At 33.4% G+C, this 72089-nt stretch overlaps 4 protein-coding genes across 8 annotated transcripts in view; 1 reads left to right on the top strand and 3 right to left on the bottom strand.

Moving 5' to 3' along the window:
* Positions 1-4104: 4104 nt before the first annotated feature.
* LOC115443974 (monocarboxylate transporter 7) lies at positions 4105-38794 on the top strand. The gene is made up of 9 exons (XM_030169589.2): positions 4105-4439; positions 17854-17977; positions 25305-25448; positions 26545-26814; positions 28420-28573; positions 29161-29308; positions 30552-30696; positions 31528-31716; positions 35176-38794. The coding sequence occupies exons 1-9, from the start codon at positions 4314-4316 to the stop codon at positions 35304-35306; spliced, it is 1431 nt and encodes a 476-aa protein (XP_030025449.1). The 5' UTR covers positions 4105-4313; the 3' UTR covers positions 35307-38794.
* Positions 38795-41440: 2646 nt separating this feature from the next.
* On the bottom strand, positions 41441-47628 carry LOC115443958 (cytochrome P450 4g15). Its single transcript, XM_037441494.1, has 10 exons — positions 47604-47628; positions 46957-47154; positions 46555-46737; positions 46418-46487; positions 46174-46300; positions 45890-46076; positions 45156-45268; positions 44422-44659; positions 43374-43559; positions 41441-42877 (listed from the first exon to the last, which is right to left on the bottom strand). Exons 1-10 carry the CDS (start codon positions 47626-47628, stop codon positions 42690-42692), a joined length of 1515 nt encoding a protein of 504 aa, XP_037297391.1. The 3' UTR covers positions 41441-42689.
* A 1752-nt stretch (positions 47629-49380) lies between these two features.
* LOC115443975 (cytochrome P450 4g15) lies at positions 49381-55416 on the bottom strand. The gene is made up of 12 exons (XM_030169590.2): positions 55308-55416; positions 54603-54658; positions 54249-54460; positions 53180-53377; positions 52638-52820; positions 52493-52562; positions 52073-52199; positions 51811-52000; positions 51391-51503; positions 50861-51098; positions 50366-50551; positions 49381-49819 (listed from the first exon to the last, which is right to left on the bottom strand). Exons 3-12 carry the CDS (start codon positions 54454-54456, stop codon positions 49638-49640), a joined length of 1695 nt encoding a protein of 564 aa, XP_030025450.1. The 5' UTR covers positions 54457-54460; positions 54603-54658; positions 55308-55416; the 3' UTR covers positions 49381-49637.
* Positions 55417-64725: 9309 nt separating this feature from the next.
* LOC115443976 (cytochrome P450 4g15) overlaps positions 64726-72089 on the bottom strand; it is a 201279-nt gene continuing 193915 nt past the window's right edge. For 3 of the 5 annotated variants that reach the window (XM_037441360.1, XM_030169592.2, XM_030169593.2), the window contains exons 2-11: positions 70147-70356; positions 69625-69822; positions 69071-69253; positions 68708-68777; positions 67916-68042; positions 67596-67782; positions 67171-67283; positions 66634-66871; positions 65831-66016; positions 64726-64931 (exon numbers count right to left, since the gene is read on the bottom strand). In XM_037441360.1, the coding sequence (XP_037297257.1) occupies positions 64756-64931; positions 65831-66016; positions 66634-66871; positions 67171-67283; positions 67596-67782; positions 67916-68042; positions 68708-68777; positions 69071-69253; positions 69625-69822; positions 70147-70345 (1677 nt within the window). In that variant the 5' untranslated portion in view covers positions 70346-70356 and the 3' untranslated portion in view covers positions 64726-64755. Of the gene's footprint in view, positions 64932-65830; positions 66017-66633; positions 66872-67170; positions 67284-67595; positions 67783-67915; positions 68043-68707; positions 68778-69070; positions 69254-69624; positions 69823-70146; positions 70357-71133; positions 71155-71831 lie in introns of those variants that run through there. The other 2 variants (XM_030169591.2, XM_030169594.2) reach the window with 2 other exon arrangements.

Below are 72089 nucleotides of genomic sequence, written 5' to 3' on the forward strand. Positions count from 1 at the left end.
GCGGGTCGCCCCTCCTTCTTCAGCAGGACAAGCTTCCCGGTTTTCCAGCGCGCCGGGAAGACGCCCTGCACCATACAGGCGGAGAAAAGGTTACGGAGCCGCGGCCCCAGGTGCTCGAGGGCTAGCACCCAGGCTTTCCCGGGGATGCCGTCGAGCCCCGGGGCGGTGTTCTTGCCCCGCAACCGAAACACTGCCGCCCGCATTTCCGCGGGCGAAACCTCCGAAATATCCCTTGCCGAAGATTCTAACGACGAAGACGCCACTTCCGGTGGCGCCATCGGTGGAGGAGTGGTATCCACCGTGGCCGGGAACAAGGTCGCGACTACGTTGGCCAAAAGATCCGGCCTGAGACTCTCCGACAGTGGGGGCGCCGCCGAACGAAGTTTCTTCATCACTAGTTTGTATGGGCGCCCCCACGGGTCGTCGTTGAGAGTTTCCAGAAACTCTCTACGTGCCGCGAGCTTGGCCTTATGAATGGCCACCCGCAGCGCTCTCTTCGCCTCCTTGTAGAGGCCGAAGAGCTGCCGCTCCTGGTCTTCATGGTCACTACTACGAATGCGGCGGCGGCGATGCCTGGCGAATCGGCGGCGCGCAGACACGCAAGACGCGCGCAAGCGCGCTAGCTCCGTCGACCACCAGTACACCTCCCGCCGCGGAGGACGACGGAGCGCCCGGGGCATGGCGGCGTCGCAAACATCCGACATTGCCACCCCGAACCACTCCGCCTCCTGCTCGACCCGAACCGGACCCTCCGGCTCGGGGAGCCATGACACTGCCAGAGCGGCCAGCTCTACGGCCTCCTTGTTGAGGCGCCTTAACGCCCACCGCGGGCCGTCCTGTCGAGGGGCACTCGGTCCACCAACACTATTGGGCCGGATACTCGGGGGCGCGGAGACGTCGAACCTAATATAACGATGGTCCGACAGCGTCTCCACGCCCACGAGGACTCTCCAGCCCTGGAGACGACGTGCGACGGCGGGACTCCCAAACGACAGATCCACTATGGACCCGCCGTTGTGCCGCACGCACGTGTCCACCGACCCCCTGTTCAGGACGGCCAGGCCGACGGAAATCGCCCATTCCTCCAGGACCTTACCGCGAGCGTTGGTCGCCGGCGAACCCCAGACCGCGGACTTCGCGTTGAAGTCGCCAGCGACGATCGCCGGGTGAGGTTGGCCCTGCTCAACTAGGGCCCCCAGCCGAACGAGGAAAGATTCAAACTCGGCCAGGGATCTGTTAGGGGAGAAATAAACTCCTACTATCCACAAGTTCCCCAACAGAGCCGCGACGCATCCCAAGCCCTTCTCGACTTTTGCGAAGGGCGGGGAGCCAGCGGCACCCTGGGTGATGATGGCCACCGACCCGTCGATGTCCCCTGCCCAGTTATCGCGGGGCGGGACAAAATACGGTTCGGAATAAAGGAACCCTGAGATTATTTTAGTCACGTGTAAGTATTTTTGGGTATATGCATATGTATGAAATATTTAAATTCATGTTCAATCATAAAACGTAGTCGTAAAATACACGTGGATTATATATCACTGATTTGAACGGATTTTGGTGTTTGGTTTATTGATTAAAATGCAAAGCAAATCTTAGGAAAGTTATTATCAATGTCGTTTTTATAATTATAGCAAGCTCTAAGAACGGCGATAGCCTAGTTGAGAATGGAACAGATTGCCGAGATGAATGTCCGCAGGTTCAAAACCCAAAGAGTACATACTTCTGACTTTTCTAAAATGATGTTTGCATTTTTTATTTATCGCATGCGTTAACGGTGAAGGAAAGATCACGAGGAAATCTGCAACCTGAAAAGTTCTCTACAAGAATTTTGAGGGTGTGTGAAGTCTACCAATCGGCACTAGGCCAGCGTGGTGTCCAAAGTCTTAGTAGTAGACGAGACCCATGCCCAACGGTGGAACAGTATACAATACTATGCTGATATTATTATACGGTAAGCTTATTAAGCACTGAGCGTGCAGTGCTCTACCATGCAGTGTTTTATAAGTCTCAGTGCTAGGCCAGTTGTTACTGTTTGTCGATTACTATCAGGTGAGAGGATAGTTCTCCAAGATTAATTTGTTATCCATAATACAAGTTATATCTTATTTTGGGTACCAGTGCTCAATATACCTTCTACATATTTTTTTTGTTATATATGCATTTTATAACTGAGGCTAATAATTGTAATTGGTATCTATAACATACTATATTTCTTTATTGGAAATAAATAAATAAGAACTTTAAGTCGTCCTTAAGAATCTGTAGAAATCGTAGCTGTCTGACGGTAAAGTTGAAATACTCTTAAACGTGTCAGCGTTGATCAAGTTTCGGAAGTGTACACGCAGCACGTTCTTTCAGTAGTCATTATCTACATTTATATAAGATTTTTTGTTATATCAATAATTGATTAGCTTATTACAAACAACAAGATATTGCAGTTGACAGATTTTAAACATTGCGGTTTGGTAAATGAAGTGTCCCATCAATATTATTATGATTGTATTTTTAATTCTATGAAAGCAAATATATATTAAATTGAACATTTTAAGACTATCGTACAAAAAGTAGCTATTAAACAAATTTTAACTAAATTTTAGGAGACATGATGCTTGTAACTATGTACATTTTATGCGATACCGATTGCGGATACAATAACTTTACACAACCATTACATTTTTTTTTTATTGCTTTGAAAGACAAGACGAGCTTGCCGTCCGCCTGATGGTAAGCGATTCGACTGTCCATGAACAGTAGAAACACCATCCAACACCTTGAATTACAAAGTATTGTTTGATATTCCACTGCGCTCGCCATCCCGAGACATGAGATGTTAAGTCTTATTACGTCCAGTAGTTGCACTGACAACAATATCCTTCAAACTGAAACACAACAGTGACACACACTTCTGCTTAGCAGAAGGAATAGACATTGCGGGGGTACCTACCCAGGCGGATACTCACATATGAATGACCTGCCACCAGAATATTTATTTTGACATTGTACTGACACTTACAAGTAAGATGTTGAGTGTATATGGCTCCCATCATCATTATCATCGTCATGAGATACATGAACGTTATTGCTGAACATGGTCCTCAATAAAAGATTGATATTAATATTATTAATGAGGTTTTGTTCGCGGCTTTTCCGGGATAATAGTCTCGCTATATATTTTCCCGAGGTAAAAAGTAGCTTATATCCTTTCCAGGCTCTCAAACTATCTCCAGAGTCTAGACCAATTTTTTTTAAATCCATTCGGTAGTTTTTGTGTTTATAGCGTTCAAACAGTAGACGCGGCGATAAGATTTTTACTCGTACTCGTCCTTTTAAAATGATATAAGTATTTTGTCTTCTTTAGGCCGTGTATAGTCAACGTTACGTTCAGAGATTTTTTTAAATGTAGACCTCTACATTAATAATATATGTTAAGCCTAGTGATAGTATATTTTACTAAACTGAGTTGCATAGGCCTAAAGTTTATAGCGTCAAAATGTTATAAATTATAAGGAAATGCGACAAAATTGCTGCCCTAATCTTTAGGTAAAGTATTCGCTTATATAAAGCCTACACATAGCCAACCAGCCATAGAGATTAGCCTATACTTATATCCAGTCATAGCCAGGATATTTGCAAAAACTGATTTTCAGGTCCTTTTGTGTTATGTGAATGAAGTCAGATAATAAAGAAAGTTCATCTACTTCATTCGTAGCATCTCAAATATCAATTTAATTTTGAAATATAAACCCAATATTCCTTAACAAAATTGTAAACTATTAACGTGAATCATCAAAAAATAATGCATTATCAATTTAGTAGAACATAAAAAATAGTCAATTAAACTATAGTTAATGTAAATTACTTTAGACATTTAATTGCACGTCAAATTATTATACTTATCAAGGATTCCATTAGCAAAGAGGAAGTGTATAAAATTACGTAAGAGTAAAAGTCATAAGTGCAATGTGTGTAAGGTTACACTGCCGCTTTTTTACAGATGTGTGAATCTATTTCAATTTAATGTTCAATCACCTTTAATACAATATAAACAACGGAATGTGATACGAACAAAGTGTCTTAATGATCGGTACTTTATTCACAATCTTTTTAATACATAGACAGTTATTGTGATGACGGTAACTGTGGGGTGAGGACGTGTGTCGCTTGCCTTCACAGTTTCGCGATATCATGCAAGTCCGATAGATAATTCGGAAAAATTAAACTTAATATAATAGAGACCTAAATCCTTAAAATTGATAAATAAACAATGAAAATATTTTAGTTTATTTTTTGAGTGTAAGAATATTGTGAAAATGGATGAAGCTTTTGCGCATTTGGATGGAAGTGAAAGTAGGAAAAATAGAATTTCCAGAAAGGACTATGTGCCGCCAGACGGAGGCTGGGGTTACGTCGTCTGTCTTGGTGTTGGATTTACATTTGTAAGTAATTTTTATGTCAATACCATAACTCACAGCTTGATTCCCTCTGAGAGTCGCGTATATCTAAACACTAAACACATTTTAATTTTGATAATTTAATCAAACATTTAATTTTATTACAACGATTTTGGTAAAGACTTTATTGCGTAATTTTTCGGAATAGCTGTTTCTCATTAAGGTAATTTATTCTTTACTTATCATAAATTGAAAATTATAACTTTTCAAATTACAAAATGTTAGGATAATATAATATTAAATTACATTGCGGTTCGTTATTTGTATCAGTGATAGGAAACTTATACGATAATGGACATACTTAATATGCATTGTAAACACGAATAACGTATAAACATAGATCATTATATTGCAGCAGTTTCTAACGTGTCGCGTCGGTAGCATGCACACAGGGTCACAAAAAAATTAAATACCAGTTTATTAGTTATATTTAGCATTATTAAAAAAATATATATTTATACGAATAGATTTACGTTTTTATTTATATTTTGTTAGCCTGAAGTCCTACAGCGAAGCAAACGCTTATAATTCCGCATGTTTAGGAGGGCTTCGAAGTTGATCTTGAAAAGGTCGATTGCGAGGACCACTTGATGCTTGCTATTTTAAAACAGTTTATTGAGGAGGCCTGTTCTATTTGAGAAAATCTAAGCCCTAAAATATGATATTTAAATATTGTTTGCATATATTGTTATATTGTTTTCGTGGTATAAAAAGTTGTGACCGTGTTCGGAAAGGTTAATGGAATATTTTGCTATATTATCTAAACAAATCTAATTGATATTTCTCTTAAATTGATAAGCATCGATTTGTAACACAAATTGGTGTTAAGATTCATTTTTTTTATTTTAATGTTTTGATTAAAGTACATAAATAGCATTTACTATTTAGAAACTAGTTTTTTCTTGCCTACATATTAAAATTGTGCAATCTTGCTATCTGGTTTATATGCTTTATGATTGCGCAATAATGTGTAGACAAAACCGCGGAAGAATAGCGCTCACTTCACTGGTATTGGGAATTGTGTCCTTGTCATTTAGGATTTGAGAACTTACTTCCCATAATTTTAGGAACTAATGTTAAATATATAATTAGCCATGTTCGAAATAAAGTTGGCAATTTGATTTAATGTTGCTCAACGGATTTTTTTTAGAAATATTAGCTGGCTCTCCTTGGTGGTCTTGTTTATCAGTGTGCCTATGTGATATGGAATGGGAGGTCTGGGTTTCAAATGCCAGGACGTGCCAAACGTTGCGTGCGGTTTTCTAAACCTTTTTCTAAACCACTCAATTCTTCTTGCAGCATATTTGATTATGTGGCATAGGCCCCATAAATAATGCGATAAAAGGAATACTTTCGGTATTCGTAACAAGGGGGTGCAGCTTAGATTTCAAAATAAGAAATGGGAGTAACTACATATTTTTATATTGTTAATTATATCGACGCATTAAAACGCGATGTTTATTTATTTATTTTTTATTTTACATACATAGTTAATTTTTCAAACTGATGCAATTTCAATGAAACATAAAAATTCATTGCCTAGTCGTCTTTTTCACCTCATGGCGTTTCAGCTGTGATCTGAGAGATTTGGTTTAATTTTGATACAAGCTCTATGAAACTTTTTTCTAGTGTGGCCAACTTTGGGTTTGGACCTGAAATAAGGCGTTGGCCGTTCTACACCAGAGTAAGAATCATGTAATAAAATATGAATAATGACTATGTATTAACCAGTTTTATTTATTATATTGATGATTAGGTATTTGTCAAAATATATCAAGGTTTTTAATTTATTGTGACATTATAAGTTAAATATACAGTTTTTATTTATATTGTTTTTATTTAGATTAGGTAATTATAATCATGCAAGCATAAAACTTGTCAACGCTTTTTTATATTCAATGCACATAAAACCTAAGTATAATGTAGGTTTTTTTTCATCAAAATCCTTACCACCAAATTGCTCTATATCTAACGATTCAAAAATTCTTCGTAAGAAAGTTAAGCAATTCGATAACTATTTAATTGTTGTGTATTCTCTACTCATTTTCCGCCACATGATACACTAACACTTACACTCAAACTACACTCTCATTAATAAGTATTTCTGCCGACCATAGTTCACCTCTTCCACCCTTCTTCCAAACATGCAGTCTGACGCACACACATCACCAAGATTGATACCGAAGCTATGGCGTTTAATTTTATAACCCACCTGACTGCCGCGGAGCCGACCATGTCCACTGCAAAATCATGCCGTAAAAAGACGCATATTTTGTAAAATGGAATCAAACCCAAGACAATGCAAGGACAAGATAAAACTTACAACAAATGATAATATAATTTGTCCTTCATAAAATCAAAGGCAAATAAATTACCCATATAGTTTAATATGAGCAATTCTTACTTCGGATAAAGGTTTGCCGTTATCATTATTACTATTTAGATGCTTTATTACTGCCTAAGTAGTGATGAGTATTATAAAAACCGGTGGCGCAAACACGTATCATGGATGATAATACTTAGTATTTATATGTTCAACGAGATAATCGTTAATTTTATGAGCATTTTCGACCATGTGACAATAAAACTATTTTGCAGATTTTCGCCAAATAGTTTTATTTTCGGTCACAAGGCGGACCGGGACCACAAAGGCTGCAAGTCTTCGAAACGTCGGCAAAAAATTATAATATAACAGCGATAAAATCCGCAAAATAGTTTTATTTTAATATCTAGCATTTGTGTACGATAATAAGCACATAAGAAATCATTATCTGTAAATAAATTTTGTAAAAATTCCATACTCAAACATGGGTTATAAAACAATGGTGGTCGCATGCTATAGTAAAAGTTACATATTATATAAGCTAGAATATACGTTGTACCTTGGATCGTATATACGTAAGTGCTGCATAAATGCAAACCGTTAATTTCAGACAACCACATTTTCTCGTTTTTGCTTTTATTGCACGAAAAATAATGACGTAAGACAGCGAAATGTTAAAACGAATAGGTACATTTAAAATTAATGAACTAATTAAATCAATGCCAATAAATTTACGTAAAAACAAAAGTTTAAGAAATAAAACCGGACTACGATCGACGTCAATAAGCATAAAATAGACACAAGAAGTTTGAAAATAACGTACCTATCTATTATCAGTAAAAAATATTACTTATTAATTTTTTTATATATTTGAGGAGCTGGTTGTACTCATTGAAAATGTTTAGATATTTTTTTGTTTGGATTTAGAAACAATTTAAATCGTTAATAAAATAAACAATTTTGTTCCTAATTAAAAAATAAATTGGGTTTTAGGTTTTCTTAAATTTTTTTTCAGTTGTAAAGAAAATGAAATTGTAGATCTTTGAATAAAATGGAGATACGTTGCATATATTTTATTTTCACAATACATATTGTATTAGTTATTAGTGTTGCTCGTGGCTCCGCTCGAGTGTATATGGTTTTCCGGGATAAAACTCTTGCTATATATTTGTCTTGGATTAAAAGTATATCCTTCTCAGGGTCTCAATCTATCTCCATACCAAATTTTATCGAAATCAGTTCAGTAGTTCAGCCGTGACACCGTAATAGAAACAGACAAACAGAGTTTCACATTTATGTTTTAGTATGGTATAAGCAAATAAACGTTTTACTGGTCAATAGCAACTGGAAACGTAGGTACTTGTACTGAGAATGGTAGCGTTCTGGGTTCAATACGTAGGTCAGGTAAATAAATGCCAAAATTTATAAATTTAGAATTCCTGCTGTTATTTTCTTGGTTATGGTTACATGTTTATGCACAGGAATTTTATCAGGACACTGGGTTTAATCGTCGCTTTGTTGCATATAAACAATAATTCATCAAAATTGCTCCTCAATATAGATATTTGAATATATAAATCCTCATTTTACTATGCTGTAATAGATACTGAGGTAATTTAATACAAAGTTCGTGCTTATCTAAATTTGCTTTCGGCTTAAACACCGCATATTATAAAAGAAGGCGTCATAATATGACGCGTGCTGCTTATTATTGTTTATAATATTATTGGATTACTTTTATTTTTTAATAAATCCCCTTAATAGGATTTGGATGCATGAAATATTTTTATGATTGACAAAAAAAAATCTGACTAATTTTATGTGTCAAAAATTAAAACAGTGTTCTTAAATAATTTCATGTACTTAATAATATAATAATAATATCAGCCCTGTATTATACTGTCCCATTGCTGCACGGGCCTCCTCTACTTCTGAGAGGTATTAGATCTTAGTCCTGTCCACGCTGTCCTAGTGCGGATTGGTAGACTTCACACACTCTCAAAAGTCTTATAAAGAACTTCTCAAGTATGCAAGTTTCTTCATGATGCTTTCCTTCATCATTAAAACAAGCGGTAATTTACAAAGAATACACATATAATTAAAGAAAACTCACGAGGTGTTTGCTTATGGTTTTTGAACCTGCGGACTTTCGTCTCGGCAGTCCGTTCCACATCTAGGCTATCGCCGCTCTCCTTGACTTGTTTAATGTAAATTGTAATGATTATAAGACGATATAATTATCCAATCCAATTTATTTTGTTTGGCAATATAATTATTACATTGCGATCGTGTATCTTATATTTGCATTAGCGTTTTATGTTTCCGATAGATTTGAATAAAGGTTGTATGGATGTTTTCCGGCATTCCATAAAAAATACTGTAAGGTTGTTCAACTACAGGATAATTGGTTAGCAAAATATATAATATTATTGTTGTTAGGAGTGTTTGTAAACAAAATACGACTAAGTTTAAGAGTATGTTGAGCTATGCTACGTGTAGGATTTCATACAAAAACATTTCACATTAAATGTTGAATGTTTTATATGTCTCAATTTAACTGGTTGATATTTTATCGTCGTAGTGGTTTTCATAACGATGGAAAATAAAAAAGAATAAAAATGGTGTTACTGTTAGGTATACATTCGATGTAGTGTGCCCTCCGCTAATAGTAAATGATATAACGAGCTTTCTACGTAATCCAGATTATAAATTCTGAAGGCGTCATTTACTCTGCCACATATGCTATTTCTGTTATAATATGTATGCAATTATTTAAATGATTTTTTTCAAGTAGTGACCAGAGCAACTATCTAATTAGACTTACAATAGTTTGGCTAAAGTAGAATAATTTATTTGATTTTAAATTACTTTGAATATTTTGAATCCTTTATTCCAATGGCGTACCTTTTGGTTAGTAAAATTTTTTATACCCACTATTAGAAAATATATTATTACACAGTATTTTTCAAATACATAACTACAATATGTGTTTACCAATATAAAAGTTGAGCCAAATGATAAGTCTAAAACTATTATTTTTATGTTTCTAAAATTTTATCAAATGGCTCGCACTATTTACTTCGCAGTCATAACTCATACATAATCATGTTTTTTTAAAAGATCATACAAAGTCGTAGGGCATAGATTCTATTTAAATTAAGTTGTCACACAAGTTTAATGTGTTTTGTAAGATGTTTGATTAGTAAATAACTTATTAAGTTGATAATTAAGCATACGTTATTAATTTTGTTTATGTAGTGATTGAAAGCACGTAATAAATAACACCATCTTGAAAACACATAAATTAAAATTTTGGACTTATGTATCTTTTTCGTTTATAACGGCTTATGAGAAGTAAAATGTCTCTTCAAAACATTATTGGAAGAAAACATGTTAAGTACTGTTTCAATAAATACCCGTAATATTTCATTAAGTATTAGAAAATATCTTTCTTTCCTAATCTAGTGAGATTAGGATGGAGGATCTTAAATAACATTTATTAAGGATTTTGTTTCTATCTTCTACGAAGAGGATATACTTTTACTACTTTGAGAACGTTAAATATTATTATCTTCTATTATATTTCTTGCTTTACAAATTATTCTAACGTGTGTGACGTACTATACTAACAAGCTTTAAAACCAAGCTTGAGTGACGGTGTATGACGAATGCGGAATCCACAGCGTATGAAAATTTATTATATGCGCTGAATGCGTATCGTGATATTATCCATACTTATAAAAATATTTTAAGAAAAAAATTAAACCGCCTTCAAAAACCACTCGAAACCAAAAAATAATTTCACATAACAGGTATATACTGGATACCAATTTTGGAGTCGGTGCCTTATTAAAATTGCTAGGTAAGCTAGATAAATACAACATTTCAAAACCTTTATTCTTTCTACGAGAAAGAAGGTTACGTAAACAATTCATTTAATCGGTTATATACTTACGTGTGATTGTGGTGGATCTAGTACTGTTTTGAGTAACAATATTATTATATCGCGTTTTTTAATTATAAAATTTACTAGCGACCCATTCAGGCTCGATATCAGGACGTATGCAATTTTTTTTTCTGTCGTATCTGTTTCAGCGCGTTTCATCGCTCGGCTTAGATAGCAACAATAGACGACCGCGGGTGGCGCGCCGAAGAAAGACCGTTTTAATTTATTTCGTCGCGCCATTTTAATTTTGCGATAACTTCTAAGGAATTGATTTAAATTAAATAAATCAATGAGGCATGGAGATAGTTTAGGCCCAAGCATATAGGCCCCATTTTATCCTGGGAAAATATAAAGTGGGATTATCACAGATAATTTTCATGCGGGCGAAGCTGAGAGAAAAAACTAGTTCATAATAAGTGGAAGATATAAATAACATAATAATATACCTTATGTCTGTGGTTAACTATAGTTGTGTTTCTGAATGGCTGTTTCGCATTCGCAACTGCCCGTTTGAAGTACTTGCAAATTACGCATAGTGATTCTAACTTGCTCACTGATCTAATTGCTATTATTTTGTTTGTCATAAAAATAATGTTTTTACAATAATATTATGATGTCTAGACCATTTTTTGTATGAAAAGAATCATAAAAAGTAATAGAATACGTGACCATATGAATATATGAGGCTTTGCTAAAGTATATATTTAAGTACCTACTTATTATAACTAAGTATAAACCATATTATTGATAATTAAGTTTGAACAAGATAGTTACTTATTTCAAAAATATCGACATATCTAGGAATTATAAATTAAATCTCTCATGATCTCAATACTAATGCATTTTTGCATACTTACATTTTTTTTAAACTGTAGCAATTTAATCTGTGTTTGGATATGTATACTATTATATAAAGCTTAGGAGTTTGTTTGTTTGTTTGAACGCGCTAATCTCAGGAGCTATCGATTCATATTGAAAACATCTTTTCGTGTTAGATAGCCCATTCAGGAAGGCTATAGCTATGTCACATCACGCTATAACCAATAGGAGCGGAGCATTCATGAAAAATGGGAAAATATATTCCTTTTGAAGGTTTTCAAAATTTGCGCTGCGTAAACGGTTAAAGTTACGCAACAATCTTGTATGACTACATTTTTCACTTAAAATTATTTAAATATACAATGAGGGCAAATAATAACTTACTAGATCTACCTGCTAACTGTCTATGTAATGTTAATATCTGAAATTAAGAACATTTTATTTTACTTTTTTTTCCTAGGTATTTTTTACTTTTATCTTTGCTTGGCAGTTGCCGGTCTTCCCACATGACAATAAAATCCAATATAAAAAGATATATTTATCTATTCGATGAAGCAATTATTGCCACCAATAATAGTTTTTTAAATGTCTATTAAGACTGTTATACGTCAACGAGATCGAGAATTATCTGCTATTGCGCAAGTACAGACAACGTAACTTTATAACGATAATTGCGTTACATTATTGCTAATAATAATTGATCCGCCTAAATCAGACTAAGACTATTATAGGGCTGTATAATATTATTCTTTAGTCTGTAATTTTTTTTTATCACAATATACACAAAGTTAGAATTTAAAACACAATTTAGCCACGCATTTCGCCGTTTTTAATATAATATCACGAAATAAGTAAGGTATACTAAATTGAATAAAATAAAAAATAGTTTTTTTTAGGTAAACGCGGACTGGTAAAACAGGTACTATCGCATAAATCGTAAATTTATCAAATTATAATTTTATAATTTATTCAATTTTGTGGTCAGTTAACGATAAAATAGACTTATAATCGTTTTGTATTTTATAATTTATTTTAATTTTAATAATATTTTGTGTTGTCCATATTACTTAGATACTTACATTATAAATGCAAAAGTACCTAATTCCGACCGTTTATTTCGGTTTCACGGCTGAATACTAAAATGATATCGATGAAATTTGTTTCGAAAATTCGTTCCCAAATATAAAAAAAAATACGCGATGATGGCCTAAGTAGGAAAATTGTAAGATAATATTTTTATATATTTATTTTCAATATTTTTCTCCAAGCTCGTCACACTTTTTTCGACTATCTGGCAGGGTTTCTATGCTAATGTAAAATATCTTTAAAAGTGTTTTCTAGTAGTGGAGACTTAATGAAATCACATAGTACAGGAACGACTTTATTGTGTGCGTGACATTGGTCATGGCAGGAACGGAACAGGAAGAAGCAACGACAGTGTTGCCATCTGTTAAGAGGCATGTCCATAAACCTACTTTAATTATTGTTGTCCATTTGACAAACAGCACTCGTCAAAATTTTAACCGACAGTGGCTTTTACTTCATTATTCGTGAAAAGAATTTAGAATTTAATTTAGTTGACGTCGGAAATCGCCCAGTAGTTTGATCATCTTCCACGCTCTTTGGACAACGTTTAATCTCTATCAACTTTTTTTTAGTAGCATACGAAGGTGCTAATTCAGCTAGTTTTTAACAAGAATTTATTAATTATCCTAAGTATTAAGACTTTTTAGGCAGATCAGTATCTGCTTAAAAAGGCTTAATAAGGTGCCGTTAAGTTTGTAATATTCTCAACAATCGCCTTTATATGTTCCACAATATTGTGTGAGAAATCGTTACTAATAAAAATAAGAAAATGCAATTTTACATTTTACTCATTATTAAAGGGTCTAGCTTTTGAAAAATATTACTTTCTGATCTATGTTAGGTCATGAATTTATCTAACGGTTCTGGTAATGAAAACCTCTGCATTTCATGCATTTATCGGGTTGTCTTAGGAAAATCATTAGAGGAAGTAGCATCACCTCCACGTATACTATTCGATATTAGTCAATTGGAGAGTTAGAACAAAAATATATGAGAAAGTAAATGTGAAAGTTTTTAAAGAAATTTAGAGGTTCAGATGCTCGGTTAAAGAAATATTTTTAGATGGCGGCGACTGCATATTACTGATTACCTGCTTACGGTAGAGTCAAGTCTCTTGTTAAGATTGATTGTTTGTTAACTATTAGTGCTTGCATCAGTTAACACGCGACTTATCGTGTTCACTTCAATGCAATCGTGTTTATTAAGTACATATTTGTCAAATTCCCACCTCTATATATTGTATTTCTAAAACAATATTAAAGGTGCCATTGTGGAAACAGATTATGTAACATAATACATTAGTTATATTTATTGTAAGATAAAATTATAATCTATTCTATTTGAAGCGTGTAAATCATATATAGTTAGCATAAAATAGAAGATATATAGATGTAGGCACATTTTTTATTTTTAAATGAATATTATATTTAAACAAGATTTAAATGGTAGACATTTAAAAGGAAATGAATGCGGATTGTTACAAAGTGTTGTGAAATAATAATTTATTATGCGCGTAGTTTTTTAAATCAAATATTGTTTTGTTATTTTCTTCCTATCAAGTAATTTCATAGACAAAAGCACACAATAACAGTAAATGGAATATGATTGATAAAACCCATAATACAATTTAATTTATTTGTATATTACTTGTCATAACATTTATTACGTATACAGATAGATAATTAATGATTGCATTGAAGATAACTTTTATTTGCAACTGGATTTGTAAAGTTTATACGTGGTGCATACATTAGCTAGATTAGTTTGTTGTTAAAAACAACTCTTCTTGTTGTTCACATACTTATGACAAAAGCTGTTGTTGTAGCGTAGATTAAATGGATGTTAATCTCTATTTATCTTTAAAACTTATTTTATAACTATACTAGCGGATAACAATGGAATTTCCTTATAAACACTATAAAGTAATTATAGTATTAACGTTATTTATCTGTGTCCTACGAAAATAATACGTTTCATTAACATGGTGCCCTCTGCTTATAGTATTTTTAGAAACAATGTATTTAATGTTAAATACATATAGTTGAACTGAAAAATTGAACATCATATTTGTTCAATATTTTATCTTGTGGTGATATTGTGACTTGTGTCATTCATTTCATTATGAAAATGTCATTAAAATTGTGATTTCGTGCATCTCCTAAATGGAACATTATTTTAATTTACAACCAACACTTCAATAAAGAACATTTTGGTGGCATATATTTTTTTACTTATTCGTAAACCTTTGCATATTCCCGCCCGTAACACGTGCACTGTAAATGTATGGCATTAATATTCAAGCTACCCCTATTTGGGGAAAAGCCTTAAAAGTCGAGGTAACTGACTTACTGTCGGAAATAAAGCTTTAAGGGCGTCCTTTTATCTTACTTTTAATTGCAATTAATTGTATGATATATTTAACTGACTCCATTATTTATCTGCAGCAATAAAGTCTCCTTTCTGAGAACAGATTATTCTGATAATATATTTCAATATATTGTCGTTGTATTATTATCTCCTTGTAAGTCATATGTGGCTGTCATCCTTTTGCCATCCATTTTGTGGTGATCATGACCCACAGTCCGTCCGACATGGCACGTAGTTCTTATCTATTTATATTTGAGCTTAGCGGTCTTTTATCAATAACATTTACTTTGGGCGTCATATACGTCTTGTCATTAATTATAATATATACTGAAGCTTAGGTATCTACTACTAGCTTAGGTATATACTGTAGCTTAAGGTATCTTTATCTTTCCTTTGATTTTTACTATATCCAAGTTTTATAGTAATTAAAAGTTGTGTTACATATTGGACATAATATTTTGATATAAATTTTTTTGCTGTTTGCAGTAATTTTTGTCTTGTTTGATGCATTGCATGCATACAGCATATTATTTTTATAGGTTTTCGGATTAAAATATCACGATTGTCGAATTTCCAATCCAAAGCTATTACTAAATATTTATTTAATAATATCATGTCTGTATATACTTATTATAAAAATTGCAATATTAAAAAAATAAACATGATCATTGTTAAAATTCAAATCTTTAAGTAGGTATAGAAATGAACAAATAGTGGATAAAAAATATTAAGTATAAGTTTTTTTACTTTTTATGTTTTTTTGACCTTTAACCTCCGGTAGATGATGTATTAATCTATTGGCTATCGGATACCCACAATTGTCAATCGCCGACCGTGCCTGATCCTTATGGGAAGCCTTATAAACGGCTTATAAGTCTTGCCTTTAGATTAGTTTCAGGTTAATTAATCCGATATTAGACGATAACGCTATTCAAATTCAACACTTCGAAAAAATCTATTACACCGCGTCAATATAACTAAATTGATCTCTTTCGTAAATTGGGTATGAAATGCAATAGTAAATGCTACGATATTCCATGAAAACCAACAGCTATTTATGTAACATTAGGTTTCAAAAACATTCAGGCTACGTAGAGAAATGCAAATACATTCGAAAACAACACAACACCCCTTTTTTAATGCGGTCGGTGAAAAATGTTGGTCTAAACTCAATCTACAGAGGAGGCCAATTCTACTAACCTTACCGGTAACTCCAAAAATTTTGTGCGCTCAGTCTCCACAAGACCAAATGCACGCCCATGCACGGTGGCATATTTGTTGCGGCCCTAGGAACAAAGTTAAGTGTGTGTACCACACGGTTGCCAATTCACATTGAAGCCAATAAGGGCTCGCGAACATTTCCTGGCCTTTTCCCCTCCTTCCTTTCTAAGAGGCTTCCTTCTCCTTGCCCTAATTCCCTTTCCCAGATATCCCCTCCAAACTTTCCTCCAGGACCATGCAGTCGGTAAACCGGGGGATTTCAGTATCCCATTCGCACGTTTCCCCCGGTGTTGACTGCGTGGACCGATACACAAAAAACCGCTAACTACCATTTAATAGTTAGTATAAACCAATCAAAATTAGACAACGCCGAGCATGTTAAATATACTTTATTGTGATTGGTCCATATTCGCTATGGATCCGTCGGTAGCGGTTAATATTCTTCCTAAGAATCGGCCATTATGTTTAATTTTGGAAATATCCTGAAGGATATTAAATAGATACAGTCTGACGACTGGTCGCGTTTTAGCTGATAACCATTCAGAAATAGAGGCTGATATAATTCGGATGATCACTTATCGACGCATAATCACCTAATCAACTTTATACATAGATCGAGTGTTTTTCCGTGCTAGATAAAATTTGTTTTCGCCAATAAAAAAATTCTTCGTGATTAATAGGCTTTCGTTTCCCTTGTAATGTGAAACCGGTGCGATGACATAGCCAACACGTGCTTACTACAAACCCACGTGAGGTTACCAACTTAATTTTGTTGCTAACTTACCTTCCTTTGACTTCGGTAATTAAACCATGATTCTTGTGGTTTTGTGTTTATGGGCAGTAGAGATCATTAAATATATTTAAATAACTCATTGCAAGACAGGCCTAGTTTTTAGCTGCCTGAAATATTACCACGAAACCACTTATTAATTTAATTATAAGAACCTACGCTTTAGAGGGTAAAAATGGATTGTCATGCGATCACATTTAAAGTCAAGGTATTTTTTTTTATAATTTTTATGCCTGTCAACCCAAGTTAGATATAACACGACTTTCCTTAGTATCTACGCTACGCAAATGTCCCAAATGCTATGTTACCAAGTTGTTACTAGGAGTTGGTTTATTGAGACTCGTATTGCCTTGGTCGCGTTGGTCATGTGGTTCTAAAGTTGAATAGGGAACCGGCCTATGTTTGATTTTGTTCACTATTCTATATGTAGTGGTTAATAACACAAAAAAGAAGCACTCCTGCAAAAATTGCATAAAAATTGGTTAAAAAATGAGCTAGTAATTCATATTTCAAATATTGTAACGTGCAAAAGTGGGCGCGTTGTGGGGATATCGCTTCATCTCTTTCTTTCGCACGCGTCGCAATTCCCACTGACGTCAAATGTGGGTATTTTGTCTCTTTTCTGTTTCGTGTTATTTACCCCTTTCACCGACATTCAAAGACTTATAACTTGTTGATTTTTTACCGGATTTTAATTATTCCTTTTGTGTTATAATTTATATTATAACGTAAATATTTGATAATAGTGAAGAACTAAAATGAGTCCGGTACCCTATTGCATGGGTATTTGAGGTGTATACTTATAACGCATGAGAAGTCAATTAATATTAATTTAACATATTTTCAGATGCTGGGTTTCGGATCATCGAACGCGTTTGGTATTTTGTTCCACAATTTCTTCTTAGAACAAGACAGTGGCAGCGGTCTACCGCTCGTTATCGGCGTATATAATGGAGCTCTCTCCATAGCAGGTAAAATTATATTTATTATATTCTTTGTAGAAATATTTATCCATTTAAATTTTATAAAAAATGCAATAAATGCAACTGGCAAGGATTTAAAATATCAAATTATAATCCTTTAAGACGAAATGACTTTCTCGTTCTTGAATAATGAATTTATTTTTATGTCTATCAATTAACAACCTGTTTTTCAATGTTTTAAGACATTTAAACAATCTTAGATGTAACATTTTCTTGCCAGCTGTGCAGATCAATATCTATACATAATATATGTGAGCAATTCATGGATGATTCATTTTGAATATTATTTAAAAAACGGAGTTTTATAATATAAACATATAGCTAAGTATCATATATTTTTAAGAAATTTGCATTTCTGTGCTGCAAAAAATAATTACATTTTGAAACATAAGTAGGTAGTTAATATAAAGTTTTAGATATATAATTTTATTGGGCCAGTTTCAATGATCTATGCTAAAACCTTTTAAAGCGATAACAAGGTGCGAGATTATTCTTTTTAATTTAATTTTTCCTTTGAATACGGACCTTTAAATTTGTCTTTATTTGGTACTGTCGCGTGTCGAGGCACGTGGGCGTCGCGTCGTAGAGTAGATAGCACGCATGTGCCACGTGGACAGCGCGGGTTTGACGTAGGCTAAATCCTGGCTCTTGAGCGCTTTAGATAGCACCTTTGCTGCGTCCAGATATAGTTACTACCGACCTGAGACGGACCTCAACATCGTGCATCTGATACAATCAGTGTGGATATGGTTTACGGGTGTAACATATCGAAACACCAATTCGATTTCAGATTTCGGGGCAAAGATATTAAATCACATTTCGTTGATATTTGTTTTGTTCGAGACTTATACTTTCTTATTTTACATCTACGGATCGATCAATTATTGTTAAGTGTTACATTAAAACAAATAAAAATAACACACATCACAATTTTTATCCCCGAAGGGGTAGCAAGAGTTGCAGCAACCAGGGTACTCACTTTTTGCCATGTCGATTCCGTTCCACCATATTCAAGTCTATTAGTATATCGGGTACAAATTACTGACTCCGGGCTCAGCAGAAAAATCCAATAACATTTTACCTTACCCGGGATTCGCACCCGGAATATGTCGACGCCACCGAAGCGGCTTCAGTCGGTTCATAATATTTTATTTCTTTAGACCATTAAAGAAGACTCTAAACCTATATCAAAACAGCGAACTGTTCATAAAAACACACATAATATTCTTAGCTGCAAGTATGGAGTCTCCAACTAAGACCGTCGATCGCCTGGGAGGATTGTCGTTACATGCATAACCCGCGAACTTCCATATAAGTGAGACAGTAGAATGGCGGAGTTTAAGTTGGTAAGTCAAATCGTTGAGTTCGGTTAATCTTTAAATGGATTATCCCGTGTCGAATAAAAGTGTAGACGTCTCCCGAACACAGAAGCGAAATTACTTAAAAAAAATTAATGGCTCGGCTCATGTACCGTACCTTTCTGGCGAACCGAACAGATATCACTGTCTATACTAAGCGTAACGTAGCTTGTAACATACCTTGTAACATCGCGAGTTCGCGATGGATGACGTCATAACGTAGCACCACATATACAGAAAAATACACACAGAAGGGTTCTTGTTGCTCGGCTCGTTTTCAGCGAACGGTTACGAAGTTCGGACGCAGCGTTGCTTTCTCCACGCGGGCGGGGCGGGAACCGCACCAATCCACGTTGCAAAAACTCTAAGCGCTTTGAAATCAACGTGCCATTGCGCGTGTCCATAGATTATTTTAGTAGTCAATACACACCGTCAAAACGGGATTTTAAAACCTGTCAGGTTTGGTATATCAACCTGAAGATAAATGATCATAAAGGATCGAAGAATTTTTTTGGGCCTCCGCCAATCTCATTGCCGTTACAAGGTTTATAAATTTTGCTTTTCCAATAGAACTTTAATAGTTTTGTGTGTTTTAATGTATACTTTTATAATAAGTAAGTATAAGTATTACGTGATATAAACTAAGTAATAAAGCCATATGCGTGGCATGTCTCTTATGTTACTATTAATTATGCTATTGAACTTATTGCTTTTTGAAAGTTAATCGCATCTCTAGAATTACACAAAGTAAATACAATAAAATGCAAAATTTTCTTAAGTACTTATAGTAAAAATCAAAATAGCAAGTACATTTTATAAAAAACACCCATTCATGTCACTGTAATTCTAGAAGTGGTGTATTTAAAAAAAAATCAATATAATGTAATTTTTGGACATATTGTCTGTTCTTATCTTGGCGGTTTTTAATGAGAAGTATCGGAAATGTAAGGCATGCAAAATTCAAAGTTACCTAAAGTAGTTTGTTATTTACGCTTACTGCTCAATTGCAACTGATAAGGTAAATGCAATAGGTATATCACGTCGTATATAAACAGAAAATAAATGAAAAAAAAAAATTAAAATAAATAAGAACAAAGCAATATGTTTAGTTTCCATTTTTAAACAAGTTTTTAAGACTGGTAATAAAATGATACTATTTTGTTTTCAAATTAAATTTTTAATGCGCTGTGCCACTTGCGTCAATATATTTTGGCATATTTTTCACTAAATAAGCATCAAATTAAGATTTTCAATTCTATCTTCCAAATAAAAATTTGGCTTGCAAATTAAGCTCTAAATATTATCAATTTTAAATTATTTATTTTGAAAATAACGCAGTAACTCGTGTATTTCGAATAGTGTTATGTATCGCCATATTTATTTTCTTAATGGATGTTTTTAGGAAAAATAATATAAATAAGAGTTACCTAAAGTTTTAAATTGTATTTTCGTCTTTTAAAATATTATACTTGTATAGGGTTTTATGATAGGTAGTTGTCGTGCAGTGTTCGAAGTTCAATAGTTAATTTTAATATTTTTGTAACATATGCTATTGTATGTTACAAAATTGTCTCCTTCTCAATAAAAAATTTAACTGTGTCAAATTTCAAATTCCCTCCGCCTAATTTTCTTAAAAAGAGAACAAAGTTTTTGCTGAACCTATTAATATAAAAATATTCTTAGATATTAAAACAGCATGGAGCAAATGCAATGCAAAAGAGGTGGTGCAATAAGAACATTGATTATATCACGAAACACGTGATTTCTTTTACGCAATTTTGGTTTTACGTGATGATTGCTGTCGTATCTATTTTTTATTTCCTTTTATGATCCCCATTCATTTTTATATGTTAAATTATGTTGTTAAAGTGTCATAAAGTTATAGCGGCTTAAATTATTTTCCCAAGACTTCTTATGTGTTAACTTATGATAAACATCCATGCTCCTGAGCATTAACGTACTATAATATTTTTACAAACTTTCACAATGTTCAGTCAGGCACAATAGTAGTCGAACACATTATTCAAAACGCTGGAATTTATTTATTTAATTCTATGGTACACCAACAGCATATATAATAAATTATAAATTCTAAAGACATAGTAATCATTGGTAGCTGATATATATATATGTTCATAACAGGTATACACAATACACAACTATATCTAAATTACAGGTTAACTTAAGATATAAATAAAAAAAAATAAAAGAAATTAATTTGTGTAATCGATATAAGAGGATTACAAAAGTTTAATAATTTGTTTTTAAAATTTTGAAATTTATCACTCTTAATATCAAGCTCCTTTATTTTGCTAACAAAGTCATTGTACTCGTTACACGTGTGTATAACAGCGTTTTTACTCGACTTTTATGCATCTTCCGCCAAACTCACCAAGCATTTCGATATAAAAGCGTTGGTACCAGCACCTCATTTTGAGTAGATAATAGTACATTATAGTGAGATAATTCACCTGTTTTATATGCATGTAAGATTGTATTATCATATTTATAATTTTATTATAGGGATGATATATTAAAGTGCAACGGCATCATTATTGTTTATAAAAAGATTAATGGTGTCGTCGCATACATGCGTGCATAAACCTCATAAAATAATATTATGCACTTATTTTTTTATTCACTGTTATTTAAGCCGATAACAACCCAGTGGAGTTGTTTAAAGCAAAATAAAATAATTACATATTTTACAATATTACGACAGGTTAACAAAACAATGTCTCTAAAAGCATTCAAAGAATTTAAGGAATTCTTATAATCGACTAGCTTTTAAATTTGATCGATATAGGTTCAGTGGTTCAACCGTGAAAATGTATCAAAAAGACGGACAGTGTTAATTTCAAATTTATTATTTAAAAACTTTCGCCCGCGGCTCCACGCGCGACGGAAAGTTTTTCCGGGATAAATATTTCAATGGGTTAAAAAGTAGCCTATAGCACTCAGTAAATTGCAGCTTCTTATTGATGAAAGAGTTTTTATTCATGTCTCGTCAGTTCATTCTATTGGACCCCACTCCACTCGCCATCGGATTCAGTGGGGTCACTTTGTCGTGCCCATACAAAAAATTGGTTCAGTAAGTAGTTTCAGAGATTTGCCCCTAAAACCTAAAAACTTCTCGTCTTTACAATATAATTATAGATGTAGGTATGGATTGTAGTAGTAGTATTTTAAAAGCAGTTCGGTAGTTAATATGTACAACACTCAATTTTGTTTATTGACGCACAGTCTCTAATTTCACCTACTATTGATCGTAACGGCTCAAATTACTGTCCCTAATTAAGGACAGTACCGTGTATTCTAACTTCGAATCGGTTCATCAAAACAGCTGATTGGGCAAAGGCGCCGGCTCTACGCAGCCGCTACAATGTCGGTTTAGTTCATTTGATTCGTCATTCGATCTCTATCGGCTGGAATTATATTGTTTCCGTAATATAAACACTGACGGAAGCTGAATGTTGTGTCATATTGGTTTGTAAATATTATTAGATTTCTTATGTAATAATGTTCTGGTTCCATTAACGATAAATGTTTGTGACTTAACAAAGTTTTTTCCATGACATTATGACATTGAGGTTATTGGTTTGAATTTAAATGTGTTAATGCATTATCTATGTTGTAAAATGCGGTATTTTTATTTCTTATTCATTATGCGCCTTAGTGACGTGCGATTTGCCGAATGCTAAAATATTAATCTACACAAATTACATCAAATTATAGCAAAACAATATTTTTCTAGCGCCTTGCATGGAACCATTGATAGTCCACTTTGTTTTAAAACCTTCACAAACTCTGTTCTTGTAAAGAAAAACCTTTGATTAAATAGTAAGATATTAAAAATAAAAGAAGTAAAAAAAACAATAACAGTTTTGGCATAAAATAAATTTTAAACATGAATGGTGAGCTAGTAACATGGGTACTCAACATGGCCATATAGCTATAATACACTGGCTATATACTGACAATTTATATAATATATTACCAGACAGTTTTATTTTTCAAAATTAATAAACTAAACATAATAATGAAACTCTAGTTTTCAATGTATCTAAATTTTACTTCCTCAAAATAATAATTTGGCCACTGTAAACGACGTCCTACAGAAAAATATAAGATCATTTTCAAAATAGCATTGCATTTTAATCGCGTATGTTAATTGTACGTAGTTTAAAATAAAGTTTTATTAGGACTTTTGACTGGGCTAGACATCGGGCTATGTTAGATCACAGTAATAATATTTGAATACTAAAATAGCGCTTCATTGATAAATAACGCCGATACGTTAAGGTCATATTTGCTTGCTCATAGTAAATGGAAAGACCAAAACTAGATGTTATGAATAATTTTAACAACTTAGTTATTTTCGATCGTAAACATAATAGTGGTTTAACATTTTAATATTGAGGTAGTATCGTCGGTATCGGCATTAACAACCACAAAGTAGTTATATTTATGTGCTAAGCGATATATGTTTTGCTGCGTTTAGTCGTAGCGAATTAGCATATTATGCCTAAACGCTTAGTTAATGGCATGCCTTTCAGTAGCTAAGTGTGAAGTTTTCTGAAAGGTAATCGGGCACAATATATAGGTACATACTATAAAAAGCGGCGATAGCCTAGTTGGTTGTGGAACGGACTGCCGAGACGAATATTTGCAGGTTCAAATCCCAATGGCACACACCTTTGACTTTTCTAAAAAAAATATGCGTGTATTCTTTGTGAATTATCGCTTGCTTTAACGGTGATGGAAAACATCGTGAGGAAACCTGCATACCTGAGAAATTCTCTATAGGAATTTTCAAGGGTGTGTGAAGTCTACTAATCCGCACTGGGTTAGCGTGGTGAACTAAGGCCTAATCCCTCTAAGTAGTAGAGGAGGCCCGTGACCAACAGTGGGACAGTATATAATATAGGGCTGATATTATATAAGTACTAATATACATAAATACAGTCTGTAAATCATTCTTATGATAAGTAGATTTTAAATGAAAGGGAAGCCTGCAGGAATCGGGTTATATGGGCCTTCCCCACTGATGCCTTTAATCTATACTAATATAAATGTAAGAGTTTGGATGTTTGTTACTAAATCATGCCAGAACGGCTGAAAGGATCTGGATGAAATTTGGCATAGAAATAGTTTAGAGTCTGGAATAGCCATAGGCTACTTTTATACCGTGAAAATATATGGCGGGAATTAACCGGGAATAACTTTTTACTGTCTTTTATTATATGGTTGAAATATGTATTTTTAAAAGAGAAATAGAACTGATAAATTACAAAATCTAATAAATGATAAACTTTAAATATGACAGTGTTGCATTCAGGAAGCCATTCGCTAAGTTTGAATGGAAATTTACCCTAACTTGGACCCAAACACAGGCTGCGAGCTAAATTAATATTCATTATTAAATTATTTACTTTCTTGTAGAAATATAGAAACTAACTAATTATGTATTTAAGCTCTCAATGTATGCTCAACGCGTCCTATTTCAAATTTCTTTGCAACAAAAAATAAATGAGTACAATTTTTTGTCATGTACATATTTAATTATTAGTGTAAACCATAACTAAGCTTATTGTAGAGTATTCAAAATATTTTATGATGTCAATGACCTTCTAAACATATACCTCGTGTATTTATTTATTACTTATAAATTAATTATCATTTCTTAAAGCGAAAGTCTACAAAAAACAGAAGACTCTCTTCAATAAAAAAAGTTGCGGTTGAGCTAAAACAAAGCTGGTTTATGAAAGCAAGTCTTGCTTTCTATGCAGTAATCTAAAACAAAGCATAAAAGTTGCTTCTGTTGGACTGGAAAAATCTCATTTAGAATTTACTAACTGAACTTGCGTTGGATCTTGATTGACTAGATCTATGAATAACATCTGGGCCTCACTACAAATACTGCGATAATTGAAGGAAAATTTTTGGTATTGTTCCAGGTTTTTTGGGAGGAATAGCATTGAAGAAGTATTCGTTTCGTCAAGTTGGCTTGGTTGGAGCTGGACTGTTCGTTCTTGGAGATATCCTTACTATATTTGTACAAAGAACGTATCAATTAGTATTTACATTTGGAGTTGTACGAGGTAAGAACAATATGATATGTTCTTGGTAGATGTTACTCTACCCATTTTGATTCTTGGTTCAAATATTATTATTATATGGGGCCACCAACAATGTCATTTTAATTTATTTAGTGTATTTTATAACCTACAAAACGTTACGTAATGATGGTGTCGTAAATTATTATTATTAAATGAGCGACAAACAAGGACTTTGTCTACCTTTGAATTACTCTTTTGATCTGTGCAACCTAAACTAAAACGTTACAATGTATGATTAAGGTTTTGGAACTTTTCTTAATACATTTATGAATGTGAATACTAACTAGTGTTTTCTTGGATTAAACTGTTTCTAAATTGAGATAAACGTTGATAGAGTAGAGGTATTAGTTACTTTCAACCATATTTTAATTGACATATATTATGGACTACGTAGGTATGTATCTATGACGAAACAGGAGGTCTTTGCTTGCGTAAGTAGTCGAACAGTATTACAATACCTAGAAGAGTGATTTTACTATGATAAAAAGGTTTTGTTGTAAAAGAATAGCTGAGTATTTGGTTTATAGCAGTGTTGACAGCATAACTAGCACTTTGCCGGATTCCATGATTGAATAATTAATTCGAAGAGTTAGTGTTTAGATCATAAATGAGCCGATTTGTCAGCACAATTACTTCAATGCCAACCACATCAATCAAGTTTTCCTAGATTTAAACCTTGACATAGATTGTAAAATGTATTATTTTCACTTTACTATTTACAAGCAGTATCGTCTTATTACGTCTAATTGAGTTGATATACATTTTTTATCAGTTTCTCAAAAGCAGACAATAAGGAATCTATGGGCGAGTAAAACGTTTTAATAGAGTTCTCATTATCACGTTTTTCTATTACTTCAATATTGATGATAGTGATTACAATGTTAATAAAAACAGCAATGCGAACACGATATCGCTTGATTTATCTAGTTGCGTCATCGTAAAAAATATTTAGTCCTTTAGTTTGGGTTCACTAAACAAAATTATTTCGACACAAGGAAAACAAATTAGTTGTATATTATCATTCTTATAAAGTATTAACAGGAATTATATAAATCTTATTAAACTACTTATTATACAGGTGCGGGGTTCGGAGTAATGATACCAGTCAGCTTCACAGCGTTTAATTGTTATTTCACCACCAAAAGAACGGCCATGATGAGTGCAAACCAAACAATGAGCAGTATTGCGTCGATAACATTTCCTATGCTGGTGACATTCTTACTCTCAGAATACGGGTTTAGATGGACCTTGGCATTGATAATGGCAGTGGATTTGCATTTAGTCTTCGCCATGCTTGTTATGCATCCTGTGGAGTGGCATTATATTAAGGCGGATAAAGTTGACATAGGTAAGGAATTGATGAAATATTTTAGTAACTATACGGTTTCTTTTTTATATGCGCACGGCAATTGATATCACTGCAACTGATGCGAAGTAGGATCCACAACTCTCCCGCCAATCGATATAATTATGTCGGCTTGTGGGAATCCGGATATACCTGGATTGATCCTCGAAACACTTACGTAGGCCATTTTGGTGGGTTTTAGGCCTTGTGTACGGTGATCGCAAAAATACCAGCAAAAATTCGGGGAATTTATCTTAAAGTTAAGTGATAATATTTATGTTTTAGAAATTAAAAATGTTTTGGTTAAAACTAGTCAATTTGGTATTGTACAGTGTATAAAAATATATTTGGATATTATAAGAGTTAGTAGGCATACTTTTTTGTATTTGTAATCTATGAAACAAAAATAACTGTATTTCAGATTACTGTTTAAAGATAAATACTTAGAAAAAAAGGTTTCATGTAGTACGAAAGGATAGAGGACTTTTAAGAAGCTTTTTGACTTCATTTACATGTGAACTGTTCTGTAAAGCAGTAATAATAATACCACATATTATAAAATGGCAAATTATAAAAAAGGATTTTAAATAACGAATTATTATTTTTAAAATGACCTCCATTTTTATTGTCTACTAGCTTTTGCTCGCGGCTTCGCCCGCGTGAAGGTGTTTTCCAGGATAAAATTCCACTGTTTGATAAAAGTCTTGCTACATATTTTCCCGGTACTTATAGGTTCAAACTAATTTTATCCCCAATCTATAATTTCAGTTCAATCAGTCGAAAATCTAAGAACATTTATACAAACTTTCATCCCCTATTTTATCCCCTTAAGGGTAGAATTTATCAAAATCCTTTCTTAGGGGATGCCTACGTCATAGTAGCTTTATGCATGTAAAGTCTTAGTCCGATCCGTCCAATGGTTTGGGCTGTTCCTTGATATATCACTGTCAGTCACCTTTGAGTTATATATTATATTAACAACTGAAGTTAGCTAAAATTGAGTTTCTCGATGCCGACCACTATTTATGTACTATGTATTTTGAGACTATGCAATTTTGTCGCGTTCGCGATTCACTTTCACTTTTGTTGAGTTTCAGAACGCGAAATTAGATCCTCCAACGCGCACGCGAATTTGAACTTTATGCAGCGGTAATAAATTACAAATTGACTCTCCATTTTATTTAGAAAACGTTTGTATGGGAAATAGAAAAATGCTGTTTTGAGGATTTTCCCGGCAATTATTCGAATTTTTCTCACCTTTTAAAGCTTCCCTAGACCTCCACGAATAATTCAAGACCAAGATAAGATAAATCCGTTCAGCCGTTCTCGAGTTTTAGCGAGACTAACGAACAGCAATTGATTTTTATATATATAGATATCATTATGTGTCGCTTTGCAATTTAGAATGTGTGTCTAGTATTCAAAGGAAATATTATTTTCGTTTGTAACAAGTGTGTGAGGGTATGCAGTACTAGAAAAAAATTCTAACAAGACGTTGGTGAATTTGAAGCTTTACCATAGTTTTCTTGTTTGTGACAGTAGAATGCCTTATATGTTCTAATAAATGCGTGTATATTGTCTTTCCTAACAATACTAACATATTCACAGATTCGCCATCAAAGTGTGACGTCAGGAAATCTAAAAAATTAAGTATAGATTCGTACAATGAAGCAATGGTAAAAATGTTACCAGGTGATGACATTGAAATTCAAGTAGGGGACACGCAACCAAAGAAACGTGAATCAATACAAAAGAATATCATGTAAGTAGTTATAACGGTTTTGTTTAAGTAATTACGTTTTTTTTTCCATAAACATACAATATCCCTACGAAATGTAGATCATTATGTCGTAGCTATCTGTTGTATTGGATGACTTGCATGATTTTTGGTCTTCTGATACGAAAATATATTAAAATAATCTAATAAAAAATCCTTACATTAAGAGCTTAATCTCTATCTGTGAGTATAGAAAACTACGAAGAACGATCAATAAAAGTTTTAGCAATATTTGAAGAGAACACTATGACTGAAGCAAATATTTGGGATTTCGCAAATCTTTATCTCTGGGTGGTACAGGTCTAGCTCCACTCATAAAATGCGTTCTAATAGTACCTTATTTAGTTTTAGTGACATTGATTAAAACGGAATAATTAATTCAATTTTTTTTCCTTGACTGCCACAATTGGCCAATTTGATATATATTTCACTATCTCTTTAATATTCAGATTCGTTTTAATGGCGTCTAAGGCATTGAATATATAAACAGGGAATATTAATTAATCATAGAAATTGATTAAAATTTTCGCTATCACAGCTATTGACTTAAGTTATGGTCTTCTTTTTTTCAGAAAGATAATTTATGACAATGTCGACATGGACTTGTTGAAGGACCCTAAGTTTGTAAGCACACTCGTCGGATTGGGTTTTGCTTTTGTTTCAGACGTTACTTACTTAGCTATGGAACCAACACTCCTGTTTTTCTATGGATTTAGTAAGGTATTTTTGTTAGATAATTTGTTTTCCTTGTATATTTTATTGAAGGGTTCAATGGTTCTAACAGGATATTAAAATTTTATTTGTGTTATTGTATAGGTTATATTTTTTGAAGGATGGAATTGTTATAAAAAATTGTGGATGTTTAAATGTTTGTTAGAAATAAACGCAGAAATCGCTAAACGCATTTAGATGAAATTTGGTGGACGTGATATATTAACATATTAAATACTTTTCTCCCGGTAATTCGCTCCAGAGTGAAAAAAAAAAAATCTGATTGTTCAATAGATTTGTCGTCGTACAGTTGGGCTATGAATCGATATATTGATTTAGAGAATTTTGTAGCAAGAAAGGCTTTCTGGCTACAAAAGCTACTCATAAGGCTTTATGCGGACGAAGCCGCGAACATAACTTACTTTGATGTAATGCAAGTACGTAAGCCACAATTATCGAATCCATCGCAAGCAGTTCTTAAAATACTGACTGAGGTCACAGAATATTAAAAAAAACAAAACCTTTAATGTTATTCTTAATATTTGATTAAACTTGTTTTTTTGAATATAGTTATCATATTATTATCGTTTAATAAAACTGTAACTAAAGTATACAGTAATTTTGTTTGAAACTTGATTGTACGTTGTTTATGTAATTATGTATTAAATAGTATTTAAATTAACCATGAGAACAGGTTAAGGGTCTAAGTAGTTAGCACCGTAGAACTGGGAATTGTGGTCCTAAAATGTAAATTATAATTAATAATATTATATTTACTTAATAGTACATAATAAAAATAAAAGTTAACAACTCGTAAGATGACAGATTTAAAAACAATATTTTGCTTATCATAATAACACTTATCAAGTTTTACTTATTTCCATGACCTTAGCAGCAGAACTTAATATTTGCACCCTGGTGCTTGGTCTCAGAAATAAACAAAGCAGTTGTATCTACTGGGACGGAATTGTCCTTTACATAGAATATACTATTTAATAGACTTTTTATTATTAATCGCTATAATTAACTACGAGGCTCAGTGGCGAGGGGTGAATTTTTCCGAAACGAATCCCATCACAACATATAGATCCTAATATGCATACATGCGGTCTTCAAATAATTTTGATGATAATTTTACATAAATTATTAGGGTGATATAGACCCTTGGCCACTGGCGTGGATCATAAGTTACCTTTATTGCAATAAGCAACGTTGAAAATAGCTAAGCACGTAACATCTAAATTTGTTATAGATCCAAGTGGCAACCTGTGTGATGGTCGGAGCGATTTCCGATTTACTAGCTCGATTTGGATTGGCCGTTTTCACATATTTCTTCGTCGTTGACAGTAGACTGCTTTTCTTTGTTGGTACTTGCATAACAGTATTTCTTCGCATTGGTACGTATTTTGCACTCACAATTTTGCAGCTATATGTTTGTATCTGTTCATGGTTACTAAATTGTATATTTAAAAAAGAAGGTTTTATTTAGTAGCCAACGCCTATTTTTATATTCCAGAAAAACAACTTTAAAGATTATGTTTCTTAATCCTAATCAGGTCCTTATCTTGATAGAAATTATAAATTTGCATAAAATTTGGATCGCATTAATAAAATTATTTATAACCCGTTTTATTGTGGATAACTCATGCCTACTATGTAGTCGTAATATGTATAAATATTTCGCATTAACGTCTATTCGTACCATTCCGCCTAGTTTGATTTGTTCTGATCATTATGATTGAATATTAATATTATTTTGTGATAATAATCTACATATAGACTAAATGAAAAAGTTTCAATAAAAAAAAAACAAAAGCATGTATTTTTATTGGTTAAGAGTAAGCTAGTAAAATTAAAACTTAGTATAAAAACTTACAATTTACTAAATAAAATTAAACTAAAATATAAAAGAAACCATGTGTTTGTTAAAGCACTTATGTTCGCGTTAAATTATAAATATGTTGCTTGGACAGAAATGTATATGGATTTGTGTTTTTCCAAGAGAAAAATAATGTTGAAGGATTTAAGTCTTTTCGGAATTTGAATAAAAATACACCTGGTTGTAATTTTTAACCAAATTATAAACAACCGACAAGCCATTAATCTTTAAAATTCAATATTTTTTCCTTATAGTGCGATATTTAAGCCTTTATCAATTAAAATGAAACCTGATTATTAAGTCGACTTCTTTAAGATACTGAAACTATTTTATTTAATCTCTTTTCCAGGTTTAGTAGCATCCAGCGAACTGTGGTTCGTGTTCGCTGTCACGGCCATATCAGGTCTCGTCAGATGTTCAGTTCAAGTCTTGTTCCCTTTGGTCCTGTATGCAGCAGCTCCGGACAAATTTCCCGCAGCGTTGTCACTGCATATAATATTTTCAGGATTCTTAATGCTTATAGCAGATCCACTTATAGGTACGTATGTTTTGAATAAAAAAATAGTTTATTACGGATTTTTGTTTTTTATATAGTTAAAGTTATTCGTTATTTGGTTATTATGAAATTATATTGTAAACTAGTTTTTATTGGATATTGGCAATTTTACTTATAAACTTATTTAGCGTTAAGAGGTGGTTAAGAATTGCTTAAATAGCTGTTAAAAACATCACCGGTTCCTCATTTAAATCTTATTAAAAGACAAGATGGCGGGTTTTGACTTATAGCTGCTTGAGTAAATTTGTGTTTTAACTAAGCATGGCTTTGTGATATTTTTATAAGTAAGACTGATAGGGATCAATTGGCTTGGATACAAGTACTTTCTCCGTGTACGCAGGCTGCCTGCGTACACGGAGAAAGAAAGATTTTTGGTTTCTTTTAAGGCAGTCGTAATTGACAATCCAGACAGTCACTCGATCTACCCAACGGATAGGTGTTCGGCCGCGTCTTTTCCCTTCTACTTTGCGCACCACAAATAACTTGTCAAGGTTATCTGTCTGACGGCGGGCAATATGTCCAAAATTATATTATATAAGTATATTTACATAAATAAGTATAGAAATTCGATTCTAAATTTGCGGCCGTCTTGCGCGCTTGAATATCGATAAGGTAGCAGCGTAAATGTACATTGAACCTTGCATCCTCAACAAACTATTTAATCATCTCACGCAGTTTTTTTTATATATGGACATGGCAAAGTACTCCATTGCCTGATGGTAAGTGGATTGGGGTCCGATAGAAACAAATGAGTACTTGTATCCATATTAAGTACTGCTACTTAGGTACTTAAGTACATATTATACGAAATTATAAACAACAATACAACTTTATATATAAAGTTGTAGATTTATTCATAGCGTAGATCTAATGTATATTTAATGAAAAATAAACAATGAACCATAAATACAATTTCTATATAATTCAAGTAATCTGTCCTTTAATCTATTACGCTAGAAATGTCTAACAAAGTGAGAAAGGTTTATTACAAACGGTTTTATCTTAAACCAATTCACTTGTTGATTGAATAGTGATTGAGTAATTATCAGCAATTACTAGTAAACTATTTATTTTTATAATTCTTTGAATTTCTGCATGGAATACGGTCAGAAATATGCCTTGTGGAGTAAGCTTTATTTACGACAATTTTAATACTTGTTTAAAATTTATTGGGGAAGTTTATCACAAAGCTGTTGCGTGAATAAAATTAATAATATCAAATTATACTATTCAATAATTTCATCACATATTACTACTGACGTAGGTAAACGATACACTTTGTATTTTTGATATGTAAATCAAGTTTATTGTTTGTCCTACTAATATTATAAATGCGAAAGTTTGAGACGATGGATGTATGTTTGTTCCTCTTTCACGAAAAACCTACTGAGCGGATTTGGATGAAACTTTACAATAATATTAGTAATACATCAGAATAACCCATAAGCTACAATTTATAGTGATTTTGTGTTAATGAGTCTTAAAATATGATACATATCAAGTAAGTCGGAAAAAATATCCCTAAAAACTCATTCACGCGGGCGAAGTCCTGAGCAAAAGCTATTAATATATAAAGTTAAATGGTTGTTTGACAGGTAAACCGACAGTAAAATTAGCGTCAGATTCTTTATACGATTCGCTGAATGGTAAGCGATACGACCGCCCTTAAACTGTAGAAACACCATCCGACACCTTGAATTACAAAGTATTGTTTGGTATTCCATTGCACACGCCATCCTGAGACATGAAATGTTAAGTCTTAATTTGTTCAGAAATTACATTGTTACCCGGGACGCTGAGTATCCTAGTGTGCTGCCAAAATAATAATCAAGCATAGTATGTCATGGTTTATTTGTGATACTTAGCATAATTTATTTGCAAAACCTGATAATGAATGAATTAAATTAAAACGAGTCCATACCTACAAACGTACTCGTATAGGGAGAAAAAATATTACAAAAATATTTGTACAAGTTTAAAAACTTCTTGAGGATATTGACCGCGCTTATTATTTAAATAGTAATAATACCTTATTTTGCATTGTTTATACATTTTTTATGCCAACTAACGTGGTTGTATTTTGTTTTTTCCATTTAGCTAAATTGACCCGATTGATCTGAATTCATGCTTTTAAAATATAGATCTTTTGCTTTTTTATAAAAAAAAATCTTCATTGATTACATGTGGTAACCAACTCGTAAATTTGTATTTAAGTATTCGATCTTATAATGGATATGTAACCTGTATTGTTGTACTTGGAGGGGGTGAGCTAGGTATCAAATGGCAGACCCCCACAACACCCCATACATTGCAATCATAACTAATAATGCGAGCAAATCCACTGTGGTATCTTATACGTATACAAATACTATTTATTGTAATCATTGGTAAATAGAGAGACACAAGCAAGATTAATGCTTTTTCTTAAATCTATGGTGACAAGCGATCTCTTCCAGGCTACTTTTGTATGGAAAGAAACAAAAATTAAAAGTATAGACAGCATGTATTGATATTTATTAGTCGGATGTCGGGCGATATTCACGTTCTAGGTAGACCAAACAGAAAAAAAATTACGTTTCCCACGTGCTATGGATTTATGAGTTTTACAGTAATATATCCGATAAATTTGATAGGTAGAATTAAGAAGAATGAATTAAGTATATATAAAAGCGACGATAGCCTAGTTGGGTGTGGAACGGTCTGCCGAGACGAATGTCCGCAGGTTCAAATCCCAAGGGCACACACCTCTGACTTTTCTAAAAAATCATGTGTGTATTCTTTGTGAATTTATCGTTCGCTTTAACGGTGAAGGAAAAACATCGTGAGGAAACTTGCACATCTGAGAAGTTCCTCTGTAGGAATTTCGAGGGTGTGTGAAGTCTACCAATCCGCACTAGGCCAGCGTGGTGGACTAAGGCCTAATCCCTCTCGGTAGTAGAGGAGGCCCGTGCTCAGCAGTGGGCAAGTATATAATACAGGGCTGATATTATTATTTTATTATTATTAAAAGAAAATGAGGTCTTGATAACTTCTAAGTAAATGTTACTCGCCACATCTATGTATAAGCCGACCAAATACAAAAGTCAGACTAGTCTATGCTCTCAAATAAATGGTTATATAATGAGTACTATCTACAACTATCTACAATAGCTATTACGATAACTATCAAATAGTTTGACTTGAAAAATGTCTTTGATATCGTACCCATCCTGCTTAAGTTTAATTTCTGAATAGATAATAGACTCAAGTGATTTTTCTACACAATCTACGTCAATCGTATAGTTATTTTTAATTTGATATTTAAAATAAAATCTTGAACGGCGATTTTTTCTTATTATGTTACTTTGCAACCGCGTTGACATAATTATTAATTGGAATGTTAAATAAATTATTTTTAATAGGTACCTACTTATTAAATATAATTTGTGTTATTTGTTTCAGGTGTATTGTACGAGGGGACCGGCAGTTACGTGTATTGTTTCTTCGCGATGAGTTTTTGTTGTTTAATATGCGTTGTACTTTGGACTATTGAATTCTTTATGTATCGTAAAAATAGTTCTGGGATTTTATAAATAATAATCATTAATTTAATTGATATTTATAAGCCCGTGATGTGGTCGAACGAACAGTGATTTAATGAGTTTGATTTGCACATTGTAATGCATTTAGATAGTAGCTAAGATTTTATTTGTTGACCAAAATACCTTCAGAAAGAATTTCAATCAGACTTTAGACGCGAAAGAAATTTTTATTGCGTGATATTTTCTAGGTTGGATTCGTGATAGAATGACGGTAGGCTTGATAGTTATTTAATTGATTCAAACGTGTATGTATATCACCAGAACTGTCTTATGTATGGTGTTATGTTGTTCAATACAACTACTGTATCTCATTTAAGTCTCTGTGGCGGCCTTAGTAGCAGGCGAATCAGGTAACCGCTCGGGGCCTCGAGCTTACATGGGCCACGCGCGGTTGTTTGGAGGACTTTTTTTTATCTATAAAAATGTTAATCAGGGAGATTTTTGGCTCCGCTCGGGGCCTCGTCTCAGTTATTTGCGCCGCAGGGTGTCTCGTCGGTTTCGTTTTTGCTTTCGTCTAGGGCTTGGTCGCCACAGCTAAAGTCTCATGTAGATATTTACTACGCGATGCCATTATAGCATTTGGTACTAATTTAAACTTATCTCTTTTGCCTGATAGATAAAGCATCCTTTTTGATTTTTTATCTTATATTAAATTTATAGTATGCTCTCTAATCGTATATTTTATTGAGGCCGCAATCAAACCGAATTTTATTATGAATATCACCATTTAGGCGAGTAATTTATATTATTATAGAGCAATACAAAATGCGTAATTATTGATTAATTTTCCTACTGTTTGAAAGCATTGTAGTATTAGACTGTTTTGGGACTGAATTTAGAACTTCTATATTAGATATTATTCCAAGAAAGAGATAACATCAGACAGGCGGTCGGTCTTAAGCAAGGTTTAGATTAGAAAACTTTCAGAAGTCGACCTCCGCAAGCAATTTGTACTGTTTAAACGCAAGAAGGCAAGCTGACTTGTTCGAATTTTCAACCTTGCAGGACTTGTGGCAATTCGCGAGTGTATAGAACTTTTGAAATATTGCCACTAATGTAAACGGATTAGGGACGTATTGCTGCAAGAACTTGCTAGTGTAAACTTAGCACTAAATTAAGCCAAATGCTATGTGAAAAAGTGTTTTGTGTTGACTCAACATTTCAGTTGGATAAGAAAAGGTAGACTAGAGTAAAGTAAAGAGTAGCCCTTAAAAATATATTTCCAGAAAATCGGAATATTTGATGCATTGAGTCCGAACTAAAATTATAAGAATAAGTTAAAATTAATAATTAATTAGGATCAAAAATGTTAATTATTTGGTCAGTGTGTTTGTTATGAAGTGTGATGTTTTATTGATGGCATTTTGAGAAGACAATTGAGAAAATATGTTCCTACATATATTTATGTAAGTTATATTGTATATTTATTGTTCATCAAAATGTAATAATAAACAAGTGCATTCCTTACGATTTCGTTAATTTTTTAATCGATTTGTAAGCAGATACTTTTAAAATGTTATTGTATTTTATTGTAAGAAGTATGTTAATTATTATTTGTTATGAATCGATTGAACAGTTTAATGAAAAGTTAAGGTATAATTGAAAACAATAGAAAATCTTGAATAATTACTACTGATGTTATAAGAATCCTACCAGTTTAATGTAAATAAGATTTTTGTAATTCTTAGCGATAAGTAATAAATATGTAACTACTATAGAGTTGTTATTATATAAATAATATAAAAGTAATATCAGCCCCGTAGGCTATATTATATATTGTCCCACTGATGGGCACGGGCCACTTCTAGATAGAACAATTAGAAGCTTCTGAGAAGGATTAGGTCTTAGTCCACTACGCTGGCCTAGTGCAGGTCGGTAGACTTCAACCTTCGAAGTTATAAGGCATGATTTTAGGCACAGAGTAAAAGATATCAACTTGTTGCCCAGACAACACAACAGTACTATGAAATTGACACATGCTTTCACATTTTAACCCTTCAACAACTTCATTAACTTCAACGACTGTCAATTTTACTGTCGTGTAGTGTATCTCGGCATTAAGTTGATACATGCGATGATAATTTTGAAATAGCCGGTTGTATGGGGTCACCACGGTACTATGTGTGCTATTACGTAGGATAGGTACATATGTTTATAAGTTTATAACCCTGTAAGTCCTGTAGGTAACCAGCATTCTATATTGAGTACTCTTCTCTTAGCTTTTTGAACGTTAAAATCTGGTTAAAAAATTATAAATAGTAATTTAAAAAATAATTCTTTATCACTCCGTAGTCCGTACACATAATATTTAATGAGGCATATAATAGACACTCTACGCCCAGCATACTTGGGTTAAAACCACGTTAACCCAGCATACCAAGTATGCTGGGCGTAGAGAGCATGTTTTAATTGGTTAAAACCACGGTGGCTATCTCCGACGCATTAGGAACGGCTGTGGGCTACCTCTGTCATTAGATTTAGCCTGTTAGAGCTTTCATGTTTTAAAAATATTATGAATTTATAAACTTCACTATCTTACACATTAAAGTTATAGGCCAATCTGACAATAAATACTAGACATATTCAATCACGTGCAAAAGGTTATGTGAAATTATCAAAAGCAACACTTATAGAATGCTCTGTCCCAGTATAAAACTCACAACATATTGTATTACAGCGTTATAAGAAAACTAAAAAGATAATAAGTTATATAATATTTTTTCAAAATATTTCTGTAGATCACGCGATACAAAGAAGGTAAATATAAAGCAGCTCAAAACTACAGTAATTTATTTTGACGTATATCCTTTTTTGAATACGGTTGCATTTATTATCAATCATCATCATCATCATCATTTCAGCCAGGAATCGTCCACCGCTGGACATAGTCTTCCCCCATTGAGCGTCATAGGGACCGGTTCCGGGCCGCCCTCATTCATCGGACTCCGGCGACCCTCACTAGGTCGTCGGTTCATCTCGTGGGGGGCCTAGCTACTCTGCGTCTTCCAGTTCGTGGTCGCCACTCGAGACCTTTTCTGCCAGAACGGCCATAATTTCTACGAGCTATGTGCCCTGCCCGCTGCCACTTGAGTTTGGCAACTCTAAGGGCCATGTCGGTTACGTTGGTTCTCTTGCGCATCTCCTCATTTCTGATTCGATTTCGCAGGGAAATTCCGAGCATAGCCCTCTCCATTGACCTTCAGTCTTCTGATAAGGCCCATAGTGAGCGACCACATCTCAATTCCATTTATTATAGTCGACATAAAATTAAACCTGCAAAGTTTTTAAATTATATATTCGAAGTCCAGACATGTTATTATTTTAGAGTCAACTACGACTGAATCTTCTAAAAGTATGTATGTTCAAAACAATTGTTATTTAGGTATTAGTGATCCGAGATAATGTTATTCATATTGTACAATTTATGCATTATAATTCACTTAAATAAATTTCTCCGAAGTCATTATTTTTACATCTGTTAAATTAGTTTTTCTAACAATAATTGAACTTTTTGGTTTTAAGTGTAGGATTCTACATTGTTGATATATTGCATTTGTATTCTTCGCAATAAAGGCATTTATCCTCAATTAAAACTGGGGCATCTATTCTTTGCGGTCTCGCTCCGTGTGCGCTGCGCGACTGCTGCGATTTCGCGGCGAGTTCACTGACGTGAATTTGCTTACAATTCACTAGTGTGATAAGAGCCTTATAACATAACTATTCCAAATTAAAATAAAGTTATGCATCATTAGCCTCGACTTTTCCTTGAAATATTAAGGTAGGTCACAGTATGTTTTTGATATTGAGGCAGTCATATAAAATATCTCAAATGTGTTTTGACAGGTTACCTACCTTGCAATAACTGGTTTTAGAGCTAAGCTAGATTTTTTTATAATAATAGGTATATGGAATATTTTATTTAATGTACAATAATAAGAGAAAATAATAAGTGTAAAAAAATAACTTAAAATATTTCAAAACAGCAAAAACATTACATAGCCCCCGACAGATATAACCTCTAAAACTTTAAATATAAGGTCCAAAGTAGAAAGGTTGACACTATATACTTTTGACCATATAAGTTAGAGTTATGAGCTGGAAATTTTAGAGTATGTGAGGGACGTACAGATCGGGAGTGCGTGATGTACAAAAATTAAAAACCCTCTGGTGTTGAGCAGTAGAGTTAAATAAAAATGTTGTTTTAATAAATAACGATGTATAACATCCGGCAAATACAGATGAATAGTAAAAAAAATCAATTATTTTAGAGACAAAATTTGGAATTATGGTGAAAATTGCTTGAAATGAATACATTATGCGTAAATTTCGTAGGTGTTTAAAATCTCTGGTAGAATGTAGATATGTAGCCTAGGGTTACACTAGAATAATAATAATAGGAATCGTGCATCAAATATAGTAGCGATATGTAAAAAAATACGTACTGTTAACGAATGATAATTCGAATATACAAACATCAATTTTAGTAGCAATACTTAAACAATTACGTATTGTTTATGAAAATACTCTATCATACAAATATACGAAAATATTTTAAGATTCAATCTGGTTTATAACTAATAAACCAGACTGCTATTATTTCCGACATTTGTGACAAATATGTCTGTATATAGTGCCGGATTTGTTTTGTATAATATACTATATTATAATAATTTAAATATACACTGTTTAAAGTAATAATTTTACTATTATAAAGTTTCTGTTACGGGTCTTTTGTTACAAATAATACAAAACTAAAATACCTAGACTATTTCGCTGATGTGTTGACACCTTTAATCACATGATGGGACAAATGAATCCCGGTAAATAATATATGCACTTTACATCTCATTGCTTATCTATTAGGTAACGAAATTATGTACCTACTTAGTACACCTAATGGACTAGTAATAGAAGTAACCGCATTCAAAACTATATTATAATACACACATTCATGCCTTTTACTCTCGAAGGCACTACCGGTGCACACACTTTGCGTCGTGTACTCCGTCCCATGATGTTATAAGGGACGAGCATATCGTAGCAAATCGCAACATCACTTTGCCCGACCCGGGGTTCGAACCCGAGAGTCTCAGCACTGCAGTCGTACCGTAATACAACTATGCCATTAAGGCAGTCAGTCAATTATAGCGATATCTATGTAAATTATCCGAACGCCTTTAATAGCTTTAAACATAGTTCTCATTGATATAAATATTATTACATTAACATTTGTTTGACAATAAACATGGCCTTTGGTCCCTTTTAAAACATTAATGGGCCATAATCATAAAAATCACATTAGATGTATTCCACTAAATTTTAAAATTAGATGTCATTTATAATTTTTTGATGTGCCTATTATTCAGAAATATCATTTTATATTTTATAACCTAAAAATAATTAGTTTAAAAGCTTTTTAAAACATCAACGTCATTATACATTAATAACAAAACATTGACTTCATAATACATTAAAAACAGGAATACTACTAATTAAATTGTTTGCATATTTATCTTTAGTAAATTTATTTTATTAATTATCATCATATCGTTTTTCCCTTACAAGGGTAGGCAGGAGTCTTGTCACAGCTATATTTCGCCATCTATATCTGATTTTTATGTGGTAAGGAGAACATTATGAAGAAAATTTAAGTAAAAATTTTGCAAATAGTAACGCTAATAACTACGAGCAGAACATTATTCAAATTTTAGTATCATTTAGAAATACTGTGTCGTATACTCTATAGTTCATTATTTTATTCACATATAATGACGCCTTTTTTGACGGTTATCGAATTTCCCGCTCTCACACATTACAATTCTTGTGAGCCAGGATCAGCAGTGGCACGCATTTTATGACACAAACCGGTGAATCTCGGCGAGTCTCAGGGAACTCTAATTTGTCTTTATCCTGCAACAACATTAGTCAAATAAAAAGATAGGGAAGAGTAGAAAATATTAATGGCCAACTTACCTCTACAGCAAAGCGGGAGACAAAATAAGGGGTTATGGGGTAGTGGGGCAGAGATGCAATCAGTGCATCCACATTTTGCTACGTTTATTCTATTCCGTCAATAATATTATAAGGGGAACTTATCGCCTTATTGGGTACAAATTCAAGGCTGAAATTGAATAGACCCAACATCACTGCTCGACCTGGGATTCAAATCTTTGCATTAGAGTTCATAATGCCGGTTTTTGTAAATTAAACCTGCCAATATTCAACCCAACAATCAAGTTATGTATAGCTAATTTGATACATTTCTGCATAGTAATTGAGGTCTTACTACAAAGTTATTGTTACTTGTATTTATTTTAGTAGTGATTACGGCTAATTCGTATAATTACTGACTCACTATAAGAGGAAGAGGGTATTTTTCAAGCAATATCGTAATTATGTAACCACGCACGCAGAGCATATTATTTTTAATAGGCGCCGTAACCTTGATATTTTATTAATGTTATGGCATGGAGGTGATGATATTTTTTAGGAGAACAAGCATTCCTCATCTACGAATAAAATACTCATTTTCTCTTTTACCCATAAGTAATATATTATAAAAAAACTTATTTTCATCTGCTATCTGTATTCCACACCAAAGTCTGGAGCATCTTGTAGCAGAGTAAATATTTATTTATTATATAATCGGTAACCTGCCTGGCATCAGACTTCAGCATCAGTTTGGCGGATCATGTTCCAACCAAAAAGTGCTCATGTATAAAGTTTAGATTCGTTACACAACCTCCTATTTGTGGCCACAAACTAAAAAAAATCATAAACTTTTTAAATACTTTCAATAATTTCAATCCTGCGTTTTTTCGCCTATAAATGTTAAGGTCAATATATTTACGTCATTTTAGTAATTGTTAAAATATCTTATGACATACACTACTAGTTTTTAATTAATAAAAATAGAAAAAATAGCATTATCTGCTGCCACTACTGAACACATATTTAACAAAAAACAAAACGTTCTCATAAAATTATCCCAAAATAATGGTAATTATTGGTCAAAAGTTCCATTGAATCATAATTATGGTTTTCTCATTTAAATTAGTCAATTCAGACAACTTAATAGTTTTTACTATTTCTTGTTGTAATTTATTAAATAATCATTTCTTACGTACATTTAGTATTCATTAAAGAAGGTCAATCTATCGTGTGATCTACATAGAAAGTATTTGTTACTTACTATAACTGTGTCCATAATTTTATGCATTTACATTTTTTACATTGTCATTTACATATAAATAAAATTTTGTTTGCATACTTATAATGTCTTACCTCTCTAAAATATGCTATGTCTTTTAATTACATACAACTATTGGAGGTACCTATAGTCTTAGAAACTATATGTGACGACGTAACAATACTTTATGACGCTGCTGTGTTTGAATAAAATTTTCCTCTGGGTTCTATTCTCAATCTAAAACCATCAGCTCTTTTCAGAATAATGTCAGCTAACAATTCAAATTTTTCCTCTGGTACTTCGGATATGGTCTTGTAGTTCCGCAAAATGGTGGACAGCAAGATTTTCAATTTTAGCAGAGCGTATTTGCGACCTGTAATTTTATGAGAAACTTTTATAAATATCTGTCGCTCGAGTGATTATATTTTAACATAATGTTTGTGTACTTAATAAATTTATATTATATAGACAGGAGTGCGAGGATGTTTTGTTGGTAATGTTGGTTAGTCGATCGTGTTGAATTATTTCATCATCGTGTTTATACACGGAACAATAATAATGTCTTATGATTACGAGAATGTTAGACGACCATTTTAGGTTATTCGAAAGTGTTCAAAACGTCGGGAGAAAATAATATAAAAAACCGCGATAAAATCCTAACATAGTTTTCAATAAACACGCAACGTCATTAATATAAAATCTTATTGAGCGACATGACCTGCCCTCCTCAGTAGTATAACAAAACATGCATTTTATAAATTAAGATATTGAAACCCATATGATTTTTATTAATTGTTGTTTAGGTTAATATTAGAAAAAAATATGTTTCTCAAATGTTATTCCCTCAAATAAGATATAAAATAATTTACCAACACAGCTCCTAGCTCCAGCACTGAACGGTATGAAGCTGTAGTAATGTCGGTTCCTCGTATTCTCCGGTAGAAAGTTGTCCGGATCGAATGTGTCAGGGTTCTTGAAGTGTTTGGGGTCTCGATGAACCTTGTAAAATGCGAGGACCACGGTAGAACCCGCAGGCAGGATGTAGTTATTTGTCACTACGAATTATATGAAAGTAGAATAATAGATATGCGTCAATACAATGTTTATTATACTACTAGGTTTTGCTCGCGGCATGGTCCGTGTGAAAAGTAGTTCACGCTACAAAAGTATCTAAAATACGATAGTGATTAATAGCACCGATGTACGAAGCCAGTGACATCCATTTCAATATTAGAAGAATTTCTCGTGAAAAATTCTTTTAATATTGAAATAAGAAATTACCGCGATAAAAAGCCTATGGAGTAATCCAGGATATGGTCTATTCGTGTGCTAAATTTCATCCAAATCCGTTCAGATGGTTCTGCCTTTACTTCTAACAAATATTCAAACATTTTCACAAACGTACGCATCTATATATATATATATAAAAGAAAGTGGTGTTAGTTACACTATTTATAATTCAAGAACGGATGAACCGATTTGCCTGAAAATTGGTGGAGAGGTAGCTTAGAACCAGGAGACGGACATAGGATACTTTTTATCCCGTTTCCACGGGAACGGGACGTGACATAAGACGCGGTATAAGAAAGCAAAATTTGGTATGGAGATACTATAAGACCCTGGGAAGGTTATAGGCTACTATCCCGGGAAAATATATAGTGGGACTTCTACCCCGGAAAACTCCTTCACGCGGGCGAAGCCGCGAGCAAAGGCTAGTTTATAATATTAATAAGATAAGAAGTAATATACGATTTACAAAGTTGATTTAAGTATTACTTGAGCTTATCTACTTATGAAATTCCACGTATGGTTTTGGTTAGTTCATAGTGTATATTGTTAGAAAAGTCTATTTGACAATAGTCCAATACGCTGGTCATTCAAGCAAGTCACACAAGTATAAACGATTTCTATACGTACCAATTTTAACATCTCGTTTTAGTTCTCTAGCGATAGCTGGCACAGGCGGATATAACCTCAAAGATTCCAGAATAACTCTTTCCAAATACTTCATATTTAACGTATCAGCAAAGGTGGCGGGACGGTCAGAATCACCGAAAATCTCGTGCAATTCGTCGTATACTTTCGTTTGTATATCTTGGTATATGCCTAAGAGACATAACACAAAACTGGAGGCGGCAGCTGTTGTGTCATGGCCCTGAAAGAGTTTAAAAGAATCATTTTATTTATAAAAACTGGGATTTTTTGAGTAAACAAATAATTCTCATAACGTTTATTCCTCCTAGCTGAATTACGGCCACGGCGGCTAATCTCTACGAGGGTCAATCAAGTACACAAGATATATTATATTGCACAAGGTGTGCGCAAAATACAGGTGCATTCTCTATTCCTTCACTCTCATAGTCCAGTTAGACCTAAATCCGGCATGACAGGAGAAAAATCTGGCGTCGGACCAACGGTCTCACGTGCTTTCCGAATTACGGGGACATCACACCCCTAATTTCCTGGCTTCGTGTTGGTACTGAGTAATTTGTAAGATGAGAAACCTAGTCACAATTATTTTTGGCATGACCCGGGATTCGAACCCAGAACCTTAGCGCGGTAGTCGTACTCGTATTACACACAAATTACAACTACGTCACACACGCAGTCAATCAGTCTTTCTCTCCCAAAAATTGTGAAAGTTATTTAACCTCAAACATGATGGTGTCTACTTCTTCTTTAATTTCTTCGTCACTTATTAGGTTTGTTCCATTTTGCGCTGATTCTATCATCAAATCAAGAAATGGGTATCGTTTCTTTTCGCCTAAAAATAAAAAAAGCATGTATCGATAAAATTTATTGTATCGATTATTAAAATTGTAAAAGGCTAGTAAATGAAATTGCCCCTGATCATCTCCAAAACCAAAGTAGTTGTGGCCGTTGAGATGTTACCGATCAAAGTCAAATATTCAAGTGAAACGATGCGTATATAATATACACCGTGATTTTATAGTCGTTTTGGAAATAAAATGTGGTAACTTAGAACAATTTGTAGATCCAAAAAAATAGTGAATTAATTATACTGTATAGTTATCAAATAAAAAAAAATGATTTTGATAATATTTTTCACTCGTTCGGATTTGATAATGATAGTAACGTTGCGACAGTTAATTCATAGTAATGAATGGCACCGATCGTAGTGATCGTACTAGTACGTGAGATTTAATTGCATTACTATGAGTTTTTAGTTATTATTTGTAAACAATAGTTTTAATGTTTATAAAAAAAATATTTTTATTTATTACATTGTCATTTTTTTAAACTCTATTATTGATACGGAATTTAAAATTTTCGGTTCCAAAACGACTATAAAATCACGGTATATTATAAATTATGTACATAACATTTTGGACCTCTATGTATGAAAATAACTTTTGGGACATACCAATATCATTTTCATCGTTAAAGTCCAAGTCGTCGTGGTATCCTTTGAATATAGTGTCAGATAGTGTTTTCTCATTGTTGACTAACAGTTCATTTGTTTCGTTTGTTTTCGTGAGTTCTTCAATAGTGAGATGAATTATACCCTTAGCTTTATTCTCCAAATAAATCTCTTTCTTGTTTTTAATTACCTGCAGTTTTTGGAAGTTAATTTGGTTTTTAATCAAAATCGCATTAGGAAATGTAAATAGGTTCAAAATATAGATGTTTTTAATGTTATTTTCTCACCTTACGTGTAAATCCATGAATAATGTTCAACAGCTCAAGTTGTTTTTTATAAAATGGCGACAATTTAAAAAGTGCATCAATTCGTAACCAAAATTTGTATTGTCTTTGGTGAATGATGTCACACATTCTGTAAATCATGTTAATTCCATTGAAGAAATTCTAAATAAATTATGTTATAATAAATGCACGTAATGTCATTGTAAATATTGTGTACTTGCTTGTGAAATAATAACTTAGGGCTTACTTCATTACTGATACTCCGTAATCGAAGCTAGATTTGTCTTCAACTCTTCTGGTAATACCCATGGCGGTCTCTAAAAATATCAAGGATACAAAACTATTGTAAATTGAATGTATTGACTATATTACACAACTACTTACCCAGCAAAATGTCTACAGTCACATCGTTCATGTATTCATGTATGTCAAAGGTTCTTCCTATTTCAACTTGCATTTTTTCAACGACTTTCTTGCTCTTGCTGTTAAATACATCAATAAAAGATTTGAGAATGTTGATATGAAACGTTGGAGCAATCATTTTGCGATGGGAACGCCATTTGTCTCCTGCAAAGCACATTTTTTTTACACCATTTTATCATCGTCATCAGCCCGTTGCAGTCCACTGCTGGACATAAGCCTCTCCCAAGGTACGCTACAGAGCCTCCTGTTGCTGCCGGCCCTTATGTGCAATTCGTCCCGCCATCTGGCCTGAGGGTGTCCCATGCTACGTTCATTTTTATATATTATCAATAAAAATGGTAAAAAAGATGATAATGATCTTACCTGAGCTGATTAGTAGCCCGTCACCAAGCCAGGGCTTAAAAAATCTATATTCAGCAGATTTATCAATATGGATTTGACTGTCAAGAATAATTTCGATATCATCAGCGTCCAGAAGGAATATAATCAATTTGGAACCCAACCATGCGCGTATTACACTTCCGTATAATTTGGCATACTGTAATGCCAGAGATACAATCACTGTAAGAAAATACTTTATTTTTTACAATAAATAGGCAATATGGATTACCGCATTCAATAGGTTCGATTAAAGAACTTGTTATTCATAGATAATTAAGTGTTAAGGTTGCTGTCTAGTGTTAGTGTAGTCTGCTAAATTGGCGTTTTCAATTTGTAACTCATAGTAATATTAAATGCGTGTAACAAATGTTTAAGATTTTAAAAATTATCTTTATATATTATTTGTTTAAAATACCTATCGTCATAAATTCAATAGAATTTTACCGTGTATTATTTTCCTCTACAATATACATACTTATAATTAATATTATTACAGTTTCGGGTATATTAGTAGTAATTATACAAAATAAGTAGACTTGAATATAAGGTTCCCAGGTTTGTTGATACATTAACAGCCGCCTTCCATTTATTAGCTATCGTGAAAATACAATATTAACGGGTTCTCTTACAGTTGGGCTCCTTTCTTATCGCCATTAATGCATTGCCAAATATTGGTAATGCCTTTGGTCCCGGAATTTTGTCTCCCAGTTTGTAGAATCTAGAATTACGTTGCCATCTGTGTACTATCCAAATTATAGTTGCCAGCAAGAGAAGTGAATAGAATATTAGACGAGAAATTATTTGGTAACCCTCAATTTCATTCAGTGAAAACATGGTTCTGAAATATGTATAGATTTATTTAATTTGTGGGCAGAAAAAGATATCATTCCATGTATTTAGATAATATTCTCACCAGATTTCTTGAATGTATACAAAAAAAGTAGCAATCATTTAATTTGTGATCTCCAACGTATATGTAAAAATTAACAGTACATTCTATATATTCACTTTATTTTTTCGTGTTTCAAGTACAGTTATATTCCTAGGACTAGCAAAATTATTGTTATCGGTAAATGTGTGCATATAGCAATTTTGTATAAAGGATGTATCATTACGCACACGCAATTTTCGAGCAATCGTGTTAATGAAATTATCTTGTATAATTTGTAATTATAGCTTATTAGGTGTTGCTCGCGGCTTTGGCCGCGTGAAGTCTTCCCCGCTACATAAGTCTCTAAAATACTATACGAAGCCAACACCATCTATTTAGAAATCAGAGTAAGAGATTGTTTTATCGATGTGAGAAAATAAGCAGGATAAAATCTGGTGTTAGTGCCTATGTGTTAATCTAAGAAATGTTCTACCCGTGCGCCAAATTTCATCCAAATCCGTTAAGTAGTTTCTGTGATAACTTCTAGCAAGCATAGAAACATCCAAGCATGGAAATATTTTCACAAACTTGCCCATTTATAATATTAGTAACAGTGATATAAGATTATTTTAATTTTAAGTTCAACTGTTTTTAGTTATTCATGCAGTTCATTAATATAGTTAGTAGCCTGAATGAAAACAGTACGTTGTGCGTACATGTTCTGCGCGATAGGCTTTGTGGTTTTTGTATTAAACTGTGTTTCAACTTTCGAATTCCAGACCTGACCAAAGCTTTTGTGAATTTTTTAATCATAAGCACATCCGAGTTGCCTGTCATTGGAATTTGTGCCGAAGTAATAGGTTTGTTCCATATCACTTTATGAGGCAGAGTATATGCTTATGAAATGTTGGGGGCTCTAGTATTGCTTCTATCTCTTTAGGGATAAAAGCGTCAGTTTGTAAATGAATCTGTTCCATGGTTATGGGTTACTAATGTAGACAAGAACTAGTTTTATGTGACGTATCGTTGTATCTGTGATCCCATCACTCGTTGGGTAAAAGTTGTAATTTGATAGCGTTTTTAGCGATTGGTTTTACATACATTTATTGTTTTATTGTTTCCAATTATTGTTTTATACATATTTCTTTTAATAAATCTGTAAGTACAAAAATTTAAGAAAGTCACAGACATTTATTTTCATGCAAGATAACAATGAAGTTTTGTTAACAAATATGTCAATTAATGAAATACATTTCATGTATAGACCTAAGTATATTATGTTTATTGAAGTTGGATAATTTATTTATTATTTAATAAATATTTTTTAAGGACATAAGTATGTTAAGTTAATGTGACAATAATATTGCGGGCTTTCTGTTACAAGGTCCTATAAACAATTTTACTTATGTTGCAAAAAGTGATAACTAATTTATATGTCAGTAAAAATTAGAAAAGACTATAAGTAATTCATAATTATCCCTTCATTTATTTATCTTACGAGATTGTTGGAAATTTTCATTGAAAAACACTTAGAATTTTGTGATATATAATTTAATTTGTACATAACACAGAACTTTGTCATAGTAAGCAAGCGAGATGACATTTGAAATGAAAGTAAACAGGTTAATGTTGCATCCATATTAGACCCTTATGGAACATAATTGCTTAACATAACTATTATACCAATTCAGAGCAATTAGACAGGAAAAATCTACCAAGATATTATGCGAAGACCGATATTAGATTGATTTGAAGTATATATGAAATCTAGTTCTCCTATTAACGTCTGTATTTACGCTGCAGTAGACTGAACTCGCTTCCTAGGTTCTATCCTCATTCTGAAACCGTCGGCTCTCTTCAGAATGATGTCGGCTTGTAGAGAGAATTTCTCTTCAGGTATGTCAGATACACTCTTGTAGTTACGCAGTATTGTTGAGAGTAGAATTTTCAGTTTCAGTAAAGCATATTTGCGGCCTGAAAGGTAGAATTAATTTGAATATTGCATTTCACACAAGTATATCTTGCATTGCTTTCCATAATATTTTACAACGTGCTTATTTTTTTTATTTCATCTAGTTTAAGAAAGATTTTTTTAAGTGAGAGTTACTTAAATCACTTTCTTGACAAAGTTTGATATTTCATCAAAGCATGCAAAAATAAAGAAGGTTTTGTTCAACTAATTATAAAAATTGAATACCAGGACTACATAAGTAAACTATTACGAAATTATGGGATATAAGTAGAAACATAATAAAGATATAGTGAGTATAACGCAACATTGCTAGTGGTAGAATATATTTTATATCCGCCCAGGTAGCGACCACCATACACAAGGTGTTTAAACCCGCCATAGCGGCCCACGTAACTGTGTCGCGTTCCGGAATCACTCAGTCTATACCCGGTTCTAACAGGCCGGTGTCAACTGCCGTGGGTTAATCATCTCTAGTCAGTCGACATGCTTTTGGACGCCACTCTTATCATCAGGTGCAGAGGGGTCATTTGCCAAAATCCAGGACTTACCGACGCAGCTTCTAGGTCCAGCGCTGAACGGTATGTAGCTATAGTAGTGGCGGTTCTGTGTATTCTCCGGCAGGAAGTTGTCAGGGTCGAACTTATCCGGGTTATTGTAGTATTTCTCGTGGCGGTGGATCTTGTATGTACCCACTACGACCGTACTGCCCGCCGGGAGGACGTAGTTTTTGGTGGCTGTAGTAAAAATAATTTCGAATTGATTCTTAGTTGGAAGTAATGTAAGAAAGATATAATTGTGATAGTGTGTTGGACAAAAGCATTACTTTAACATTGTATATAACACCACTTTTTTATAAATTTTATAAGAATTAAAAAAAAAAATAACAATTACTGTACAGGATCGGTAAACATAAAATGTGTGTATGTACATATATTGTATAGTATGATCAAATAACTACAGAGAAATGTAAACGATAAGTCACTCGATACGACTATAATATAACGCGTACATTCCTGCCACGGGTACTGCTGAAAAGTACTTACGAATTTTCACGTCGCGTTTCAACTGTCTAGCAATGATTGGTACTGGTGGGTACAATCTCAAAGACTCCAGGATGACTCTCTCCAAGTACTTCATTTTGAGGGTATCGGCGAAGGTGGCGGGGCGGTCGGAGTCTCCGAATATCTCGTACAGCTCGTCGTACACTTTGTCTTGTATGTGCTGGTGTATGCCCAGCAGGCACAGAGTGAAGCTGGAACCAGCGGCTGTTGTGTCATGACCCTGAGGGTATAAATTATTTTATGCTATTTGTTCCATGATGTTTCTTTTTCATAAATAAATTGTTGGCTTGCGACTCTGTCTCCGTGAAAGAGCTATCCATACTTAAAGTTGTAAGTTGTGTTTACACTATTTAGTAATAATCCAAATCATCATCATCATCAGCCACAGGATGTCCACTTCTGAACGATGCCTTCCCCAAAGATTTTAAGATAGACGTATTAGACGCTTATCAAATTAATAAAAATCCAAATACCTTCATCAAAGTTCATATGTTTAATATAAGTAAGATTACCTCAAACATAATTGTATCTACTTCTTCCTTGATTTCGTGGTCGGTAATTTGATTTGTACCATTTTGAGCTGATTCTATCATGAGGTCTAGGAAAGCAAGACGCTTCTTCTCACCTACAAAAAAAAAAATGATAGATTACTTGAATGTAATTATATATCAAACGTTAGTGGATAATGCATTAAATATGATAAGAGCCACCGATATGTATAGGTAATTACTGTGAATTTTGATGGATGCAATTAGAAACACAAAACATTATCTAATTTGCTGTAAGACATTGAACTCAAACAGTGTTTAGCTAGTGCCTGCAATCGTGATCTATAGGTCACGTAAGTAATAATAAGGAATGCATCAGTGACTTACTTGTATATTTGTCGATTTTTTATTATCAAAGAATAACTTGAAAAATATACGACTTACCGATATCATTTTCGTCATTAAAGTCCAAGTCGTCTCGATAGCCCTTAAAAACAGCGTCAGAGAGGGTTTTTGCAGAATTGGCTAGGACATTTTCATCTGATTCTACATTTCGCGTGAGTTCCTCAATAGTAAGCGGAATAATACCTTTAGCTTTATTTTCTAAATATGTCTGCTTCTTGCTTTTAATTACCTAAAAAAACTCTCCTTTTAGTAACGTTTTAACTTCGAATCATATCAAGGTAATAACGATTCTAAATGTTACCTTATTTGTAAGACCGTGAATAATATTCAAAAGGTTAATTTGCTTTTTAAAGAAGGGCGTCAGTTTGAAGACAGCATCAAAACGCATCCAGAATTTGTAATGCCTCTGATGGATGATGTCACACATCCTAAAATAGTAATTGAACAGTTTTCATTTAAATGTAATTAAACTAAAACGATCCAATAATAACGATAACAGTTCGGAGATAATCATGATTTTCATAAAAAATAGCAACGTGCATATTGTATGACTTTTTAACACAGAAAAAATATTTTTCATCTAGGTGTTGCAACACATAAAACACACCCGTTTTAAAACCTTCTATGTAGGTAATAAAATTGTTATTAGTCTAAATAGATCTTAAATTATATACCCAATGTTTACGTGAGTGAAATTTCGCAGATAATCTTGAATACTTACTTCATAACAGCCATTGCATAATCAAAGCCAGATTCATCCTGAGTTTTTCTAGTGATGCCCATAGCAGTTTCTACAACAAAATTGAAATAATGTTAGTATGCACAAACAACACATAATTTATTTATTTAATGTAAGATGTAATCACCCAATAGAATATCCACAGTGACCCCGCTCATATAGTCGTGGACGTCGAAGGTTTTTCCTACTTCTGAGCGCATTTTCTCAACGACATTTTTGCTGTTTTGGTTGAATACACTAACGAAAGACTTCAAAATATTGATATGAAATGTAGGAGCGATCATTTTTCTATGAGACCGCCATTTTTCACCTGCAAATTAAATTAAATAATACTAATAAACATGATATAGTCAATGTAATAAGTAAGACAAACTAGTAAAACAGAATTTCGATATTACACGGCTGCGTAGTATTTTTGCAGCCACAGTGCATTGAGCAATAAGGATTGTGTTCCAGTTTGAAAAGCATTGTAGCCTATATTTATTGGGCATTCATATCCTTGACACCAACTGTCTCAGTCAGTGAACACAAATCAGTTCTATAACTATTGTAAAACAGTGATCTGTTTCTGCTTCTGTAATGCTATTATTTTTGGGCAGGCGTAGTGCTATCAGAAAATTATCCTGCTTATCTATCCATTTATATCTATAGAAAAGATATTAAACGTACCTGAACTAATAAGTAATCCTTCACCAAGCCAAGGTTTGAAAAATCTGTACTCTGTGGACTTGTCTATGTGTACGTGGCTGTTGAGGATGACCTCCACATCATCAGCATCCGTGAGGAAGACAATGAGTTTGGAACCCAACCACACGCGCACGACGTTACCGAATTGTTTTGCGTAGTTCAAGCCCAAGTCTACCAGTTCTGTGCGGTAAGGAGATATGTTGAAATAGTTGTCGAAGTATTTTTGTATCAAGTGAGACAAGTGTAAATGTGAAATTTATGTGCACCCGTTAATTATTCAATAATACATTTAACGATTCATCAGTCTAAATTCAACAGTCTTAGATCAGATAAAAAAATATAACAAATTTATGATTGTTAAATGAAAACTGTATGTATGTATATATCTGTAGAATATTTGTTTTTATCTATTTTTAACACGCTTTTATTAGCTTGGGTTGTATCTATGTATGTAACGGAATCTTTGAGCTCTATTTTCACCAATTTCCAGAAATCTGATTAATTTGAAACTTTACACACGTATCAAGGACCGATGACAATGCAATAATTTGATAAGAGTTTCCTATTATCCTTATTAGGACCGCTAGGATTAATAAATTCTTTTATAGATCCGCTGTGAAAGAGTAAAAGAGATAGAGCTAGCGCGCGATTTGCTCATGCCTGCGGTTTCGGACTTACTCTGTCGGACTCGCTCGGGCACTAGGCACAGCACAACGGAGGCCGAAACGTTTTCAGTATAGTTGCGTTCTCACCTTCTTCATTCCTTATACACGCGTAGGTACTGATGAATCTAATACTTCACGCTTTTTACTCTGAGTTAAATTATTCTGTTAATAACTTCAAGTTTATTATAATTTTATTTTGAGGTACTTAACTATGATTGATCCCTCAACCTTCTACTAGTGTAATATAAATTCTTTGTACTTAGAAATTATTTTCTCCTTTTTAGTTCGATTAGCAATAAAAGCGTGTTTTTTTAGTTTTTTTAAACTATTATTTTTTAATTTAACCAGGTTATTGTGAAATAATCTAAATATTTGCTTATCCTTACCATGAGGTTTCTTTTTAAGGACTATCAACGCATTTCCAAACAACGGTACTGCTGCAGGGCCAGGTATTTTCTCGCCAAGTTTGTAAATATGTGATTTCTGTTGCCATCTGTATAAGATCCAGAATCCCGAGGCAAGAAGTAGAAGAGGATAGAATATTAAGCGAGAATTGACATGGTAGCCCGTGGACTCGTCCACAAACGACGTCATATTACTGTAAATAGTTCAAAATATTGTTATAAAGATCAAATAAAAAAATCCTAAATTTTAAATTATATCAGCTAAGAAGCGTAGATCTACAAATTTATAAAGCTGTTTTTTAATTGTATTAGATTATGTTATAGATTTTGTCTTACCTAACTATACTATATTGAACCGTTTTATATTATCATGAATGGATTCTTCGTTAAATCTGAAACAAAAATGCATGTGTCATATTTTGTTTGATTACCTATGTGACTAAAAGTACGAGGGTATTCAGATATTATTTATATAAAACATATGTTAACGCCTTTAATATTATTTAAGGCGAATCGTTTTCTATATTAGACCCAAATATCGTAAATCGTTCATAAATTTCAAACTACGAAATTTAAACCTCATTTAGATAGAGCAATTATCTTGCAGCGCAGGTGCGCGGTTTATAAAGACATAAAAAAGGTGCCACCTCTAAACAAAACAATGATCGTAAATGAATCTTTGACAAATATTAAAGTCAAATACGACAAAATTACATTAAAGAAAAAATTACATCGTATAAACAGTCGTAGAGAACAAGAAAGTTGCTCAGCGATTCTTGTATGACATAACCGCATGCGAGTTTTTGGTTATCGCCTGTGGCTGAATAGTATGCGCTTATTGGAACTCTTATTGTTAAGTGTATGGAGATGAATTAGACCAAGCACCCGGCCTAATTTGAGTATTATTTTGTTGTGATGCGCCAACCCTAAATTGGAGTATGGTAAGGGCAGAAGGATATTTAATGATTGATAAAATTAATGTTTAAGGATGAAAATATCTTATCGAATATTTGAACAAAATAAATTCAGTAAAATATTTACCTATTTTTAATCCCACAATGACTCCACTTTTCAGAGCCGTCAATAATAAGCGACTGGCGAAAGTAATTAATTACCAACACATTTTATACATTGACATATGACTTCTCGTTATAATACAGCGTTTCTGTCATTGCTTACATATTAATTGCTAATGTTGCTTATGTCGAATCATGTTTGTCAACGCATATGGGGTGTCCCGAAAAATTGTTGCAAATATTATATTTTTAAGGTATGGTAAAGTGAATCGATTCGACATCCTGGATTGGAAATCTTTGGGACGACTCATTTTAGCAGGCCTCCAGTGATTTGTGATGGTTATTATAATAAATATTTTTGTTTTGTTCAGGATATTTTTTCGTCGTTTGGCTGAAGTGTCAGTTCCACAACGGAGAAAATTACTAGCAAACATTTAGGTACTGTCATAGATACTATCTACTGTCAAGTGTCATTGATAGAAAAAATGACTAAAGCTATGAGACAAATAAGTGAAACAAATTAATACATGGAGTAGGTGATGATAAACTATTGCATCTAAAATTATTGGAGAGTATATTTTTTCAACAGGGCATAAGTTAGAATATATATTATATACTAGGTGTTGCTCGCGGCTTTGTCCGTGAAAAGCGATTGTTGTTATAAAATTTAGTAGTCCCCGTAGTGATCTATAGCATTATATTTATGACTCTAGCGCCATCTATTTAAAACAACAGATAAGAAATTCGAATATTTCCTACGAGAGTAAATTAGCGACATAAAAATTAACCTATACAGTATACATTAATTAAAAACATTGTACTATGTCAAGATTGAAATGTTTTTGTTTATGCTTTTACTTCTAACAAACAGCTAAACATTTTCCCTACTCGCAATAATATTAGTAAGATTGCCTATTCGTGACTTGGTTTAATATCAGATGGATTAATACTTAGTTGGATGCAGTAATAATGCTATGACATTTAAAATTATTGCGACGGTTTTTTATAGATTTCCAATCCATTTCCTGCCAAAATTGAAAAAAAAAACAATCAATAAGTAAAATTGATTAATACTACCTTCATAAAATAAGAATTTATAGTATGTATTATTTTAAATATTTTATAAAGTATTTAGAACGCAGATTTATTTAATAGGTTACTTGTTTTGAATAAGTTTCTAGTGTTTTTATAAGCGGCCTAGGTTAGAATTGTTTGACAAAAAATAATAACGAAAATAAATAAACGTTCATTACATTACTGTATATTATGAACATTACTGTTAAGGAATTATTTAAGTGTTCATTATTCATTATGATTATGTATGAATTGTCTGACGTAATTGTAAGAGGCCGGTATTTCGGTAAATTAAACTACAATGATATTAAAACTATTATCGTAAACAACAAATTATACCAAAAACATGTCTTTAGAAGGAAGAATATACATACCGCTTTGAACAATTTTAATATTGACATTTGACATATTATGTTGACAATGTCTACTAACCGTTAAGTATTTTTAATTCATGTGTTTAAAAAGAAAGAATAATTTATTGTTGCGGTACACGTCATATATTACATGTAGGTATTTATAATATATCGTCAGTTTACTCCAAGAACTCATTAACCGACAAATACAAAAGTATGAATTAAGCCACTTTAGTTATATTGTTTTCCCTATCTCATCTTATATATTATTATGATAAAAAAAGTAAAACACTATTATATTCTTGAATATGTCTAGTCTTAAAATCAAGTATGTTAAATATTATATCATTTTCAGGGCGTAATAAACTGGATTTAATGATTTTTTGCCATAAGTGAGTTCTTGCAGTAAACCGACGATATTCTGTGTCGTAACCGCGACAACTAGGAGACCATCTCAGCATAAACTGTGATGTGACAACCAAAACTCAGCATTGGTTTTCAGTCGCCATCTAATGTACTTAACATACGAACGCCAAATCAGCCATAAATATAATATTATATAATACTTATACGATATGGCGATAAGCTCGCCTATCACATCATGGGATGGAACACACTTAGCGAAAGGTGGGTGCTTTGGTTGCGCCTCTGCATACCCTTCGGGGATATCCATCGCCATCGCCCTAGTTTGCAAACTATAAGATATTGTGTTTTTTTGACCGACTGTATTTGTCTGCAATAATGTAAAGCTTATCTGTACTGGAATTAGGTGGTCTTTGTAGAAGTATAATTTGTTTATGCGGGATTGTCTAAAAAGTAGTCATAACATCCAACTTTAGGCGCTGTGCAGGGTTAAATTTGGGCTTAATTTGAAGTTGTTTTTTAAGTTAAAGTCGTTGATACATGCTGGCTGAACGCTGCAAAGTGAAGGCAAATACCGACGCGTAGACAGCGTATTTACCTTGGCTTGGTATCCCTTGATTTCGATTGCCTTGTTGACGAAGTAAAGGCAAGCGCCAACGTGTATATAACTTATTTAGCTTGTCGCAACTTGAAATGAAATGAAATGATTTATTTGAATCTGTAAAATGTTATACATTATTTAGATTCCGTCAATATTAACTCTACCACCAGTTCGGAAAGCAGTTCTCACCAGAGAAGAACGGGCAAGAAACTCTGGTGTTGCTCTTTTCAAAATCAGTTTAAGATACATGATAAACAGAGGAGAGAAAAAAATACAATTGGTTTTTTAATGTGTTTTAGAGCAGTTCATTTATATGCTCGTAAAATAACGAATAAATGAATTTAAATTTTCATATGACTGCACAACCCTCTCAGGAATCATGTTTTTTTTTTTTATTATGCTTATAATTATTTCCTCTTAGCATCCCTAGCAATTAGAAATAGTAAGCGAAATGGGCAGAACAGTCCACACAAGCAGCACCCATTTACGAGTATGACGCATGTGCCCGCCATCGGTCTCCTCCATATTGTAGGGACTTCCCTACCGGCCGACCCGTCACACACCGCCGCCGCGCGTACAGCTTGCAGTTGCTCATGACCACTGGTCTCATTTATAAACAATTAAAACTGACAGCGCAGAGCGTGTGAATTGTGGAACCTCGTCTATATTGGCTGCTTACATTTACTTTTCTAACGTCTAGAATCTAGACCAGTGGGTCAAACACTTTCAATATTGTTACACCTGTGATCTATGTGGAAAACTAATTTTATCCCGCCGTCAAAATGTTATTAAAACAAATAAATACAAATATCTTTATTAATCATAAATTGCACAACAGACTTATAATTTTAACGTCAGTTCTGTTACTGTTTTTTACGATCTTAAAATTAGGTTCTTTGTTTTCCCGTGAATTAGCTGATTTACCCCCGCGAGGGTATTTACCCGGTTAGGAACCCAACTTCTAGACGGTAGCACTTGCTTTGTATCAATGTGCCTATGCTCGCGTTGCCCTAAGTTCGACCAACATGGATAGCTGGGTTGGTTTTAGCTCTAGTCCACATACATAGGTACTGATGTTTGTATCTTTCTTCAAACGTCATGAAGTGCATTCGCGTTTAACCATTTACGTAACAATTGTCATTATGTAACCTTAGGGGCCGTTCAAGTGTTACGTAACGTTTTCCTGTACGCCCCGCCCCCCCTCAAAAAGTTATGTAACTCTAAAATTACATTTTTTATAGCAAAGTACCCGAAAATCGCTAAAATATCTTTGTTATTGTTTTAAAATTAAAAAAAACAATGTTACATAACACGTTGTTCGAACCCCCCCTCCTGCGCCTGTAACGCATCGTAACATTTTACATGACTCCACCTCCCTCCAAATTGCGTTACGTAATACTTAAACGGCCCCTTACCTAATTTTACTAATCGCCTAATTTTTTAAAACCTTGAAAAATACGATGCAATTGCGAATCGATGCTTTGGGTAATGGTTGATAAATTGAATAAGGTCCTATTCCGTCTACGGCGGCTATCAAAACTGTCCTTCAATTAGATTCATATTTCCTTCATTTTTTTCGTAATTGCAAAGACGGATATGCCCCCGTAGACGGAATCGGGCCTTCGGAGCTACATGACTTGAATGCATAATTAATTTATAGAAGCATTGAACGTTTTGTTACCTATTTACGTTAGTTTGAACACAAAGACGTTGTAATAATATTTGCATTTATTGATACTGTCCATCACTATCTAGTTTATAACTGACTTGTAGACAAAGCTGATAGCATTAAAATATTTAATAACTCTCTTGCTACGATTAAAATGAAACCCTATATTGTAATGCCCTGATTTTCTATCTAACCTTCCCAAAAGTAGTTTAGGAAGGATGTGGAATTGCACAATCCCGAAGCTCAAACCCTACACCTTTGCATAATTCCTGTTCTATTTCGTTAAGGTTAATACAATATGATTATTTTGGAATTTTTAGTATAAATTATTGGTGATGACTTATTATCCCGTGACTCAGCAATTCGTTTGTCAGTTTACGCAATAAAAATATTTACTTAATATTTAAATGATTAAATGTTTATCGTATAAATCAATCTATGTTACTACTTAATCATTATTTCATAGTTACTAAACTTTCCAGTTGTTCATGTTGTAACCACTTGTAATTTTATGTCATTACAAAAAAAAAACAAAGTTCAACTTTAATATAATGTTTTAATAAATTAAATACAATGCTGCCATTATATGCGTATTTATGTATATAGGGTACATTGCTATGTTGGAATATCTGTCCAAGTATGTTGTTTTACTGAGTTTCTTTTTTGTGCACCATCCTTATCGAATTAATTAATGTGTTGTTCATCTAAAGGTTGTCTGGCTCTAGTCACTAAAGCTATAAGATCGCTTCTTGTACCTACATCTTTTTTGTATTCTCTGTATTTTTTCTCTATTATAATCTCTCTCTCTTCTGTATTCTATAAATTTTCTCTCCTATTTCTAATTTTATTTTATGCCGCTCCAGGTTTTGTCGATTGGATTTCATCTTATCCTATGTTAACGGTGATGTGCGTGCATTAGCTTATATAACTATTGTGACTATGTACTGTTGGAGATTGTAACCTTCGTCGTGACTTATTATTTTTTATATGTTCTATTTTTAGAACTAATTGTATTTTGTTTGCCATAGTTACTTCTCTTTAGTCCGAAATAAACACTCATGTCAATAACATCTTTTTACTAACTTTATTTAATTACTAAGAACATATACCATATTTACAACACGTTATCAGCACGAACGCTTAGTTCTTAGTTTTTTTTTCACGTTATTTGGTAAAATAAAGTTGAATATATTTTTTGTGTGACTAGGAAATAGTAATAGTCTGAAAATGTCACATGAATCTGGAGATGTGTCGAGTATGAAAAATTCCCCTGCGTCGATCACATCTTTTCCATTTCCTTGTTTGAGGATAAAAGATGGATATCCGACTTGGAAGTTCAAGATGCGAAATTACCTTATCCATGAGGATTTATGGGAAACAATTAGTGGATACCGAGATGGAGACACAACCCCTGCCTCTACAAAGGTACGCAAAGACGCAAAGGCATTAGCAAAGATATGCTTATCAGTAGAAGGTGCAGCGATAACCCATATAAGATGTGCGAAAACTGCATCTGAGGCATGGACTTGCTTGCAAAAAGCCTTTGAAGATAAGGGAATAGGACGAAGATTATTTTTGGAGCGTAGACTGTACAGGTTGAGTCTATCAGAGTTCAAAAATATTGAACTATATATTAACGCAGTTATGTCAACCGCACAGGATCTTGCGGATATCGATGTAGTCATAGAGGACAAGTCTATTGCTGCAATACTTTTGGGAGGTCTAACTCCAAGGTATGAACCTCTCATTATGGCTTTAGAAAATTGCAATGTAGCCGTGACTACTGAGTTGGTAAAAACAAAACTGCTTAATGAAATGTCCAAAGATGTGGCTACGTCATTAGACTCTGTTTTTAATGCGAAGAAGAAGCCTAAGTTAATGAAGAAGAATATAGTTTGTTATGAGTGCAAGACACCTGGACATAAGAGACCAGATTGTCCACAGAGAAACAAGAAGGAGAAAGGCAATGCGGTAAATACCAATGATACGATATTTACAACTCTTAATACTTCTGGAAATCCAAGAAAGGACATATTTTATGTAGATTCAGGTTGTACTAGACACATGACTTCTAGACGGGACTGGTTTCAGAATATCTCGATACAGAATCAAGGTTCTGTTACTGTCGCAAATGGAGAACAGATTAAGTGCTGCGGAATTGGAAATATTTCAATAAACACGCCCGAGAACGTGGTCAACAATATTAGTGATGTTGCTTATATACCAGATTTGAAAGCTAGTTTGTTATCTGTATATAAAACTGTTGAAAAGGGTTTTATTTGTGTTTTTGATAAAAATGGATGTAACTTTTATAAATCTGATACTTTTAATTTTACAGGTGAATCTGTTGCTCATGCCTCGCCCTGTGGTGGACTGTACGTTTTAGATGGTACTGTAAATGTTTCCGAGAATGTGGCTGATAATTTTTTGACACAAGATGTGCACTCTGGCTGTCAGGATACTTATCAAATTTGGCATAAGAGGTTAGGACATTTGTGTCGTATAGGCATGAACCAACTGAAAAATCACAAGGTAGGTATAAAGTATACAGGAGTAGATAAAACTAGTTGTATCGCGTGCGTGGAAGGTAAACAAGCAAGAAAACCTTTCAAAAGGTTAGCGTTTAATAGGGCTACTTCCCCCCTTGGAACTGATCCATATGGATTTGATGGGACCGGTGTCTACAACTTCTTTTCAAGGAAATAGATATATGTTGACAATAGTAGACGATTATACGCGAAAAGTGTTTGCTTATTTTATTTCTTCTAAAACAGAAGTCAAAGATATATTTTGTGTGTTTCAACGTTTTGTTGAAAATCAGTTAGATAAAACAATTAAAGCAATTAGGACTGATGGAGGTAAGGAGTTCGTGAATAAAGAGTTTGTTGATTATCTTGCTTCAAAAGGTATTGAGCATCAAACAACGACGCCTTATAGTCCTCAGCAAGTTGGAGTAGCGGAACGCACCCATCGTTCGGTTACTGAAAAGGCAAGAACGTTGCTAGCTGAAAGTTCACTTCCGAAAGCATTCTGGGAAGATGCATTTCAAGTTGCCATTTACCTTAAGAATAGGTCTCCTCATCGAGCCTTAGGTGGACAAATTCCTTATGACAAATGGTATGGACGAAAAGGTGATCTTAGCCATCTAAAAGTATTTGGTTGTAGAGCTCTAGTCCATATACCTTCTTGTCACAGGAAGAAATTAGATGTCAAGGCACAGGAAGCAATTTTCGTCGGTTATTCTGAAAATCCAGGCACTTATATTTTTAGGGATCCTGCTAACCCACGAAAAGTTATTATATCCAGAGATGCAACCTTTTTTGAAAATTGCTTTACAGCGCTAAAGCAGAAGCAATCTGTCGCACAGTCAGAATCTATATTGTTATTTGATGAGCAAAAGGAGATTGAGTCTGAGTTTGATCATGACTGTCAATTCTATGACTGTGATGAGAATATCAGCCCGGCGGCTGAAGCAACTTTACCAGTAAATCTAGAAAGTGCAAAAGAGTCAGTGACTCTGGAAGAGCGAGAGTCTCTCAGTGACTTAAGGCTGCCTAGTGTGGAAGAAGTGACAGCGAATTTGGAACAGGAATCGCACCCTGAGCGCAGATACCCTTCCAGAGACAGAAAAACAACAAATTTTTATAAAGCTTACAATACGTCAATGGTAGATTCTAATGAACTTACGACATATTACGAAGCTACTCATGCCGATGATGCTGATAAGTGGCACCATAATATGGCTGGTGAGTATAGTTCTTTAATGAAACTCCATACATGGAATTTAGTAGATATGCCTAAAAAAAAGGTTATGCCATGTAAATGGATTTACAAAATTAAACTACCAAACTCTATGGTAAAGAACTTATGATATTGGGAATTTTGTTGATGACATAATAGTCTTCTTTAAATCTAATTTGACATTTGACACTGTCAAGAATTTGAATTTTTGAGAAGATTTGTCGAGATATTTTTCATTAAAAGATCTCTGAATTATATTCTTTCTATATTAGAAAAGTTTAATATGAAGGAGTGTAAGACCGTGGATACTCCATTAGTTTAAAATAATATGGCAAGAAGAACGGATGGTCAAGTCATAAGAATGAAGAACCATTTAAAGGATTTTTGTGACGCAGACTGGGCAAACTGTCCAATCGACAGAAGGTCATACACCGGTTATGTTTACAAGTTAAGTGGAGGTCCAGTATCATGGGAATCCAAGAAGCAACCTACTGTTGCGTTAAGTTCGGCCGAGTCAGAATATATGGCATTAGCGTCTGCCACGAAGGAAGCGTGTTACTTACGTCGGTTTATATACGAGATAACAGGTATACTTTGTTCAGTTAACTTAGCTTCTGACAGCCAAAGTGCCATTAATCTTGTTCGAAATCCTGTACACCACAGCAGGACGAAGCATATAGATACTAGGTTTCACTTTATTAGGAAAAGGTATCTAATAATATTGTTAAGTTAGAATATATAAAAAGTAACGATATGCCTGCTGATGTACTAACGAAGGCCCTCGGACCTCTAGCACACAAACGATGTGTAGTTAACTTAGGTTTAGAAACTTAATTATTTTATTTGTTTTGTTTCTGTCACAACTGCGATTAAGGGCGGCTGTTGGAGATTGTAACCTTCGTCGTGACTTATTATTTTTTATATGTTCTATTTTTAGAACTAATTGTATTTTGTTTGCCATAGTTACTTCTCTTTAGTCCGAAATAAACACTCATGTCAATAACATCTTTTTACTAACTTTATTTAATTACTAAGAACATATACCATATTTACAACATGTACAAGAAAGACTTGGAAAAAAATACAAAAGAAGTACTGAACAATTAATGACAAAAAAGAAAGCCCGGAGTTTCTTTCTGCCTTTCTTTTTCAGGTAGTCATCACTTAGGTTGCTAGTGAAAGGTAGGTTAGCTAGGTTAGGGCTCATGTCCTCGCCGGTGAGGATCGCGACGCGTTACCCTTCTATTTCCCCCTACTTGCCAGCCCGAGCTAGTTACTTCGGTTTGTACCTTGTTTTTATTATAAATTTTATCCCTAATTTAAAATGTCCATAGCTATATAAGTAATTTTAATAGTTATTTAGAAATAATAATAATTATTCATATACTTTGTTTTGACGTATCATAAGTGCAACTTTGTTCGCCTACATGATAAATAAAGTATTTTATTTTTATTTTATTTATAAATGAAATCAGAAAATATTGATTTGTTATTAAAATAATTTAAATATATACACCATTTTATGATCCATTTTCACTAATTCCTAATGCTTCATCATCTAAATCAATTCTACACAATCTCCTAAATGTAATAATAATCTTAGGTTAAATAACTTAAGGGATATAACATTCATAAACAACCATGCTTTTTACATTATTTATTAAAAAATAAATCAAACGGTGGTCGTTTTCTTTCTAGGTTCAATTCTAATTCTGAACCCATCTGCCCTTTTCAAGATGATGTCGGCTTTCAGAGAGAACTGTTCTTCGGGAATATCCGAGACAGTTCTATAGCTTCGCAGGATTGTTGACAGCAGTATCTTTAGTTTCAAGAGAGCGTATTTGCGACCTGGGAAATAATTAAAAAATATTACGTATTTCGTGTGTAACTGATTGAATATTTAAAGTTCTATTATAAGCTAATGCGTATATAATTGCGTAGTAGACGTTGAAAATAAATACTTAATAAACAATAGGTTAACATCATGAAATATACAATTGAATTTATTTGACTCACTGTAATAAATAAAATTATTTTTTAAAACACAATTTATATTTTCTGCCCAATGACATCTATAATTAAAGAGGAATCATGGATCCTCTGCCGGTTTGAAAGAAAAGGGATTACCTAGGGAAGTGAGTATTTGGACCTCTGCAAATCTCCCACACGGAGCACCAATCATAAAACTAGCATTGGTTTTCTTTAAAAAAAAAAAAAAAATTGGAAAAGTCAATCCTTCACGGTGTATACAAATATGTCTACAGATGATGATGATGATGATTATAAGCGATTATGTAGATGGTTGATTTGCCTGTCTCGTCATTGAATTATATAAAAATTAATATCTATAGTGAAGAAACGGATGAATCCTTCCTAGCCGAAGCTCGGCTACAGACGCCAATATCAATGGAGATCGGCCAGGTACGCAAGAGATATAGTGCACTCTCTGTTCCTTCACTCTCATATCCCTGTGAGAGGCCAATCCGACATGGCCGGAGAGAGATCACGCGCAGGGCTAAAGGTTTTAAGTGCTTTCCGAGGCACAGACGGAGAGGGTATCACACCGCCAACTTCCTGACTCCCAGCTGCGACTGAGTAATTTTTGAGATGGAAAAACCCAGTTACAATTCTTTTTATCCCGACTCGGGATTCGAACCTAGGTCCACATTACGTTATTAGATGATTACACCAAGATCATTAGATCTACGCTACCAAAGCAGTGATATCTCTAGTAAATTGTTACTTACCGACACAGCTCCTAGGTCCAGCGCTGAATGGTATGTAGCTATAGTAATGTCTATTCTGCGTGTTTTCAGGCAAGAAGTTGTCTGGATTAAACTCATCGGGATTTTTGTAATGTTTTGGATTACGATGCAGTTTATAGGTCCCAATGACCACAGTTGATCCGGCTGGCAGTAAGTAGTTGTTGGTAACTGAAAAAAAAAATGATAAAACATACTCTATTTGCAATATTTTACTATGGATTAAACTTAAAATCATTTTAAGGGAAAATAGGTTTGGTCATATAATTTAGCATAGCTTCTATAAACACTCCCGAAGAGGTAGATAGGTTTACTGGTGGTAAGTCTCGCATATGTGAGAGTCCGCTTGGGTAGGTACCACCGCAATATCTATTTTTGCCGCCAAGCAGCAGTGTATAGTCACTGTTGTGTTCCGGATTGACGAACATTGTAGCCAGTGTAATTATTGGACATAATAAGGCTTAACATCTCATGTCGCAGGATGGCGAGCAAAGTGGAATACTTACCAAACAATACTTTGTAATTCAAGGTGTTGGATGGTGTTTCTACTGTTTATGGGCTGTCGTATCGCTCACCATCAAGCGAACGGTAAGCATGTCAAATTTGCCATTCAAAACAAAGAAAAAACATAGAAGTGCAATAAGTGTACCCACAGATATATGGCGTATGCGATGGTTTATTTTGTTGAGGACTATATTATAAATAATTTTTGAATTATGTTTTTTAGTTCTAATAAGTAAAAGACAATGTATTTTGGGCTGGTATTACACATTTTACAAATTGCTTACCAATTTTAACATCACGATTTAAATGCCTGGCGATTATAGGTACTGGTGGGTACATTCTTAATGATTCAAGTATGACTCTCTCAAGGTATTTCATTCGGAGAGTGTCATCAAATGTTACTTGTCTATCCGAATCGCCGAAAATTTCGTGTAATTCTTTATACACTTCGTCTTGTATGTGCTGATGGATGCCTAGAAGGCAGAGAACGAAACTGGAACCAGCGGCTGTCGTGTCGTGACCCTGAAGTAAAATATATTATTAAATAATTAAATGAAAAAAATAAAATAATATATTCATGCTGAAAAAAAAATGAATTACTATGTAAAAATATTTATGAAAAAATATAAAAGAAGACAGGATACTGTATTTTGTACTAGCTACTGCTATGACGATGTGATACCCAAAATAGTTAGCAAGTTAAAACAAGTAACAAAACGACATTAACTTAAAATTAATAATTCAATTTGAATGAAGATGTTTTAATTCGTTTACAAAATATATCATATTATTAATTGATATTACAATTTTTCCAACGTTACCTCGAACATGATAGTGTCCACTTCCTCTTTAATTTCACTATCGCTTATTTTGTTTGTTTCGTTTTGGGCAGATTCGATCATTAAATCTAAGAAAGCAAGTCGTTTTTTCTGACCTGTAATATAAATTTGTAATTTTTTTATCTGTTATAAAGAAAACAACGTTGCTAAAGTTTCATCACTAGCCCAACGACAGAAATGAAAACAAATATCTAATAACTTTTCAAGTAATTCCTCTTTAAGGACTTCATCATTCTGCTCAAGACAGCTGGTTATGAGTTCTCCTCATGGTAAAGGAACCAAAATACAGGCATCCCATCACAGATTTCAAATTTGTACAATAGATACTGGACTTTATAACATAAATATAAAAATCGTAATGGATTTGTATGAATACACCTGCATGTCAATTTTTAATCAAAACTCACCAACATCATTTTCATCATTTAAGTCCAGATCATCTCTATAGCCCTTGAATACAGTATCTGATAAAGTCTTGCTATCGTTAGCTAATACATTGTCGATATTTGGAGCTTGCATCAATTCTGCTAACGTTGGTGGAATAATACCTTTGGCTTTGTTTTCCAAGTAAATTTCTTTTTTATTTTTGATGACCTGATGAAAAATTTTACATTAATATGAATATATCTTGAATATTTTGACTATTAAAAAATCGGATTATTTTTCTGTGTTAAATTTTTTTTAATATTAATGTAGCATTATAGTTTAAGATAAAAAAAAATTAAACCTTGTTCGTCAAACCGTGAATAATGTTTAAAAGTTCCTTTTGTTTTTTGAAAACTGAGCTTAGCTTGAAAATAGAATCAAAGCGCAGCCAGAATTTGTAATGCCTTTGATGAATTATATCACACATTCTGAAAAAAAAAAAAAACAAAATGCTTTTAATATTATTTAACAATTAGGATTAGATCCTAATTCATATTAAATTAAGTTTTACAAGAGATCATATATTAAACTCGGGTGAAAAGACACATCCTACATTGAAAATGTATATAAACGCATACACTGCGAAGTGCTAACAATGACACAGATTTTCATGTTTTTCTATGAATTGAATCTGAATTGTAAAGCCGGAGTCTTCGAAAATGTTTATTTGAAGGCGCTTATAAAAATTGCTTCTCAGTTTGTTAGATTATTTTTGGATGTATAGACTTTTTATACTGAAATTTTATATGAATTGAGACGTAAGCAGTAGTTAGTTCAAAACTTAACGTTCAGGTGTAATTTTACACATAGTACACTATATTAATTAATTTTACAATAGTTGCATATTAGAGTGTGTATTTCAAGTGCAGATAGCAGAGACTTTCTCACCCACAACAACTCCTGTACGCTAGGATCAGCAGTGGCACGCATTTTATGACATCGAGCGGTGAAGTTCTGCGAGTCTCAGGGAACACTAATTTGTCTTTATCCCGCAACGAAATTAATCGGATAACAAATAAGTGCAGACAGCAGCCACCAGATGCTATTACGCTTACGGTCGTATTCCAAACAAAGAGATACCGTCAATACTCACTTCATAACAGCCATAGCATAATCGAACCCTGATTCGTCCTGTGTTTTTCTTGTTATTCCCATTGCAGTTTCTAAAAAAACAAAAATCTTCAATACAAATCCTGCAAGATTTCTTAACTTGAAACGTTTTTATTAATTTCTACATGTAAATTGTTACTATCAAGAGTAGTTAGTATTTTGTTCTAGGGACAGCCTATATAGGCTGGCCTTCTTGATCACTTAAACTACAAAATCAGGAGTTGCTGGATTCAATTCTTGGCTTATAATAAATAACATATGCATTAAAGAGAACTAAGGAAATGTAACAAAGAACACTACTAAAGCTATAAATATATAAAATTTTGTCTTAATCAGCCATTCTTACCTAGCAAAATGTCTACAGTAACACCGCTCATGTAGTCATGGACGTCAAATGTTTTTCCCACTTCAGGCCGCATTTTATCCACAACGCTCTTAGCATTTTGATTAAAAACGTCCACAAACGATTTGAGGATGTTGATATGGAACGTGGGTGCGATCATTTTTCTGTGAGAACGCCATTTTTGTCCTATAATGTAGAAGATATTATTTAGATTACCAAATGTTTGATTGCTCTGTATGCCGCTACAAGACCTACTCTTTACTGGTAGTGTAATCTTTATTCAAGAAATATTTCTTATGCCACAATTACATATAATTATTGTATTTTATTTTGGAGGACACTGTAACTATTGTAATTACAGTTCAAGTATGAGATTGAAATTTCTCAAAATAATTAGGCTTATTATCAGACGATTGCCATCCACGTCTCCTATACATGAGATCGTAGACAACATGCTCTTTCTATTACCGATAATAAAGAACGATAAAATATACGGGAACAAGTTTAATGCTTAATGCGTTAACGATTGTAAAGTACCTGGTTGTGTATAGACTCACCTGTACTAATAAGTAAACCTTCACCAAGCCAAGGTTTGAAGAAACGGTATTCAGGCGCCTTATCGATGTGGACTTGGCTATTAAGAATCACTTCGACGTCTTCTGGTTCCGCAAGGAAGACTATAAGTTTGGATCCAAACCATCCTCGGACAACGTTTCCGTATATTTCGCTATATTTCATGGCAAGATTAATAAATTCTGTAATGAAAATATAGATTTTTATTAAAATATTTTGGTGAAAGTACGCATATATACATATAATAAAACAAAGGTGTTATATTTATTTTAAAGTACAGTTGGAATTCATAAAAATTCTGTAAGAAAGGATTCCTATTGATTATTTACGAACAAACGAAACAGTAAGGTCAATCAAGGATCAAAAATGAATTTTTAAGTGTGTTAAATGCAACATTTATTTTAACCATATTTTTAAAATTTTTAATAGTGACACTTTTATCTATGTACACAATATTTCATAAATTACGCATAACTTTAATCATATAATTAGTAAATAAAACTTACGATCAGGTGTTTTGCCAATTGCCATAAGGACGTTACCAAATAAAGGTACAGCTGTGGGGCCAGGGATTTTATTACCCAGCCTGTATTTCCTGCTTGATTGTTGCCAAACGTAAAGAGTCCATAGTAGAGTCGATAAAGAGCACAGCAAGTAGAACGATAACCATTTGTTATACTCGGGGCTTTCGTCGCTGATTGACATTTTTCTGCAAACTAAAGTAACAATTCGATTAGATATCGATTTTTATCGAATTATATAATTTCTTCTAATTGAGAAAAAAAAATATGAATATGACACTAAGAGTTATAATAACGATACGACACTATGAGTTGTAATAACGATAAAAAATATTTCAGACTACAAGCTTTTATTTAAATACTGTAAAAAGAAAAAATAATCTTTACATTTAATCCATCTTTTTTATACTATGTGTAGATAATACAATAATTATGTAAGTTGAATTTGACAAAAGTAAATCTCGCGACAAGCTTTTATCACAGCAAATCCTTTTATTTCATACCCTTATTATAAGAAATGCCTAAAAAATAACAGGTACATCATCTTGGGCCGTCCGCCATATTGAATTTAGAATAATGTCACTTAGCTAACCATAAATTGTCATCCAAACTAAACGTGTGTGCAAAATTTCACCTTAATCGGTTAAGGATACACATACAATCAACTTAAATAATAGCTTGTAATTTGTTGGTTGCTGGTGGTAGAATATTTTATATCCGCTCGGATAGCAACCACCGTACACAAGGTGTTAAAACGTGCCATAGGGGCCCACGTATGTCGCGTTCCGGGATCAGCCTGTGTATATCCAGTTCCAACAGGCCGGCATAATTGTGTCGACTGTCGAGGGGTAATCATCTCTCGTCAGTTGACATTCTATTGGACCCCACTCTACTTATCATCGGATACAGTGGGATGAATTTGCCGTATTCGTATGAAAAAAATTGGTTGTATATTATTTTATTATGTATTACCTGTTCCAATTGTGTTTGGGTTAGAACTAACTTGTGATTATTGCGCGCGCGCCCGTGTGTGTGAATAATATTTATTCATTTATTTAAATTGTTTTTGCCATCGTATTTATAAAAAATAAATAGCGTTTGTTAACCGTATAAGTAATTTATAAGTACATATATATATTTTGACCCAAACGTTGTCGTGTCAGAGAACCGAATCTCAGACCGAGGGGAATGAAAATATTTCTTTAACGGTCCTTCGACGCCACAATGTTTGGGTCAAAATATACCTTGATGCTTTTAATATACTTAAAGAACAAACGCATTTTTTTATTAGACACTTTTTGGTTTATATATTTTTTTTTATTAAATCTTTTTAAATTACTATCCTCTCCAACATGGGCTTCGATTATTACCTTTTAGTACCATCTACTTATCGAGACCATTCTTACGAGCTTAAACACGTTATATCTGCTATAAGTTGCTGAGGAGTTGGGAAATCTGAAGAATACATAAGACTGCAGCATCAAAGTTGCCATGTCTTAATACCACCCAAGTAATAGCAAACCAAATTTCAAATCAATAGAAACTATGTAAATAAGAACTGATGGCCTTCCTGAATAGATGATCCTAAAACATAGCTAAGAACTATTTTGATATCACCAGCTTTAAAATTAAATTTAAATTTAAAATACCGAATTAAAATATGTCATTACCTTTAAACTATAGCACCCCTCTTTGTCCGTAGGGCGTTAAATAGGGAATATGAATGAAATTTAATGCAAAGAAATACTGTTCTTACTATGGACTACTTCTCAGTTAATTATTTCACTGACTCATTAAATACACTCGATTAGTTATTCACACTTTTGACAGTTTAGTAACGTATTTAATACAGTACTAAAATGTCCCCACACTACCATTTAGAACGAATACCTAATACACTATGTATTCGAGTTAATTTAAATACTTAA

Source organism: Manduca sexta, chromosome 22, assembly GCF_014839805.1.
Source record: "Manduca sexta isolate Smith_Timp_Sample1 chromosome 22, JHU_Msex_v1.0, whole genome shotgun sequence".
NCBI lineage: Eukaryota > Metazoa > Arthropoda > Insecta > Lepidoptera > Sphingidae > Manduca > Manduca sexta.

What these genes read in the sequence shown, in the direction of transcription:
- LOC115443974 (XM_030169589.2), top strand. Translation starts at nt 4,314, where the DNA reads ATGGATGAAGCTTTTGCGCATTTGGATGGAAGTGAAAGTAGGAAAAAT. An exon ending in TACATTTGGAGTTGTACGAG is followed by an intron (nt 25,449 to 26,544) that starts GTAAGAACAATA and finishes CTTATTATACAG; the next exon opens with GTGCGGGGTTCGGAGTAATG. An exon ending in AACAGTATTTCTTCGCATTG is followed by an intron (nt 30,697 to 31,527) that starts GTACGTATTTTG and finishes TCTCTTTTCCAG; the next exon opens with GTTTAGTAGCATCCAGCGAA.
- LOC115443958 (XM_037441494.1), bottom strand. Translation starts at nt 47,628, where the DNA reads ATGGCGATAAGAAAGGAGCCCAACT. An exon ending in AAAACGAGATGTTAAAATTG is followed by an intron (nt 43,560 to 44,421) that starts GTACGTATAGAA and finishes TATAATTCGTAG; the next exon opens with TGACAAATAACTACATCCTG. An exon ending in TGGAGCTAGGAGCTGTGTTG is followed by an intron (nt 42,878 to 43,373) that starts GTAAATTATTTT and finishes ATAAAATTACAG; the next exon opens with GTCGCAAATACGCTCTGCTA.
- LOC115443975 (XM_030169590.2), bottom strand. Translation starts at nt 54,456, where the DNA reads ATGACGTCGTTTGTGGACGAGTCCACGGGCTACCATGTCAATTCTCGC. An exon ending in AGGATTACTTATTAGTTCAG is followed by an intron (nt 52,821 to 53,179) that starts GTACGTTTAATA and finishes TTTAATTTGCAG; the next exon opens with GTGAAAAATGGCGGTCTCAT. An exon ending in TGGACCTAGAAGCTGCGTCG is followed by an intron (nt 49,820 to 50,365) that starts GTAAGTCCTGGA and finishes TCTACCTTTCAG; the next exon opens with GCCGCAAATATGCTTTACTG.